This window comes from Solanum verrucosum, unplaced genomic scaffold, assembly GCF_900185275.1.
Source record: "Solanum verrucosum unplaced genomic scaffold, falcon-dt-bn FXZP01000012.1, whole genome shotgun sequence".
Taxonomy (NCBI): domain Eukaryota; kingdom Viridiplantae; phylum Streptophyta; class Magnoliopsida; order Solanales; family Solanaceae; genus Solanum; species Solanum verrucosum.
The window spans coordinates 5,033,516-5,087,672 of NW_026020063.1; the positions used below are offsets into that span (position 1 = coordinate 5,033,516).

Below are 54,157 nucleotides of genomic sequence, written 5' to 3' on the forward strand. Positions count from 1 at the left end.
AAGCAGGCACGTGAGGTGGGGCCCTAGGTCGGTGGAAAGTTGTATATATCTTCTTCTTCGAGTTTTTTCTTCATTTTAAGCTAAATATACAGAGAAAACATAGAAACCCATTTTTAGGATCAAGTGAAATATATATTTTCTCGACGTAAGTCCTTGACGAAAGTTGTTCTACGCGTTGGGCTCATCATCGTGGTATAATTTGTTTTATCGATTGCGTAGCATATCACATTTTAGAGTTGGGGCAGCAGGGGTTTGAATATATTTGAAGGTTTTGAGGTGAATTACGAACCTAAGATCGAGGTAAGACCCTTCTTTCATCGACTCTAGCTTTTATAAGCAGCAAATAGCAATTTGCGACGGAAATACATATCTTTTATTGTATTGTCATGGTATCTTTTATTTTATGTGTTGATTATGGTCCTACCTTGTTGTAGTATCGAGGGAGTTATGAGTTAAAGTCTTTAGGCCACGTGAATTTAGCGAAAAAGGTATGTTAAGGCTATTTACTTCCTATGGCATGTTTCCTTAAAGCTTAGGAGCAATGTAATTGAGTTGTTATCGTTGTTATACTTATAGCTATTATTGTTGATTGTTGGCTGCTCAAGTGCGTATAAACAAACCTCTCTTATCGAGATTCTTATTCAGTAGTAACATTCGTATGTTGGACACGACTTAGAGGCTATTTGTATAGGTTGCTTATCACTAAATTGCTCACTTTTAGCTGTTGAGTTTGGTTTATTGTTGCCTTTGGGCTATTGTTGTTAGCTGCAGGAATGTGATATATGCCTAGCAGGGTTATGTTCTGCCTACAGGGCTATATGGATGCCTAAAAGGGCTATGAGTTGCCTACGGGGCTATATTGATGCCTAGAAGGGCTATGAGTTGCCTACAGGGATATATATTGACGCCTAAGAGGGTTATGTGCTTCCTACAGGGCCATGTTGTTGCCTAAGAGGGCTATGAGTTGTCTATAAGATATGTTGATGCCTAAGAGGGCTATGTGACTGCCTGCGGGGCTAGGGGACTACCGATAGGGGTATACAAGCTGATTGGCACCTTCCGGGCTTATGGGGGACTGAGTAGGTGGTCTTGTGTGTTGTTTGTACCTACCGAGCTTTTGGGGGCTTGGTTAGGTTGTTGTTTTATTATTTTTGATAAATTTAGATTTAGAAGCAGGTCAGTACAATTATCTTATCCTTAATTTATTTATCAGATTATCCCAGTATATTAGGATACCTCATCATAGTCTATTGCCTTTCATACTCTGTACATTATTTTGTACTGACGCCCAATTGCCTTGGGGGTGCTACATTCATGCATGCAGGTCCTGACAGATGACCGAGTAGACCTCCATATCAGCAGGATTGACTTTTATCCGATTGGTCAGCCCCTTTCCTCCGGAGCTGCCAGAGTTGGGAGGTTTGTTACCTTTTGTTGTATATATTCTCATGGGTAGGCTGGGGCCCTGTCCCACCAATCTTTACTACTCTTAGAGGCTTGCAGACTAGTGTGTGGGGTTTATAGCTACGTTATGGCCATGCTGGCCTATGTTGTTGGTTTGCTGAGGCTTGTGAATTGTTTGATGTATTGTACTGATATTTACCTGTTTTTAGTTTTGGTATAGATATCATGGTGGCCTCGACGGCCCAATCAGGACTCTTGGGTGTAGCTGGTTCTTTTGTAGATCTGTTGACAGGGGCCTTGCCGGCCGAGGGCTTAGTTTTAAGCCGAGATATACTTGTTTGTTTTCTTAATTGCATGTGACTGCCATGCGCTAGTAGCAAATGGTTTGGTAGGGTCGGCTCGGGATTGAGTTTTGGCTTTAGGAGTCAGTTGCGCCCCTTGAGTTTGGGGCGTGACACACATTACCCATGGAAATTTACTCAAGACATCCGCACCCACATTAGCTTTGTCGGGGTGGTAAAGAACACTCTTGTCATAATCCTTTAAATTCTTTAACTACCTTCTTTGTCGGAGATTCAAATATTTTTGGCTAAACACATATTGGAGACTCTTGTAGTCAGTAAACACATCTACATAGACCACATATAAGTAATGTCTCCATATTTACAAAGCAAACACCACCGCCGGTAATTCGAGGTCATTAGTCAGATAGTTCTTCTCATGGACCTTGAGTCACCTTGAAGCATAGGCAATCACTTTACCCTGTTGCATAAAGACACACCCCAAACCTACTCGAGAAGCGTCACAATATACCATAAACCCTTCAGTACCATCCAGTAAGGTCAACACCGGAGCGGAGGTAAGTTTATTTTTCAACTCTTGGAAGTTTTTCTCACAAGCCTCCGTCCACTCAAACTTGGCTTTCTTTTGTGTTAAAGCCGTCAATGGAGATGCAATTGAGGAGAAACCCTCAATAAACCTCCTATAATAACCGGCCAACCCCAAAAAGCATCTAATAATGGTAGGAGATAGAGGTCTAGGCCAACTCTTGACCGCATCCGTCTTCTTAGGATCAACCTCAATACCCATGCTCGACATAATGTGACCAAGGAAAGCAACCGACCTTAGCCAAAACTCACACTTAATAAATTTAGCATATAATTGGTGGTTTTTAAGGACTTGCAATACGATCCTCAAATGCTTCATATGATCGTCCTCACTCCTTGAATAGATCAAAATATCGTCAATAAAGACGATTACAAACGAATCAAGATATTGCCTAAATACCCTATTCATTAGATCCATGAATGCCGCTAGGGTATTTGTTAGACCAAAAGACATGACTAGAAATTTGTAGTGAACATATCTTGTTTGAAAGGCCATCATAATAACGCTAACCCCTCTCACCCTAAGTTTGTGGTAGCCCGACCTTAGGTCAATATTAGAAAAGTTACTCGCCCCTTGGAGTTGGTCAAACAAAGCATCAATTCAAGGGAGAGGGTACATATTCTTTACAGTGACCTTGTTCAATTAGCGGTAGTCTATACATATCGTAAGTGATCCATCATTCTTCTTCGCAAACAATATCGAGGCACCCCATGGAGATATACTTGGTTGAATAAACCCTTTGCTAACAAATCTTTGAGTTGTTCCTTTAATTTTTTCAACTCGCCCGGAGCCATCCGATAAGGAGGAATTAATATGGGTTGAGTATCCGGCAAAAGATCAATGCTGAAGTCTATTTCCCATTCGGGAGGAATGCCGGGCAAGTCATCCGGAAAGACTTCCAGAAATTCCCTTACTATGGGGACCGACTCTAAAGAAGGAGTCTTGGACTCAACATCTATGACCCTAACAATGTGTTAAACACACCCCTTGGAAATCATTTTCCTTGCTTCTAGATATGTAACAAAACGACCTCTAGGGATAGAGATTCCCCCCCTTCCATTCTAATAAGGGCTCATTTGGAAATTGAAACTTTACTACCCGAGTTCTACAATCAATGGTCGCAAAACAAGCATGCAACCAATCCATCCCCAAGATGACATCAAAGTCAACCATATCTAATTCTACCAAATCAACCAAAGTGACTTTATGAGACAAAGTAATAGGACAACTCCTTTAAATTCTTTTAGCTATAACAGAGTCACCAACCGAGGTAGAATCTAAAAAAGGTTCCTCTAACTTTTCGGGGGATAGATCAAATTTCATAAACACAAAAGGGGTATAAACATAAATGGAAAATACTTGCAACATACCAGTAACAACAACTGGGGATCCCTCTTGAAAACTTTTAGATTGGAGAGCATAGAAGTGATTCTTCTTGGGAGCATCAAAATTAGAGCCACTAGGACGGACTTGTTTGCCCTCTCTTCCTTGAGCCCTTACCATGGGACAATCTCTGCTCATGTTACCACTTTTCCCACAACTAAAGCACTCACCCATGCCAACAAGGAACTTCCCCTCATGCTTCTTGCAATATTTTGAACAAGTAGGTCTATCAACATCAGAATCCCCACCAATACCACCTTGAGGCTTAGAGGTGGATACCCTTTCTTTGTTGACCTTAGGATTGCTATAGGAGCCTTGGTTGGAAAATCTCTTCTTGAACCTTGGTTTTCCTTGAACCTCAATTTTACCCTTAGAAGAATTCCCATCATCGGTCCTTGCCCTATTCATTTCTATATTCACTTGCTTGAGCTTTTGTTCCTACATTCGTTCGGCATGAACCATAAGACTTGAGATGTTCAACTTGGAATGAGTGTTGCTGAACTACATTCATTCACCACTAGGTCGGATATCCATCTGACAAATTTTTTCATTTTATCTCTAGAGTCCTCCACCAAGGTTGGGGCATACTTAGACAATTGGGTGTACTTGAGGCTATATTCCTTCATACTAATACCTATTTAGCGAAGGTTGATGAATTCTTGCCTTTTTCTCTCCCTCAACTCTAGGGAGAAAAAGCTATCAAGGAAGGCCGACTTGAACACTCCCCAATATACCGGGACCTGCCCTTACGGGTCTCTAATCCTTCCATTGCTCATACCATACTTGAGCCATATCTTTCAATTGATAGGCGGCTAGTTCTGCCTTCTCTTGTGGAGACACACCCATAGCATCAAGCACTTTAAACACTTCATCACAAAACCCTGTGGGTCCTCATCCACTTTGGAGCCATAGAATGTTGGGTGATTCATTCTTGTGAAATCCATTATCCTTGAAGCAGTTTTACTTGCATTGGGGTTCACTTGCACCCTAGCATCTCTAGTGACTTGAGTCGTTAAAGCATGAGTCAATGTTTGAAGAGCAGTCCTTATATCCACATTGGTCATATCCCCCTCATCATTAGGAGCTTGAGGATTTTGGGCAGCTTGGGGAGGAACTCCCTCATTCACATTCTCCTCTTCCATCCTCCTTGCATTCGCCCTTATTGTATTCATTTCCTATATACACAAGAAAAAGGTTAGGAATAAGGACTTCATAGAGTTAAAACTATAAGGCATGACTAAAGAGTAATGAAGAAGTGAAAGTTCCTAAACATCTTATAGACTCTCATTCATAAGTGTGGCGCGCTTCCCACACATGAACAAGACTCTACTAGACGTGGTTCATGAGACATCAACCTAAAATCATCCCAAAACCTTATGCTCTGATACCAAGTTTGTCATGACCTAAGAGTACCCCTACACGTGACACGGCGTACTTGACCCCGAAGGGGTCTCATACAAGCCCTTAGCATCATCAAACATAAATACTTAAAATAATTGCGGAAAATTTAAAACTTTTACAACCAAAGTCAACTCTTTTTTGACCAACGAAAGTAAGTGTCTAGACATTGTCTCAATCACCGTATAGTACATAAAGAGTACAAATACAGTCAAAAGCCCTTTACATCAACATAGTCTCAATAGTAGACAAAACAATAAAACCTAAGAAATGAGATCGTCTTGTCCTTGAACTTGAGGACTCACCAAGCCTAGGGAATAGTCAAACCAAGCTTCACTTAAAGATATAGTAGTAGTCTCAACGACCGGAACCAACGCTTATAGTAAAGTAGAAAATACGGGTTATCACAATTAATTGTACTAATTATGGAAGCCATACACAAAAATCCTTAAAACATGCTCAAAAGGGATATTTGGTTGAAATCATGCATTTTCATATTTAAAAGCCATTATGCACATTTATTAAGAACATAAGCCAAACCAACATATAAGCACCCCAAAGCCAAACTAGTGCAATGCAAAGTTAAGATCCCATAACCCTACCAAATGCTAAGTATCACATTTAGGCCACCAACAACATGCATACCATACTTTTCCATAGTCATAACCAACATACATAAGAGAGGAGACATTCAGGTTCATAACTTATAACAACCGAAGTCAATCTTAACATTCATACATACCTTTCATATGTAATTAATAAGTCATCATAATCATAAAAGATTCTCACCATAACCCCTCTTAAAGTTTACTTGTGCAATACATGAGTGAAGTCCCACACCACCACTCATACTAAGTAGTACCGCTCAAGAAGTCACAATTAAGATCCATGTTCTTACCATAGTTCATATTCATATCATATAGGGAAGAATAACATTAACCGACAAAGACCATGTGAGCTACATGGAATCCGGTATTCTACCCCCACACCGAAAAGAGGTGTCCTACTTCCCTAAGGTAGAACTTTCAGATTGCTTCTAGAAACTTTGACTAATAACGTGGAGGTTTCCATCTCATGAGATAGCCATATTTGGTACCCAACTACTAGCGTGAAGGAACCCATCTCATCATCATATTTACTCAGTGCTAAGCATAATTCCCTTTAAGATTTATGTTAAGTCTTTACTTAGATTTATATTCACAGGAGAATGCACTATGCATTCATGACAAGATAATATAATAAGATATAAAAGATTCATTTGGTGAGAATGTCCTTTCACCTTTTGAATCATCAACATGTGAGTAAACCTTTCACATCTTACCAATAGTGTGTTCATGAGTATGACCTTTCAATCAACCCAACAAGCTTACCATAAACATACATACATATTTCATGGATAATTCAAGTGTAAGGGTGTAGGGACGGAAGATCTTGCATCAACACTACAACTACACAATAGATATAGAATCATTACTATTTAAGAAAACCCCCATTTCATACACAATTCTTATAAAGAAGTATTGCCCTCATACCTTTGCCCTTCAAGGATCTTGAAACCACAATACAACCAACCATATACAATTAATACACATTATAGGAGGAATTCGTGATTCAATAGCTTAATTAACATAAATATATTCAATTGCCAAGTTCTCAACATCAATCAACCCAAAACATAATTCATACTTTAGGAAGAAGGGCAAATCATGGGTCGAAGGTAGATTTTCATCAAATATCCAACAATAATACATTATTCCAACCAAAAATCATCATAATTAACCATAACAATCCACAATTAAACAAGTGAAATTGTTTTAGAAGAAGGCCCATGACATGAATTGAAAACCATAGATATTAGGGGGGATTGAAATCTTGAAAACATAATTTGGTAGGGACTCCTTAGGTGATAGGTATCCAAGGATTAAAAGAATCCATACCTTGTCTAAAACTCACCAATAACTTTGGGGAAGAACCTTGAAAATCTACAATCCCTAGCTCCAATGGCTTCTTCTTGTTCTTGAGTTTAGAGAGAGAATTTTTGAGAGAGAAGGGAGTTTTGATTTCAATTTGGGTGTTTGTGATTATTGACCTAGTCTTGTGAAATTTGAGTTAAAAATAATATATAAACTACCCCTAAAAATACCCAAAACACCCCCACTTAAATTGAACTAAAAAGGAAATTACTCAAACGCACCTAATTTAGGCAGCCATGTCCAGTGACCACGACCACTTGTACTATCCGTCCAAGGGACCATGGCTCGTGGGGGTGCTCGTGGTCCCTGAGGAAGTAGCCTCCTCTAGGTGGTCAACATCCCCATGAGTCCAAGCCATGACCACGAGACCTCCCACTATCAGCGGTCATGACCACGAGTCATGGTGGAGGTCGTGGTCCTAATGAAAGGCCAAGCCTTCAAAGCCTTGCCACCTCACACCTACGCGACCTTCACGAGTCACCCTCACGCCTTATCAAGGGACCCACGGTCTGTGGTGGTGCCCATGGTCCCTTGACCAGTAGCTCCCCCAACGTGTCCCATTTTTTAATAAGCCAAGGCAATTTCACGTGCACCTTCTCAAGTTGTGAAGTGGACCACACCCCATGGTCCTGCTTGTAGAGGGTGAGGCAATAGCTAGGCTACCTCATGCCTCCAAGCCCCCATGCCCAAGTCCACTCCACGAGGCCTCCCACGAGCCGTGGTGATTGCCATGGAGCTTGAGGCAGTGCGCTCAACTTTTGGGACAGCCTTGGCCTTTGGCCTTGGCTTGCCCCTTTCACTTGGCACTTGTTCACTCCTAAGATCCTCATAAAATCCTTACATGGTCTACTAATCTAGGGGGAGTCATTTTGTAGATTTTAACCTTATGTTTAGGCTCTAGTTCAACCTACTAATTTTCCGAGTCGTTATAGATCTGCTTAATCTCTCTATTTGACACTTCGACTTGCCCACTAGACTGTGGATGATATAGAGTTTCTACACTGTGAAGAACACCATCCTTCTCAAGAAATGCATTTCAAAACCTATAAAAAAAACTGGGAAACTTCCATTCCTAATAATCGCCCGTGGTGTACTGAATTTAGAGAGAATATTGATTTTCGAGAATGTGGTGACACTCTTCACTTCATTGAGTTAAAGTGCGATAGCTTCCACCCATTTAGACACATTATCAACTGCTACAAGTACGTATTTCATTCCATTTTAGTTCATAAACGGACCAATAAAGTCAAGACCCCAAACATCAAACAACTCAATCACTAGTATATGTATCATTGGGATTTCTTGCTTTCTTCAAATATATCCTTCTCTTTGGCAACGATCACAAGACTTAGCGAAATCATGAAAATCTTGGTGAATAGTAGGCCAATAATACCCGTATTGCAAGATTGTATGAGAAGTCTAAATACCACTATGACTACCACCAACAAGAGATGAATGACTATATTCCATTATACTCATCATCTCTACATCGGGAACACAATGATGAATAATTCCATCAGCACAAGCATGAAACAAGTAAGGCTCTTCCAAGAAAAAACATCTTCACATTAGACATGAATTTTTTTGTTTGGTGGAACGACAAATCCGAAGGCACCATGTTGCTTGCCAAATAATTTGGTTAAATATGTGAACCAAAGGATAAGATAAAAAAAATGACAATACATATTTATCGAGGAACATATCATTTATCTCAATTCCATTAGTTTACTTCATCATTGCCTCTTCTTCGAATCTGGATGAGTAATCAACCACTTGATTTTACGTTCCCTTTCTATCTTTCACTTCATAATTAAAATTTTGCAACAACAATACCCATCGAATCAATCTCGATTTTGCATCCTTCAGTGCCATAAGATACCTCAATGCCCAATGACCAATATGCACAACGACTTTAGTGCATTGAAATGGGATCGAAACTTCTCAAACGCGAAGATTATAACAAGCATTTCCTGCTATGTAAACCTAGTTCTTTTGAGCAACATTCAAAGAATTGCTCGCATAGTATATAGGATGAAGATTCTTCTCTCACCTCTGCCCCAATACTACGCCAAGTGCCACCCCACTCGCACAACACGTAACATCAAATGGTTGTCCCCATTTAGTGAAATAATGATTTCTACACAAGTCAACTTCTCTTTCAGCCCGTGAAATTCTATAAAAGAAGCATCATCAAACTAAAATTTTGTCTCCTACTAAAGCAGCTTGCACAATGGGTGTGAAGTTTTGTCATGACCCAAGGTAGACCTTAGGCGTAACATGGCATACAATACCCCGAGAGGACCCATACTAGCCACTTACCATACATCACACAAGATAATAGAATTTAAAAGATTTAAAAGATAGTTTTAACATATAAAAGTTTTATAGAGAAAAGTAGAAATCTAAACAACATCTCAAAGCTATCTAGTACGCAAGAAGAAAGCGGGACGTAACTAGTAAATCATGTTGCATGAACTAAATGAAAAGGCATATTAAATGTTTGCGGTTCTATGGACATATGTCTAGGTGTCCTTTGGGTAAATGGTTTTTCGAATAGCTGGTTTAAGTTAGCATTTTTATGTTGTTTATCGCTAACTTGTTTGCTTGTACCTGCAGCTGTATTTAAACAAACATTATGGGTTTTAAGTAGCTCCGCATTTTTATAGTCATGCTGCTGACTAGCTTTAGACTTCAGATTATCTTCATTAGTCTTTAGCTTTTGTATCTCGTTGTCCATACTATCCACTTTTATACAAAGTGTAGTTATGGCTTTGAGTATCTCTTCCATTGTATTTTCGTTCTCAGTCTGAGTAGCTTTGTCTTGATAAGTAATCTGCAATAACATTCTTATCAGTTTTTATTACTTCAATTGTAAATGTAAAATTTAATATATTTAATACCAATCTCCTTATTTCTTTTGTTGTTACCGAATCTTGTATTTTTCTTGTTAGCCACCATTTTACTTGTGTATTATCTGTTCTTATAATAAATTTGTTATATACAATATATGGTTCAAATGATAATAAACACTTATATACTGAATATAATTCTTTTCTATTTATTTCCCATTTTATTTCTGTATTATTAAACGTTCCTGAATAATACCTGCAATGATGTTCTATCGTAGTGTCATCATACCTGTATTTTAGTATTCCTCCATAACTTTTTTCACTCGCATCTGATTCTATTATATAAGTAATTTTTTTGTTTTCATCTGGAAAATATAGTTTAGGTAAGTTTTTACATAATAATTTTACCTTTTGTATTTGTATTTGGTCTTTTTTATCAAACTGATATTCTATATCTTTCTTTAATTTTTGTTGTAATGGTTTTAAATTTTCTGCTAATTTTGGTATGTATTCTCTTACTTGATTTACTAGTCCTAAGAATGATTGTAATTTCTTTTTTGTGTCTAGTTGTTCATTTGAGTTAATTATTTTTGTACTATATGTGTTTGCATTTTTATTCCGTTTTTATCAATTTGTATCCCTAAGAATTCTATTTGATTTTTCATTATATCAGCTTTCTTTTTACTTAGACTTATACCTGAATATTCTATGATGTGTATAAATTTTTCTAATAATCTTATATGTTCATCTTATGTCTTAGAATATAATAATATATCATCGATGTACACTACACAATTTTCTATTTGTTTAAAGTAATTGTCCATAAAGTGTTGATATCTACCTGGTGCGTTTTTATATCCAAATGGTAATACATTCCATTCATAAAATCCTTGTGGTACAGTGAATGTTGTTAGTTTTTTAGATTCTTCTTCTAGTTTTAAGTGGTAAAATCCTGATTTACAATCAAATTTGCTAAAATAATTATATCCTTGTATTTGTCTTGTCTTTAGTATTTTATTTTGTATCGGATAATTATATGTTTTAGTTTTTGCATTTAAATTTCTATAATCAATAACCATTCTACTTTTTCCTCTTTTTTGTTCACTATGTTTATTTACGATAAATGTCGGGCTTGTATGCTTACTATTGCTTTCTTGTATATATCCTTTTTCTAGTAATTCATCTATATGTATCTTAAATTCGGTTAAATCATTAAAATTATACTTTAATGGTTTTTGGGTTATTATACTGTTATTATCAATTAGCTCAATTTTTACTTTGGTTTTATGTTTTTCCCATCCTTGTAAAGGATCCTCACTATATAATAGTTCTAACTTATCTTGAATTATTTTTACTTTATCTATAGAGAATATAATTAATTCTATTTTAGGGTCTTCTTCTTTTATATTTTCTAATTTTTGTGTAATTTTTTCACTTCCTTTTATCCATTCTGTTGTTTTTCATTTTTTATTATTTACCCTTTTTGCTCCTATTTTTTGTTTACACGGTGTTGTGAACCACCAGTGTGTTTTTGTTATTATATGTGGGTATAATTTTTCTAAAAATGGCATTCCTAGTAGCATATCTTTTGTAGTTAATTCAAAGTTATATATTTCTTCTATAGTTAATATCTTATCCCATATTTGTATTTTTATATTTTTTGCCTTATATGTGATCATGTTTCCTTCATTATTAAATCATGTTACTACTATAGGTGTTTTTAGTTTTTCCCACTTATCTTCTGGTAAACAATTGTATTTACATATATTAGCTTCTGCTCCCGTATCTATCATTGGTGTATAATATCGGTTGTAATATCCTTCTATTATTATCTTTGCAAGTATATATATTTTCATATTTTTATCATACCAAAGTCCTTTTTATTATTACTCTTTTATTTTCATAATTTATTGTTAACTGTTTGTCTTCTAGATTATATGGTTTTACTTGTTCCAACCATTTTATTCCTAAAATGATATTTTCATTTCCTTGATATATTTTGAATTTTATTACTGTTGGTACTCCTCCGATGATTATTTCCTTTTCCGTAGTTTCTTCGGTATACATTAATGCTTTTGGTAGTTCGGAGCATGATTGTTCAATAGTTATTATTTCATCTTCCGTCACTAATTCTCTTGTAATATAGTTTTCTTCTCGTCCTGTATCTATTAATATTAAATATTTTCGTTGTTCCATTATTCCCGTTATGTAGTAATGATGTGGTTTTATATCTTCTTCTATTGATTTTTGTGGGGTTTTATCTATTCTCCTTGAGGTACTCATTTTTGATGATGTTTGGGGTATCTCATTGTTTATTCTTTTCGATGTGCTTAGTCTTTCTTTTACTATTTCTAAATCTTCTTCTATATCAATTTCATTATAACTATAATCATTTTTATCTATGACTGTAACTATTCTTTCAAAAGGATCTTCTATTTTTATTTTGTCTATTTTATTTTTTGCTGTTATTTTATGTTTTGTTGTTAGAACATATAAGTTTTTACATCTAGCTGTAAATATTTTACTTCCTGGGGCTAGTTCTATTCCCGACATTCTCCAATATAATACTAACGATTTATCTATATTTCTGTCATTTATTGCTACTGAGTAATTAGCACTTATTATAAATTTAAATTTTTGGTATATGAGGTTACCTCTTACTGCACTTATTACACTTTTTTCTATGGGTTGTATAATTCTATCATCCGCTAAGTATATTTCTATGGGTGTATCTATTCCTTCTCTAAAACATGCTTTTATTAATATTTCTGTTCCTCCTAAATGTACATATTTAATTGGATTTTTAGCCTTAATATCTTGTATTTCTTTATTTATTATTCGTTTATTTATTATTGGTATTTTGGCCTTTCCTTTAGTATATTTGCAATCTATGATATGTTCTCTTTGACTTACTACATAATATTCTTCTTTTTGTCGTTTAAACCAGTTTCTTACTGTTGGTATTTCGAATATTTTTGCTACGCTTAGGTCTAATTCTTTTCCTTTTATTTGTTCAAATATACTATTATCAAATATTATTTTCTGTTCTAAATATTCTTCGTCTTGATGTTTTTCTTTATTTATTGTTTGTATATCTGCTTCAGTCATTTGTTATATTATAGAATTCATTTTCTATTTCTATGTCATTATCTATTTCATTTTTCGATAATTCATATATACTATCATTGCTTTCTAATTCATAATCTACGTATTCTATTTGTGTATATTTTTCGTCATCTATTATTATTTCTGATATTTGTTTTTTCTTTGGATTTTTAGGTAATTTACAATCTCTAGCTATATGTCCTAATTTTCCACAATTATAACAAGTACATTCCGTTAGTTTTCTTTTTGGTCTATATGGTCTTTTGGTTTTGTAATTTTTTACATAGTACCTTCTTCTTGGTTTTTTATATTTATATTTTGATATATATTTTTTATTATATTTCTTTCTATTTTTGTAATACTTATCCGTACAACCAAATTGGGGTGATGTTTTATTTTTGCAACATGCTAAGTTCTTTATTAATATTTTTTCCATTTTTATTTCTTCTTTATGCTTTTCACATAGTTCCATAAACCATCGTTGCAAGAATTTCATTCTAGCTCCTAAGGTGTCCGTTAATTCTGCTTCATTCCAACTTTTTATTATTTTTGAATTAAAAGGTTCTGGTAATTTTGTAAAATATAATTTTCTTATTTCTTTACTTTCTTCTGTGCTATATGTTCCTTTATAATAATATTCTCTAAATGCACATGTATATTCATCTATGTAACACATATTGCATATTGCTAATTTTGTCATTAGATTCCGATTTATGATTTTTTCTTTATTTTGTTCTTCCACTTCTGTTGTCATACTACTAAATTCATTTCTTATAGCTATTTCGTATTTATATAATATTTCCATGGTTGTAGTGGCTATTCCACCATCAAATTTTTTATTATTTCTCAAAGTTGTTAAGCTTTCATTTGTTAAATTTTGTAGCCATAATTTTACTGTTCCTATAAGTGTTCTTTCTATGTATCCTGGTGCCTCTGCTATTACTATCTTGTTATCTATTAATTGTTTTGATATGTATCCTACCCATAATTGGATTGTTTTATTTATGTCTGCTACACAGTCTAAATCTAAAAATTCATGTTGTCCAGTTATTGGTTTAGGCGTCCATTTTTTATTTAATCTTTTATCCCATGTAGTTTTTTCTTTATCATATTGTTCATAATTTTCATTATAATATTTTGGATTAAAATTTTTTGGGTTTTTTACTCCTGATGTACTAGGTTTTTCGCCTATGTCTACGTCTTCTGTATTTACTTCTAAATTCTTTGTATTATCTATGTTTGCTAAAAGTTCCGTATATGTTTCGCTTGTTTCCGAATGTTGTTCTAGATCATCATCGTTTATTTCATCAACTCTTATTTCGGGTAGATTATCTTGGTTATTTTCTTCTTTTTCTCCTAATTCATCTTGTAATTGCAATTTTTCTTTAAATTTAATTATCTCATTTGCTAATTTTGTTTTTTGTTCTTTTTCTTTTTGTTTAATTTCATACATTTCTTTTAATATTGCTAGCTCTTTTTCTAGCTCTATTATTTTAGTATTCTTTACTTCTTCTAATTGTTGTACTTCCTTTTTTGCTTGTTGTTTTATTTTTTCAATTTCCGTTCTTCTATCTATTTCTTCATTTTCTTTTGTTATTCTTACCATAGCAGTTAAACTATCTTCTAGTTTTACCGTTTCTTTTTCTAACATTAAACTTATATTGTAACCTATTTTCTTATATCTTCTTCCTAGATTAGAAAATATTATCTTTATTTTTAATCCGTCATAATTTTCATATGTTTTTTCATCTATTGCGTATTCTTCTTTATTCATTTATAAATTATGTTGTAGTTTATATTCTAAGTTATTTATTTGTATTTCTAGATAAAAAATAGTCTTTCTTTGTACTACTATAGATTTGTGACAAATTCCTGCAAATATATTACTATTAAGTCTATTTTGCCTATGTTCTAATTCTTGTCGTTTTTCTATAATTACTTCATTAAGTTTTTGTCTATATTCACTATTCTTGTTATTCATTGTATTTTTAAGTATTGAATATATTTATATTCTATTTTAGATATATTATTTATTAATTGATCTAATACCATTTTTCGTAGCGGAACTGGTAGCTGGGGGATTCATGGAAGTGGTAGTGTGGTAGGTGGTAGTATGATCACATTTTCATTCATTTGTACAAGAATAAGATGCATAAGCATACCGATTCAAGATATACAATCCATAGAAGAAAACCATTCACATTCCATCATCATCATACATGAGTGTTAATTGAGAATTTGCTTTCAATCACAACACTATTACATTCTAAACATGATCAGCATACTATCATTGAATTCACATACATTTCCTTCACATCATAATCATACCTTAAGCTTCATACCTTTCCTTTCAAGGCCATGGATCACATTCACCCACACACCTTATATCAATACAATAAGGCAAGAGTAATAACTTAATTTCAGCATTCTATATCCAAATACACATAAACAATTCACATACTTCATAATCAATCAAATCCCAATCACAAATCACAACATAGGAATTTTGGGGAAAACACGGGTTCCATAAAGATATCATCTCAATTCCTCTTTAAAACCACAACTAATTTATAAATCAATTCAATAAAGCCTTTGGAAATCATTTTGAATCGAACCCATGCATAGATTGAAATCTAGGGTTTTTGGGTAAACATTGGAGATTTGAAATAACTTCTGAAATTGGCTCCTTGAAAGAAACTAAGTCAAGGATGAAGACCACCATACCTTTAATGGAAGAAATCCAAGAAAATTCCCTGAAAAACATAAAGTCTTGACCTTGGAAGCTTGATGTCTTCACCTCCAATGGAGGTTTCTAGAAAGAGAACTTTTGGCGGGGAGGGCAGGTTTTGTATTTTGGGTTTTGAAATAATGAAGTCTAAAATATGTTTTAATACTTTAAAAACCCTTAAATTACCATAAATAACTAATTAAAACTGTCCCCCAACAAAACTAGACTTAAGGTGAATTTACCAGTTCACCGCCAACTTGGCTTAACGATTACAACATTTGCAGGTGCAAACAACGCCCCCTCACTTACGAACCGTAGATTGGGCTACTCCCCGTCCTACAAGTCCGTGGTTTGGGGTTTCAGCATGTCAATTTGTCCCTTGACCTACGGAGCAAGACCACGAGGTGTGGATGGACCTACGCCCCGTAGCTCCCATCCGTGGTTCACAACATTCTTGGCAGCTTTTTGGTTTCAAGGGACCTTGGGGGTTAGGCTTTAGGGTCATCCTAAAGGACCCCTAGGGTGGTCCTTGGGGAGTCGTACCTTGACTTTTAACCCCTCAAACTAAGCTCGAAACAACACGATACAACCACAAACCTCACATCAACTCTAAGACACACTAGTTAGGCTCTAGTTTCACTTATTCGCCATACGGGTTGTTACTGTCACGACCCAGGGGTACCCCCTAGATGTAAACATGGTGTAGTCAACCCCGAAGGGGTATCATACAAGCCCTAGCATCATCATGACATAACAAAGTATAAATAATACGAAAAATTAAAACTTTACAATCGAAGTTCAAACTTCATTTTCATAAAAGAAAAATAATAGGAATCTAGACTCTTCGTCTCATACGCCATCTAAGTTCAATAGAGAATTTCAAATAGGGTGAATAGCCCTTTAGATATAATAGTCTCATAGAAAGAGGTACATAGAAAGTTTAAAAGTCTATTACAATAAGAAAGAACATAAAGTGGCATCAAATGCTTGTCCTCAGATCTTGAGGACCTACCACAAGTCTTGGAAAAGTCTATTCCAAGTCTTCTTCAAAGTAGAGGGTGGAAGTCACCTAGCTAGAACCTACACTCATAAGATGTAGAAGGGAAAAAGGGGTTAGCACATAATATGTAATAAGTATGGAAATATGCATAAAAACCTTAAAACATGCAAAAAGGACATTTTTATGAAAGATATGTATTTATGAGGTTTTAAAACCAATTTGTATCATCAACATAAGCTACAATCCAATATCACAAATATATTCACAATATAGTAAAGGCATGACCTTAGCAACCCCATAAGGTTCACTTGTGCAATGTATGGTTGGCATCCCATAATACCAACCTTACGAAGCATTCCTTAGGAACTACCTTAATCACACATATTACCTTTAGACTTCATCACATTCAATAATCATAAGTAGAGAATTAGTTCTGTATACTATTCAAACATAAGCACAAGTCATACATAGCAACTATCCATTCAAAATACATGGATTCATGTCATCACATAATATAAAGGAACCATCCACAACATCCCACCAAGTCTAGTAGTGCAATGTACAAATTAAGTCCCATACCCCCACTCTTACTTAGCAAACTTACTAAGAGGTTATAAAGTAGTTAATGCTTCATGCATTATATGACCCAACCTCTTGAATTAACGGAAGGGTCTTTTCCTCTTTGACAATATCCACTCAGTGCCTTGTATTATTTCCCAAATTCATCTAATTAGTCTTTCAATTGTATCTACATGTGTGAAGGATTGTTCAACCTTTCATTCAATACAATTCAATAAGTAGCTCATATATTCATTAGGTGAGAATGCACTTTCAACCTAGAATCAACATTAGTATGTGAGTAGAACTTTCACATTATCATTTATATTGTCTTCATGATAATCACACTTTCAATCAACACAATACATAAACTTCATTCTAAACAATTCATAAAGATTCAATGTAAGGGCTAAGGGAAGAAAGACCATTCACCAATACCTCACTTTGCACTATTGTCATAAAACCTTTACCTTTCAAGTAAATCCCAAGTTCATATACAACATTCCTCAATATGTACATAACCCTAGAAATTTATCCCTTTCAAGCTCATGAATCAAGTATCACAATTACCCCTAAAGATACTACAATAGGCATGAGAAAACAAGATTAAACTACTAAATAATCATAGATACCATTCACAGTAATCATCTTGCATCAATACATTCACTAACATTCGTGAAATTGGGGTCATGGGGGTGCACATCGGTTCATGGGAATTTTTACAATAGAAATCACCAAATAACATCAATTAATCCATAATATAAGTCAAATAACATAATGAAAACGTTTTTAGGATGAACCCATGGCTAGAATACAAACCCTAGTTTTTAGTCAAGATACCAATTTCGAAATAAGAGTTTTGAAGGGCTTCATGAAGAAACTATTCCATGAATCAAGATCCCCATAACTTAGTTGATGTATATCTTACGAAATTGTAGTGAAGAGGACAAATCTTGATCCCTTAGCTTGAGTTTGTTCTTTGTTCTTCAATGTTGTTTAGAGAGAGAATGTTATGAGAGGGAAGTGGGTTTTATTTTGAGTTGTGAGTTGTGAGGGGTTAAAGACTTGTTTTAATGCTTAATAATACTTTAATATACTTAAAATAACTATTTAAAACAGTCCTAACCCCTAAAAAAATTAATTAGGAAGTTACTAAACTACCCCCACCTAGCCGACCTAAGGCAGCCCACTCAAGCCACCATCCACGAGTCCCCGTTCGTGGGGTGTGGTCCAAACTACGGACCGTACTTGTCACTCGTGGTTTGGATCAGAGAGGGGTCATGTGAGTCCTTTGTGAGGAGACTAAGTCTCAAGTCACTAGACCAATCCACGAGGCATGAAACAGTCCAAGCTCCATACTGTCCACTCGTGGATTGGGGCTGTGGCTAGGCAGTTTGGGGCGTGAGTCAACCTACGCCTCGTAGGTTGCCTTTTCGGGAGTGAGGCTGTTTTGGACAGCTTTTTGGACCTTCCCTTGGGTCCTCTTCATGGGCCCTTGGGGGGTCCTAAGGTGGTCGTGCCTTGACATTTAGGCACTAGAACCCTAGTACTAAGTTAGGAGGTTCATTTTAGGACTTAAACCATACATTTAGACTTCATTAGGCTATCGATTACACATTATGCCCTAGTTTAGGTCATTAGACACATGGGGTGTTACATTATCTCCCCCTTGGGAATATTCGTCCCCGAATGTCGACCAAGACACCAAACTAAGTTACAACTCCAAACCAACAACCCATTCATGCAAGAACATCAATACTGTGCAAAACTCAAAAATGCACTATTTACAACCTGCATTATTCGACAAGGAGGAAACTACAACTCCCATTCACAACGTAGTCAAAGCAATACAAGAAAGTAGGAACTACTTCTACTAACTCAATATGCAAGCAGTCATTAATTCACATAAGCATGGGAGGAACTAACTTCTCCAACATCAAGTAAGCCCAAATCACAATATAGAGCAAGGAGTGCCATCTCATCAACACATTATTAAGCAAATTAATCAATTCATCTCATCGAGTCAAAAATTCAACCGTCATACAAAAATGCAATTAAACATGAGGAACATATGTATCACAAAAACTCATTGCATAATAAACAGGAATTTCCACAAGAACATGCACTATATAGGGAAATCATGAAATTCAAGTAGCACACATGACTCCCAAAATACTAGACTCAAGAGGAACTATTTACCTCTAGCTTGAATAGGAGTAGGAGGAAAGAGATGAGGGTAGCATGACATCATGTCCGCCTCAGCCTCCCATGTAGCACCCTCAACAAGGTGATTCCTCCATAGAACCTTAACCTACTTCCTTATTTCTCAACTCTTCACTTGCCGATCCAAAATCTCAACCGGGAAATCTTCATAGGAAAGGTTCTCATCAACTCCTAAACCTTATAAAGGAATGATGGACACCGGATAACCAATACACTTTTTGAGCATGGAAACATGAAACACCGGGTGAACCGGGGCCAACTCATTTGGCAAATCCACCTCATAAGCAACTTTCCCAATACGTTTCATGACTTGGTATGGGCCCACATATCTTGGACTATGTTTCCCCTTCGTTCCAAACCTCATCACATATCTCATAAATGATATTTTTAAGTAGACCCAATCACCAATCTCAAATTCAAGATCCCTCCTTCTATTGTCGGCATAAGACTTTTTCCATCTTTCGGACGTCTTCAACCTTTCTCTAATGAGTCAAACTTTTTGAATGTCATCATAGACTAGTTCGGGACCAATTAGAGCAAACTCACCCACTTCAAACCACCCAACCGGAGATCTACACATTCTACCAGATAGTGCTTCAAACGGAGCGATGGGAATGCTTGAGTGGTAACTATTATTGTAGGCAAATTCTATCGGAGGAAGATGATCGTCCTAATTACCCTTGAAATCAATCACACACTCTCTTAACATGTCTTCTAGGGTTTGAATGGTGCGTTCGGCTTGACTATCTATTTGAGAGTGGAAAGCGGTACTAAGTTTAACATTGGTACCAAGCCCTTGTTGGAATGCTTTCCAAAAATGTGAAGTAAATTGAGCACCTCTATCCGATATGATAGACAAAGGACACCATGCAACTTCACTACCTCTTTGATGTACAACATAGCATAATCTTCCGCCAAAAAGGTAACCTTGACGGGAATGAAGTGGGCTGATTTAGTCATCCTATCAACAATGACCCAAATAGAATCATGTTGTTGTGTAGTACTAGGCAACCCCACAAAAAAATTCATATTCACCTCCTCCCACTTCCATGTGGAAAAATTTATATCTTGTAGCAAGCCTCCCAGTTACATGTACTCAACCTTGACTTGTTGGCAATTAGGATATTTGGCTACAAAACCCGTAATATCTTTCTTCATACCATTCTAGCAATATACTTCCTGTAGGTCACGGTACATCTTGGTCGCTTCCGAATGAATAGAATATCGCACACCATGAGCCTCTTCTAATATTTTCTTCCTCAAACCATCAACATCCAAGACACACAACCTACATTGGTACCTAAGCACCCCATCTCCCCCTTGGGAAAAAACCTCAATAGACTTGTTGAGAACCGATTCTTTCAATTCCACCAAAATAGGATCAAGTTGTTGCTTAGACCTCACGTCAACTACAAAGGATGATTCAGAAATATGATGAACCATGAACCCACCCTTGGTGGAATCCAGTAGTTGGACACTTAACTGGGCCAATCTATGCACATCACGAACCAATTCCTTCTTCTCCTCTTCTACAGCAACAAGTCCCATAGACAGTCTACTTTAGGCATCCGCAACCATATTAACTTTTCTGGGGTGGTATAAGACACTCATGTCATAGTCTTTCAAAAGATCCAAGCACCCTCTTTGTCAGAGGTTCAAATATTTTTGGCTAAACAATATTGGAGACTCTTGTGGTCGGTAAACACATCTACATCCCATAGAGATAGTGTCTCTATATTTTCAAAGTAAATACCACCGCCGCTAGTTCGAGGTCATGAGTCGGGTAGTTCTTCTCATGAATCTTGAGTTGTCTTGAAGCATAAGCGATTACCTTACCATGTTGCATGAGGACGCATCCGAAACCTAGTCGAGAAGCATCACAATATACAATAAACCCATCGGTACCATCCGGTAAAGTCAACACCGGAGCGGAGGCAAGCCTATCCTTCAATTCATGGAAGCTTTTCTCACAAGCCTCTGTCCACTCAAATTTGGCTTTCGTTTGAGTTAGGGTTGTCAATGGAGATGTAATAGAGGAAAAGCCCTCTAAAAACCTCTGGTAGTATCCGGCCAAACATAAAAAGCTTCGAATATTGGTGGGACTTAGTAGTCTAGGAAAATTTTTAACCACATCCATTTTCTTCGGATCAACTTATATATCCTCACTAGAAACAATGTTACCGAGGAAAGCAACCGATCTTACCCAAAACACGCACTTGCTAAACTTCGCATACAATTGTTGGTCCTTAAGGACTTGCAACACCATCCTCAAATGATTCATGTGTTCTAAATCAAAATATCATCTATAAAGAAAATCACAAATGAATCAAGATATTGTTTAAATACCCTATTCATAAGGTCCATGAAAGTTGCCGGGGCGTTTGTGATACCAAAATACATGACAAGGAATTCGAAGTGATCATATCTTGTTCGGAAGGCTGTTTTAGTAACATCAACTCCTCTCACACTAAATTTGTGATAGCCCGGCCATAAGTCAATCTTTGAGAAGTAACTCGCCCCTTGGAGTTGGTCAAATAAGTCATCGATCCTAGGGAGCGGATACTTATTCTTTATAGCAACCTTGTTCAATTGTCGGTAATCAATACACATCCTAAGGGACCCATCTTTCTTCTTCACAAACAAAACAGGTGCACCTAATGGAGATATGATTGGTTGAATAAACCCCTTATCTAGCAAATCTTTAAGTTGAGCCTTTAATTCCTTTAATTCAGTCGGGGCTATCCGATAAGGGGGAATAGATATGGGGTGTGTATCCGGCAAAAGATCAATGCCGAAGTCAATTTCCAATTCGAGAGGGATAATGTGCAAGTCATCGGGAAATTCCCTTACTACAAGGACCGACTCTGAAGGAGGAGTCTCGGATGCAAGGTCCTTAACTCTTACAATGTGATAGATACACTCTTTGGAAATCATTTACAAGCTTTTAGACATGAAATGATTCGACCTCTAGGGATTAAGTTTCCCCCCTTACATTCCAAAACGAGCTCATTAGGAAATTGAAACTTCACAACTCGGGTTCTAGAATCTATAGACCTAAAACAAGGATGCAACCAATCCATCCCCAAAATGAAATCAAAGTCCAACATATCTAATTGTATCAAATCAACCAAAGTGACTCTATGGGACAAGGAGATAGGACATTTCCTATACACTCTTTTAGCTATAACCGAATCACCTACCGGGGTAGACACGGAAAAAGGTTCTTTTAACCTAATAATGCATAACAATCAATTGAAAATACTTGTAACATATCGGTAACAACATTTGGAAAACCATCTTGATCACTCCTAGATTGAAGAGCACAAAAGCGATTCTTCTTTGGAGCATCGTAGTTGGAGCCACTAGGAGGAGCTTGATTACCTTCTCTTCCCTTGGTCATACGAGTTGGAAAATCTTTCAATTGGTTGCCACTTTTTCTACATCCATAGAAAACACCCATACTGGCAAGACATTTCCTTTCATGCTTCTAACCACAAGAGCCACTCCTATTGCCTCCTTGAGGCTTAGGGTTAGCCACCTTTCCTTTGTTAGGCCTAGGAGCATTGGAGGGGCATTGGTTGGTAAACCTCTTCTTAAACCGTGGTTTACCTTGACCTTCAAACATACCCTTAGATGAATTTCCCTCATCGGCCCTTGGCCTTTTCACCTCTATATTCTTCTTTCTAGGCCTTGACTCTTCCACTTGTTGAGCATGTACCATCAACCTAGAGATATCCATGTTTTCATGGAACATTTCCGCTCGACATTCTTCTTCAATGGCATAGCACACACCGGTGACAAAGCGACTCATTGCATCCCTTGGAGTATAAACCAAAGAGGGAGCATATTTGGATAACTTCAGGAATTTTAAAGAGTATTCTTGGACACTCATCCCTCCTTGGTGGAGATTCATGAACTCCTCAAATTTTGCCTCTCTCTTTTCACGAGGGTTTTTCCCAAGGCCCCACATCTCGGTTAGCATGGGCCGTCAAGGATTGTGCTTGTATGGTGACCGCTTGAGTTTGCACCGTCATTAGTTGAGTTAAGGTGTGAAGCGGCGCTCTTCTCTCCACATTTTACATAGATCCTTCATCTATATGGACTTGAGGGTCTTGAGGAGCATGAGGGGGAGCCTCCTCATTCATATTTTCCGCTCCGACTCTTCTATCATTTGCCCTTCTTGTATTCATAGCCTATAAGCACAAGAAATGGGTTAGGAGAAAGGACTTCATAGAGTAAGGACTTCAAAGCACGACTAAAGAGTAATGAAGAAAATGACAGGTCCTAAACATCTTATAGCCTCCTATTCATAAGAGTGACGCGCTTCACACTCATGAATAAAACTCTACTAGACGCGGTGTATAAGACATCAACCTAAAAAATATCCCAACAACTTATGCTCTGATGCCAAGTTTGTTATGACCCAGGGGTACCCCCTAGACGTGAACATGGCGTAGCCGACCCCAAAAGGGCCTCATACAAGCCCTAGCATCATTATGACATAAGAAAGAACAAATAATGCAGAAAATTAAAACATGACAATCGAAGTTCAAACATGATTTTCATAAAAGGAAAATAATAGGAATCTAGACTATTCATCTCATACACTATCTAAGTAGAATAGAGAATCTAAAATAGGGTCAATAGCCCTTTAGACATAATGGTCTCATAGAAAGAAGTACATAGAAAGTTTACAAAGTCTATTACAATAAGAAAGAACATAAAGTGGCTTCAAATGCTTGTCCTCGGATCCTGAGGACCAACCACAAGTCTTGGAGAAGTCTATTCCAAGTCTTTTTCAAAGTAGAGGGTGGAAGTCACCTAGCCGGAACTACACTAATAAGATGTAGAAGGGAAAAAGGGGTTAGCACAAAATATGTACTAAGCATGGAAATATGCATAAAAACCTTAAAACATTCAAAAAGGACATTTTTATGAAAGATATGCATTTATGAGGTTTTGAAAGAAATTTGCAACATCAACATAAGCTACAAACCAATATTACAACTATATTCACAATATAGTAAAGGCATGACCTTAGCAACCCCATAAGGTTCACTTGTGCAATGTATGGTTGGCATCCCATAATACCAACCTTAATTACTAAACATCCCTTAGGAACTACCTTAATAACTCATATTACCTTTAGTCTTCATCACATTCAATAATCATAAGTAGAGAATTAGTCATGTATACCTTTTGAACATAAGGAAAAGTCATTCATAGAAACTATCCATTCAATATACATACATTCATGTCATAACATAATATAAATGAACCATCTACAACATCCCACCAAGTCTACTAGTGCAATGTACAAGTGGAAGTCCCATACCCCCACTCATACTTAGCAAACTTACTAAGAAGTTATAGAGTAGTTCATGCTTCATTCATTATATCAATATTTAGGGAATAAAAACCATAACCGACATAGACCATGAGAGCTACATGGAATCCGGTGTCTAAACCCCACAACAAAAAGAGGTGTTCTACTTGCCTAAGGTAGAAATAAGTATATAACCATAAGGTCGATCCACTAGCTAAGTCCTATGTTGGCACATAGTTAAGGGATAGGGAAATTGCTTCTAGAAACCCTACCTCTTGCATTACCAGTGGAGTTCACATCTCATGAGTTAACTAAGATGACCCAGCCTCTTACATTAATATAAGGCCGGGTATTTTCCTCATTGACAATATCCACTCGGTGCTTAGTATTATTTCCCAAATTCATATAATTAGTGTTTCAAGTGTATCTACACGTGTGAAGGATTATTCAACCCTTCATTAAATACAATTCAATTAGTAGATCATAGATTCATTAGGTGAGAATGCACTTTGAACCTAGAATCAACATTAGTATGTGAGTAGAACTTTCACATTATCATTTATATTGTCTTCATGAGAATCGCACTTTCAATCAACACATTACATTAACTTCATTCTAAGCAATTCATGCAACATCAATGTAAGGGTTAAGCGAATAAAGACCATTTAGTAATACCTCACTTTGCACTATTGTCATAGAACATTTACCTTTCAAGTAAATCCCAAGTTCATGTACAACATTCCTCAATATGTACATAACCCTAGAATTTTACTCCTTTCAAGGTCATGAATCTTTATTACAATTACACCTAAAGATACTAAAATAGGCATGAGAAAAAAAGATTCAACTACTAAATAATCATAGATACAATTCATAGTAATCATCTTGTATCAATACATTCAGTAACATTCATGAAATTGGGGTCATGGGGGTGCACTTGTGTTTATGGGGATTTTTACAATAGAAATCACCAAATAACATCAATTAATCCATACTATAAGTCAAATAACATAATGAAAACGTTTTTCAGATGAACCCATGGCTAGAATAGAAACCTAGTTTTTAGTCAAGATATCAATTTCGAAATAAGTGTTTTGAAGGGCTCATGAAGAAACTATTCCATGAATCAAGAACCCTATACCTCAGTTGATGTTTATCCCACGAAATTGGAATGAAAAGGATGAATCTTGATCCCATAGCTTGCGGTTCTTCTTTATTTTTCAATGTTGTTTAGAGAGAGAATGTTATGAGATGGAGGTGGGTTTGATTTTGAGTTGTGAGTTGTGACAGAATAAAGACTTGTTTTAATGCTTAATAATATGTTAATATACTTAAAATAACTATGTATGACCGTCCTAACCCCTAAACAAATTAATTAGGAAGTTACTAAACAACCCCCACCTAGCAGACCTAAGGCAGCCCACTGAAGCCACCATCCACGAGTCCCCGTTCACGGGGCGTTGTCCAAACCACGAACCGTACTGGTCACTCGTAATTTGTATCATAGAGGGACGATGAGAGGACTTGGTGAGGAGACTAAGTCAACTCACGAGACCAACCCACGAGGCGTGAAACAGTCCACGCTCCGTACTATCCACTCGTGGATTAGGGTTGTCGCTAGGCAGTTTGGGGGGGGTCCTTGGTAGAAACCAAGTGTTGACTCACGATCCCAACCTACGGGGCGTGAGTCAACCTACGCCTCGTAGGTTGCCTTTTCATGAGTGAGCCTGTTTTGGACAGCTTTTTGGACCTTCCCTTGGGTCCTCTTCAAGGACCCTTGGGGGTCCTAGGGTGGTCGTGCCTTGACGTTTAGGCACTAGAACCCTATTACTAAGTTAGGAGGTTCATTTTAGGACGTAAACCATACGTTTAGACTTCATTAGGCTATTAACTACACATTAGTCCCTACTTTAGGTCATAAAACACACAGGGTGTTACAGTTACATTATCCCCCACTTAGAAACATTCGTCTTCAAATGACACTTTAAACATATAAAGTGGTTAACAAATCAAGACTAGCAGCCCATCATTCATGCAACATCATAAACAAAGAAAAAAGTTAGGAGGAAACACCAAATCCACATAAATAAGCTTAATGCATAACTAGAAGGTAGGAACTACCTCTACAAACTCATTATGCATCAAAACTTCAGATTTCTCATTACATTGGACGAATTACCTTACCCAACTCATATCATGCTCATCATATTATCATTAAGCACATTATGTAATTTCCTCATAAAAACACATTTAGGCAAGTTCAACATTTCAACCTCATGAAGCATATAGACAACTCATACTACATGCAAATCAACATGAGGAACATAAATCATATAAGCACATTTTAACATAATCTCATCAAGAACATGTATATCATAAGGAGACCATGGAAACACATATTCACACAAACCATGGAAACACATATTCACATATGACAAGGAACTCTTGGTCTCAAGTTTGAATAAGAATAGAAGGAAAGAGATAAGGCTATCAAAACTCTCAACAACCTTACTATTCAACATACTATCCCCCACTTAGGAGAAAACCCAACTAAGGCTAACATGAAAACAACATAGGAACCTCAAAATGACATTCACAACCATAATGAACTATCATTTACCGGTGCCTTCATCCGGATTAGATCCTTTGCCCTTATTAGCTTGAAGAGCATAGAAACGGTTTGTCTTTCTAGCATCAAGATTCGGGCCATGAAGAGAAGCTTGTTTGGCCTCCCTTTCCCTATCCATAAGAGTAGGACAATCTTTCACTCGGTGATCATTCATTCCATAACCATAGCCCCCACTAGTACCGGCTTATCACTTCCTATGATGCTTCTTTCCACAATTATGGCACCTATGCTTAGCAAATAGAGGTCCACTACCTCTCTCTTGGTTAACCTTAGGACTAGTTGAAGAATCTTGGTTTGGAGCTCTCTTCTTGAACCTAGGTTGACCTTGGTCATTGGATCTACCCCTATTTAACTCCCTATTTTTCCTCTTAAGTTTGGACTCCACAATAGATTGAGCATACACCATTAGTCGAGAAATGTTCATGTCATCATGGAGCATTGTCATACGACACTCTTCCTCAACTAGGTCAGGTACACCGGTCACAAACCTACTCATCTCATCTCTAGGGTTACACACAAAAGATGGATCATTCTTAGACAATAGGGTAAATTTCAAGGAATACTCCTCAACACTCATTCTACCTTTCTCAAGAATTATAAAATCCTCCACCTTACATTGCCTCTGCTCACAAGGAAAGTACCTACCAACGAACTCTTTCTTAAACTTCGCTCATTCTACAGGACCTGCTCCTTTAGGCCAATTGCTTTTCCATTGAGTGAACCTAACTTGGGCAACATCTTTAAATTGATAAGAAGCTAGTTCCGCTTTTTCTCTATTTGTCACCCCCCATAGCATTGAATATCTTATACACCTCATCAAAAACACTTGGGGATCCTCTCCCACCTTGGAACCTAGGAAAACCAGAGTATTCATCCTCCCAATGTCTCTCAACCTAGAAGCCATAGTACTCTCCAAAGGGTTCACATTATCCTCAACACCCCTGGTGGCTTGAGCCGTCATGGTTTGAGCTTGGATAGTTGCGGCTTGAGCCATCATCGAAAGATCCAACCTAACTTCCTCATTGGTCATAGACGGAGCTTCAACTGGAACTTCATTCCCTTGAGGAACTTGGTCACCTTGAGGACCTTGGTCATCTTCGGGAGGAACTCTCTCATTCACAATCTCCTCTTCCGCTCTCCTTGAGGTAGTCCTTCTTGTATTCATGTCCTAAAAACACAAGAGAAGGATTAAGAAAATGACACTTATAGAGCTAAACTCTAAGGCGCGACTTCAAGAATAATGAAAGAAGTGTAACTTCCTAACGTCTTATAGACTCTCGCTCATATATGTGTCACAACTCAAACTGATGAACAAGACTCTACTAGACGTGGCTTGTGAGACATCAATCCTAAAAACCATTCCCAAATCTTGTGCTCTGATATACCATGTTTGTGACGACCCAAGGCTAGCCTCTAGATGCGACACGACGTACTTCGGGGTCTCATACAAGCCTCAGAGAATTTCATTGCATTCGATAATAGAAAATAGTACAGAATTAAAAAATTCTTTAAGACCATACAATGAGAGTACTTATTTAAAACACTTGAAAATCACAGCGGAAGTCTATTGTCTCATGGCCATCTCTAAACAACCTCCGAACCATAAGTAGGGACACGACCCTTTATAATGGAAAAGTCTAACAATAGTCTTTTACATGAGGAAATGAAACTTCTAAACACTTGTCCACGATCTATGAGGACATACCAATTAGTCTTGGAGAATCTCAAAACCAAGATTCAACTAGAGAGAAAGTAACTCACTTCCCGTAACCTACACTTGTAGTAAATCATGAAGAAGAATGGGTTAGCACAATTAAGTACTAAGTATGACATCCATGCAAAAACATGCTTAAAATGGACATTTTTTTTAAAGTCATGCTTTTATGCCATTTTGATAAAATTTCATGAACATAAGTATAAGAGGCATAATATTCAACCATAACCAACATACAAGTCATTTATCCACATTAGGACATAATCAACATATACACCATTACTTTCACTTCAAGTAACCCTCAAGCTATACTTTGTGCAATCTGTGGATACCGTCCCATGCCACCATCCACACTAAAGTACCACATTAAGGTCACCAAAAGTGAACATACCATTCACCCTTTCCATCTTCGTACAATACTCATGCATAAGAGACATAAATATTACATAAGCCATACCATCATATAAGGACCATCACCGAAGACAACTCTAAGTCGTACTTGTGCAATGTGCAAGTAGCATCCCATACTACTACTCACACTAAGTACTCCTTTAAAGTCACCATCGGCAAGGTACATTCATACTCATTAAGTCATAACAAGGAAGTAACTCATAATACAATTCAAGTATAGCATACATCATTACATTTAAGCATATAAGAGTCACCATTCTTCATTAACTTCATTTAGGACACATTCATACATTAGCCACTAAGACTTAGAGAACTCACTATGACCCTCTCGAAGCCTAGACGTGCAATGCATGGATGGCATCCCATACTACCACCAACACTTCATAGAACTTCTCAAGAAACCATAATGCACATCTCACATGATGGGATTAAATGTTTAACTAACATAGACCATGTAAGCTAGACATGGAATCCGGTGTCATGAAGCCCCACACCGTAAAGAGGTGGTCTACTTGCCTAAGGTAAGACCGGTAACATTAGCTTAGGTGGATCCACTAGCTAGACCTATGTGGGCATATAGTTATGGGATATGAAAGATGTTCGTTGAAATCCAGCCTAACGTAGGGAGAACCTCCATCTTACCATATCCTCTTGGTGCTTAACCCACATTCCCATAGAGTCATTTCATTTGCATTACATAATTGCACTTGAGAGGGCCACCAACATTAGGCATATCGCCCCAAGATACATTACACATGAATGATCCACCACCATTAGGTCTACAGCTTTATGGTACATTGTAAGGATAGCTAATTGACTTTCCTAGAATGGGCCACGACCATTAAGTCTACCACTTCAAGGTTCATCATTTCACACAAGAAAGGGCCACCACCATTAGGTCTACTGATCCTAGGTTTAACATTTAATTAGTTCCTAGAATCCTCAAGAAGGGCCACCAACATTGGGTCTACCGATCCAAGGTTTAGCCTAGAATACTTCATCATTCATTCATTCATATAAGGCTACCAACATTAGGTCTACCAATTCAAGACATTAAGACATTAAGTCAAGATACATTCATTATACAAGAAACGGATGCCTAAGCCTGCCAATTCAAGATACCACAATCACCTTTTCATTAATTTGTTCAAGAATAGGATGCATAAGCCTACCAATTCAAGATGTACAATTCATAGAAGAAAACCCTTCACATTCCATCATCATCATACATTGTTAATTGAGATTATGATTTCAATCACAACACTATTACATTCTAAACATGATCATCATACTATCATTGAATTCACATACATATCCTTCACATAATAATCATACCTTAACCTTCATTCCTTGCCTTTCAAGTCGTGGGTCATGTTCACCCACACACCTTAGGTCAATACAATTAGGCAAGAGTAATAACATAATTTCAATATTCTATATACATACACACATAAACAATTCACATACTTCATAATCAATCAAATCCCAATCACAAATCACAACATAGGAATTTGGGGGAAAACATGGGTTCTAGGAAGAAATCATCTTAATTCATCTTTGAATCCACATTTCATTCATAAATCAATGCAATAAAGCATTTGGAAATCGTTTTGAATCGAACCAATGCATAGATTGAAATCTATGATTTTTTGGGTAAACATTGGAGATTTGGAATCACTTTTGAAATTGGCTCCTTGAAATAACCTAAGTCAAGGATTAAGTCCACGATACCTTTAATGGAAGAAATCCATGAAAATCCCTTGAAACACTTGAAGTCTTCATTTTCAATAGAGGTTTCTAGAGAGAGAACATTTGGTGGGGAGGGGAGGTTTGTATTTTAGGTTTTAAAAGAATGAAGACTAAAATATTTTTTAATCCTTAAAATATCATAATTAACTAATTAAAACAGACCCCCAACCAAACTAGACTTAAGATGAATTTACCAATTCACCCCAACTTGGCCAAACCATTACAACTTTTGCAGGTGCAAACGACTCCCCCTCACCTACGGACTGTAGGTTGGGTTACGCCCCGTTCTGCAGGTCCGTTGTTTAGGGCTGCAACATGTCAATGTAGCCCTTGACCTATAGAGCAAGACCACGAGGCGTGGATGGGCCTATGCCCCGTAGGTCCCATTCTTGGTTCACAACATTCTTGGCAGCTTTTTGGTTTCAAGGGGCCTTAGGGGTTAGGCTTTAGGGTCCTCCTCAATGATACCTAGGGTGGTCCTTGGGGAGTCGTACCTTGACTTATAACCCCTAAAGCCATCAACCTATGCTCGGGACAACACTATACAACCTCAAACCTCACATCAACTCCAAGACAAACTAGTTAGTCTCTAGTTTCACTTATTCAATTTACGAGTCGTTACACCATGAGTTTTTAGTAATCTCCTTTGGGTTGATAAATGCGCCTGCAACTTTAATGAGTTTGATGAATGGTGTGTTCTAACCATTTCTGGATTCTTTTGTTACCATCTTTCTAGACGACATTTTGGTTTATTCGAAGAGTAAGGAAGAGCATGCCGACAATCTGCGTATTATTTTTGGTGTCCTTGGTAGAAAATAGCTATATGATAAATTTTCCATGTGTGAGTTCTGGTTGACTTCAGTTGCCTTTTTGGGAATGTAGTTTCAAGGGAAGGCTTAATGGTAGATCCACAAAAGATCAAAGAAGTCAAGAATTGGGTCTGGCCTAGATCTGCGACTGAAAATAGAAGTTTTGTGGGACTCGCCAGCTACAATCGTCAGTTTGTAAAGAATTTTTCTTCTATCGCTACGCATCTCACAAGGCTTACCAGAAAAAAGGTTCCTTCCGAATGGAGTGAAAAATGTGAGGAGAGCTTTCAAAAGCTCAAGACTCTTCGGACCCCAGCACCTATTACGGCACTACCGGTGGAAGGTAAAGATTTCATTGTTTATTATGATGCTTCACATTCGCGCGTGGGTGTTGTGTTGATGCATGATAAGAATGCCATAGCTTATGCATTGTAGCAGTTAAAGGTGCATGAGAGAAACTACCCGACATATGATTTAGAGTTGGCAACGGCAGTGTTTGCTCTTAAGATCTGGCAGCATTTCTTTTATGGTGTAAGTGTGAGGTGTTTACGGACCATCTCAGTTTAAAACATGTATTATATCAAAAGGACCTAAATCTGAGACAAAGAAGGTGGATGGAGCTACTTAAAGATTATGATGTCACCATCCAATATCATCCGGTTAAGGCGAACGTGGTGGTAGACGCATTAAGTCGGAAGGCGGTGAGTATGGGTAGTCTTGCCTCCTTGGGTGTATCCAAGCGTCCTTTGACCAAGGAGATCCAGACTTTGGAGTCTAAGTTCATGCAGTTGGGCATCTGAAAGAAAGGTGGGGTGTTAGATAACATTGTGGTTAGACCCACGTTCATTGAGGAAATCAAGGCCAAACAGTTTGAGGATGAGGGTTTGAATGAGCTCAGAAATAAGACAGTGACTTGCAAGGCACAAGATTAGAATCTTGATGCGAGGGGTGTGCTCAGTTTTAAGGGAAGAGTTTGTGTTCCCTGAGTGGATGACTTGATTGAAAAAATGATGACAGAATCCCAAAGTTTGTGGTATTCCATTCATCCGGGTGTTAAAAAGATGTACCGAGATTTGAAACGACTTTGTTGGCGGTCTGGCATGAAGAAAGACATAACTGAGTGTGGCTAAGTGCTTTATGAGTCCGAGATTTTGACTCATTTACGGCTTTGTTTTGATAGTATAAGTGTCCTCAAATGCCTAATTTATGCTCTAAACTGATGTTAGAGTATTGATTTGCATCATTAAAGGCTAAGAGCAATGCAAAGACACTACCAGGCATAAAGGAGAAACAAAACGCTTAAGAAGTGAAGAAAAGCGATTCTGGTGATAGCCAATACCACTCGGCCAACCTCCGAGTGGATTTTTAGCTAAAAAAAAAATATCCAACATGCCAACCCTGGGGAAGAACCAGTTTGGCGACAGGAATGGCCAGTAGGCGGATCGCCGATCAACTCCATGACAACAACTTTGATCACCTAAGTTTACAGAATTTTGAGGACGGATGGCCAATGCAAATTGGCGATGGATGCTGCGGATTGCCGAAATGGTTGGCGAGGTGTGACTGACTTCTCCCAATGGCCTTTCAGCCTAGAAACTTAGCAACTATAAACTGAAATTTAAAATAGAGTTGAAGGAGTTCTGATCCCCAAGTTTGAGAGTTAGAGTTTTCTTTGAGTTTCTCAGTTCCCATTGTAGACTTTGAAGATTTCTAAGCTTAATTTTGAGGATTTGTAAGTGTGTTTTTGAATGGAATCATTTTGGATCATTGTAAAGATTTGGAGACTTCTATCCCGTTGATGGCTAATCTAGTTGGTAATTATTTTTATCTTTTTATGATGTTTAGCTAAGACCCCAATTCTTGGGGTGTGATTATTGGTTTAATTAGCTTAGGGATATTGTAATTTACTGATTTATATGCTTAATTAAAGTGGATTTAATCATTAGCTATGTATTAATCTATGAATTGTAGTTGCAAATGGAATTCTAACTTACAGTTCTGGGCATTCTTGAGAAAGAAGTTTTAGAACTAAAGTTATTGATTAATTGTTGTAGTTATTGGGTTGATATGGGTTTAGCTCGAAAGAGTAATCCTAAACTCGATTCTACCTATCTAGCTCGAGAGACTAGATGAATTAAGGTTTTTAGTTGTTTATATGGATAATCTTGTTGATGTTCGGGACAAATCACTTGAATCTTAGTAGTTGTTAGAGAGAAAACTATTACACTTATAGTCTAGCCTACCCACTGAGATTTAGAAATTCGTTAGTACTTTGAGTTAACCATATAGTGAAATTAGCCTATAATCGATCACATCCTGAGAATTTCTCTCTATATTATTGTTTCCCCTGTTCTCGTATTTGTTTTAGCTAGTAATTACCAATCAAAACCCCCCACTTGACATTCGTTGTCAACCCCTTAGATTTGTCATTATGTTTTTGATAATTTCTATTCCTATAACCCATTAGAACACAATTTGTAACTTCATAACTGAATTCAAACTTGTACCGCTCCCTGTGGGTTTGACCCCAACTCTTCTTTGAGATTTATACTAGATACGATTGTCTACACTTAGAATTGGAAGAGGTGTCATCTGAGAGTTAATTAAAATGGTGTTGCTGCTGGGGAGTGGTTTTTAGAATTCTATTATTGAAGTTGAATTGTGATCTTCTTGTTTTGTAGTTTAATGGACTTACATTGTTTTGTGTTTGTGTTGGCTGTGTTGAGCATAAGAAGAAATAAGTGTGAATGAGAGCAACGGTAAGCAAGTTGGCCACCAAGATGATATAGGAAATTTAAACGATGTTAACGACCCTATCCAATTGAGTGGTGTCGGGGCTACACGTCTACCTCTTGTTGAGGGAAATGTTGTTTTTCATGACACTAGCACAATGCTTCAGGTCTTACAAATGAAAGGATTGTATGGGGAGGGCTGGCTCATGAGGATCCCCATGATCACATTCTGATTTTGACAACATTTGTGGACCGTTCTCGTTCAAGAATATCTCTCAAGAATCGGTCCGTCTTCGATTATTTCCATTCTCTTTGATGGGAGAATCTATAAAGTGGCTAGCTGATCTCCAGAGAAATTCCATTACCACATGGAATGAGCTTACCGTAGCTTTCTATGTAAGATACTTTCCCTAGTAAAAAAAATGACGTTAAGATATAGTAATCAAGGTTTTAAAGGGTTGGAAGGTGAACCAATCCACGAGACGTGGCTGAGATTTCAGAAGTTGGTACTTCAATGTCCGAGTCACGAACTTCCCAACAATGTCTTGTTGCAATAATTTTATAGGAGTCTTGATTCAGTGAACAAAGGGGTTGCTAATCAACTTGTTCCAAGAGGTATAATTGATTAACGTATCAACCACACCTCAGCCGATACTTGGTGTAAATGATCGTTAAGTAGTATAAATCCAACAAAATAGTTGGGGTCAATCCCACTGAGAATCATTATATTTTGAATTGAAATATGAAATTACAATAGTGAGTTTTGTAGCTAACAAACTAAAGATTTGTTGAAACTAGTAATGATACTAGAGGGTTGACACAATGTCAGAGTAAGGAATTTGTGGATAAGAAAATAGCCTCAACAATTAACTGAGATCAACCAAATAGGAGAAAGGTACTTGGGGAATTGACCAACCAATTGCTAAACTCAACTCAATGGGTGTAACTTACTAACCAAAAGTGCTAACTTATCATAGGTAAGGTGAACTTTAGGTAATGGACTTTTCTCTAGAACAACTAGCTTGTTTCAATTGATTTCTGTTGAACCTCAATGCTTTAGGCTTAAAGACCAGTCCACAACCTCACCATATTCACTCTCTTGAGTTCAATACATAGTATGAATTATAAGAATCACACTCTCGAGCTAACTCGTCATGACCCACTAACTATGAGTTCCAACTTATCACTTTAGCTTCATACATATTTCTCAAGCAAGCATAAAATAGTTAAATTAGATTGAAATAAACATGCAATAGAGTATTTAAACCACAACGATAAGTAAGACCCACTTTGAATTAGTACTATAGTTGATAATAACTAGAACCCATCAAGCCAAATCCAGCAATTTATCACATTGTCAAACTCCCAAGATAGGGTTTTAGCTAATCATCATAAAAGGAATGAATTCAATACCTCAAACATACTCCATAGCTGGGTATCGAAGATCGAGTATCTAAGATGAATAATATCCTGTCTATTGAAATCTCTCGCCAAAATTCGATAAAATCAACATAAATTGTGTTTTTGTTCTGTTTATTTTCCTCCTAATGACTGAATGCTTTCTCTCTCTTCCAAAAATCAATTTATATTGATATGAGGTGTGGCATTATGGGATCAATCGGTGAGGAATGTCGGGCATCCCCGACTAGTCCGTGACTCACCGATCATTCTTGTGTATGGCCTTCTTTCTTCACATTTTCCTAGTTCAAACACTGTAATTTAGGCAATCTAGATTGGGATCGTCGTTTCGTGATACGTCCTCTATTATTTTAGCTCACCAATTCGAGTTCACCTTTGTCTCGACCAGTACGTTTGGCGACATGATCATGCCTTGCCAATGTAGTCGGCCATTCGTCGATAGGAAATGCAGTTTGCCTAAGTTTTTCTTGTTTCAGGCTCAGTGTTTTGTAAATTTATGATGTCTACGAGTAACTCGACGATTCGCCCATTTGAGGACACTAAATTTATATACACAAAGCTCCAAATGAGTCCAAATCTCAGACTCATCAACATCCCCAACATAGAGTTTTGCTTGTCCTCAACTAAAACTCAAGTTCAGCAGTTCAACAAAGATGTGTCAAAAAGTGCTACAAAACACTCATCATGAATGCACACAACAAGACTCAACTTACTAATGCAATTACCAATTCTGCACTTAAAGATTCAAATTGTGACTCACCATTATCAAAGATGCTCAACTTCACAATACTTGCTTCAGATGCAAGTTCAAGCTCAACAAAGGTACTCAAATGCCCTCACAACAAAGATAATTCCAAATTCCCACACAATTCTTCAACAATTTAGAGTTCTGGAATCACATACGACTCTAACAACTTGATGATCTTATTTTTCACTACCTCTTGTATTAGTGGGTTCAATCTCCTTTGATACTCGACACTCGATTTGCATTAACTATCAAGTTGAATTTTGTAAGTGCATATACCGGGTGGAATTCCCACAATGTCAGCTAGCATCCACCCTATAGCTTTGATGTACTTTCTCAACACCTCAAGAAGTAAATTTTCTTGCCATTCGAGAAAGTCAGAAACAATAACACCGGTAAAGTGTTGTTTGCCCCCCAAAAATGCATATCGCAAATGATCAGGGAGTGACTTTAACTCCAGCTTGGGTGGTTCCACCGTAGACGGTTTTACGAGAGGGCTTTCTCAATTTTGAAGATAAATATCTAGCTTTACTAGATTCATTGAGCATTCCCCAAATCCCGTAATAGCAGCTACCACCTCATCATAACCTGAAGGTAGGAACTGATCAGACTTACCAGATATAGAAGCCTCTATATCCTTTTTTGATGTTCTTAACTTATTCAAAGGGACTATTCTGGATGAAATAGGGTTTTCGAATAGGATTAGGCTTCTTTTCTCCTTTTGCAATTGTAAGGGGATAGTCTCCCTTATTTACATTTTCTAATATCTTTGTATCGAGAGGAGTCCTCTCATAGTTTTTTAGATGCTAGGTTTCTTCTTATAGTACTGGGGAAGAGTTGGTTAACTTTAGTAGGGTAACCAACTTTTGAACCATCACAGGATTAGAGGCAAGGTTTATGTCCCCCTCTTTGTACTGATTATGTTTTTATTTATGCTAAGGTCTGGGGGTATTGCTAATCCCCTGACCTCCCCCAAAGGGTCGTTAATAAAAAAAAATCATATATTACTCAAATAGGGAGAGTCCATACAAATTATCAAAACTAGAGATCGGATTAAATCTAGTGACTCATATTAATTTCATCCGATATGGAGGAAGCTCTAAATCCAACACATGAACATAACACTTCACTAAAATTTAGTCATGAAGACCATAGAGAACAATGTCTATCACCACTATATCATAGTCGAGTAATTTTCAAGATACAAAGAAATATCTAAAACCATTACCTAAACGACCTCAAACTGCCAAATCACTTCATAACAATGAGTATTTAAATTTGATTGTTTCTGATGAACCTACCGAATTTCAGATCAATTAGATTTCAAAAATAATATTTATCTCCAAAGCTATGATCAAATTCAGATTCAAACGATTTAAGGAAAAATAATCAAATCTATATCCTTATAATATATCAATTCATGTTAACTCATCATGTGTAATTATGTACCACATATAACATAAATAAAACCGATATAAAGGATGTCATTCATACTATATCACATTTTAATTTCAAAGAACAACTTTAAAATCATTTTAATGAGCTCAAAGAAATTATAACCACAGTGCAATTAGTACTTTTCTTACAAAGTTGTTATCAATGAACTCACCAAACTTCAGGTGAACTGTAGTCTATAAAGAATTTTTATTTCCAAAGCTATGACCAACGTCAAAATTCAAGTGATTTAAGCATCTTTTGGTATTAAACAACAACCTACATTCTTATCATATATCAATTCATGTTAAATAACCATGTGCAATCATGTTCAAAATTTAACATAAACATATCTGACATAAAGTGTCATGCACCGAGGCTACCCCCTGGACGCGGACACGGGATCTAGGATCACGAGTGACCCCAAGCTAACCCTGAGCTGGCATAATCATAAGCATACATAAAGATTTACTCAAATAGAAATATTGTGCGGAAGCTTAAATCATATCATAATGAAAATGATGGGGAATACCATTTCTTTCTGAAATAAAATAATCTGAGAAGAGTTCAATAACATCTGAAGATGAACTCAAAACTAAAGTTAAATCTAACTATGTCTGAAAATAGCCTCTAACTGACTAGAAGTGCTAGGACATGCCCAGCTAAATCTAGCAAATACTAAAAACTAAATACTTAAAGAAAAGGAAAATAATTATGTCAATCGTCCTCGAAGAATGAGGACTCACCACAGATGTTGTTAAACTGAAGATCGGAAATCGATCTATGCGTGATCTGGAAGCTGAGAACCTGAACTTACATCACGAGAAGATGTAGCGCATTGTATGCGACTATGCGCCATTACTTGAAAGGTACTGAGCATGCAGTATAGAGTAAAGCTGAATAATAACATAATTGAACAAAGCAATAAAGCAATGATATAATCTGAACATGATAAGGATACTGAAAAACACTGAGCATGAGCTATCTGGTTGCAATGACCAAGTTTATAACATGCTGAGACTAAATACTGAACTGTGGGAGCTACTAATAACCGACATAAAACCACATGAGCTTAATGTGGAGTCGGATGTATACGCCCTATAGAGAGGACCCAATATGACATGTCATAGGTACAGAGGCATGACTGGTGTGATCACTAAGTATAATGCCCGCATAGGGGACTTGCCTACGGGGCACGTAGTTTTGGGACTATGAGGGTGACTGACCCTTATCCACTCGGTAGTAAGCTACTCCCAAATGATTATGTAATTAACAATTTATGACTAAATTTTTGTAATATTGGACAACACAAAATATTGACATGCAAACTGAGAATGTAACATTAATATATTGATAATGAGACATTCGTAAATTGAGGCATGCATATATATCTGAATTAACTGACCTAGAATGTGTAATTCATGGACTAAAGGAACTACATAGCTAGGGTTCAGAATTTGTGGAAAAATCTACACAAAACGATATTGAATTCATGACAATCTGATTTGGATTATTCTAATAGCTGAACCACAACATAAATCTGAAATTCTAGAAACCCTAGGTCTAAACATAATGTTGAGAATCAAGAATCTGACTAAAATCAAGGGACCTAATGGGCCAAAAGAACCACTAGTGAAATCCCACATACCTAGTGACGAATTCCACATAGAAATCTTTCGATTTTTGGACTGGAACTGATGAAAACTTGTTGCGTTTTTGAACTAGGGTTGGTCGACTCTTTCTCCTTCTTCTCGTTCAACTTGATGAATTTTTAGGAGAATGAGTTGACTTGCGAATAGTCTAACTAAGTTACTAGTCTAAAACTGACCAAAACTACGTAGTTTAGTGTCTAAACGACGTAGTTTAGGGGTCCAATGCATAGGGAAAAGACCAACAACCCCTGACTTAATTGTTATCGGGACCAACCGACGGACCATGGTTGGACCAACGGTTCGTGCTGGTTAGCCATTGTTCCGTAACTGGGAGTTGAATAAGGAGGGTCTGACCAATGGCCCTGGACCATGGACCATGGTCTGACCTATGGTCCGTAGGTCCTGGCGTAGGTCCAGACTTGGCCAAAAATTTATGGGCTTTCTGGGAGGGGCTACCGGTGGCCATCCACGAACCACCAGGACGGACCGTGGGTCACCCTACGGTCCGTAGGTGGTGCCCGTCTGTGGCACATGTAGCTTCTGAAATTTGCAATCTAGTCTATCTAGGATACGGGGTTTTACATAAAGAGTGATCTTATCATATTCAAATCAAATTTTAATCCGACAAACTATATAAAATCTATCTAAACGATTTTCGATGGAACCATCAAATTTCAAGTCAACTAGATATCATAAAATTCATAACCCCCTAAACTATGACCAAATTTGAAAAATAACCGTTTTAGGCATAGTTAATGACTAAAATAACATGATTCAAATTTTCATTCTCTGTTAATAATTATCTCATGAGCACAAAACATACTTGTGTCCTATCTTTCGGCTAAGACGCAACTAACCTTTTTACGACATAGTGTTCTCTCAATTAATACACTTTGAGAATTCAAGATATTATATTTCTCCCTTTAAATCGTTGAAAATCTTTAACAACTCTTCTCATGAATTAATTTAAGTGTTACTAGTATCTAAAGGTAAATCTCCTTTCAAGTGAACAAACCTTAACTAGTATACATTTATGAAGAACAATCCATACATGATACATTGAGAATATTCTAACGACCCAAATAAATAGACCACTTTCGTAGATCCTATTCATTTATCATAATTCTCAATTCATATATTAATATAACCTCACATGTATATAGTCTTAAGAAATTTCAATGATTCCAAATAAATAAACCACTTAAAGTGATAATTTTTTATTAATAAAAAATTTCTTAATTCATATAAATTAATATACATGTATAATAATTAATGCTCGTATGATTATTGAACAAATGAAAAAACCTAAAGTTTTCTTATTAAAAAGACTTCAATAGTGGCTGCCTCCACCACTATTATTCTCTTCACCAACCAATTATTGATTACATATGTAAATATGAGCCTAAGATAGAATTTAGACAAAAAAAAAAATCAAAACACAACCTTCCAGTCAGAAAACTCCTAAAATAGGTGACTCAAGCAGACAAGTCTACTATGGCCGATCAACAGATTACCAGTCCCTCTTATTTTTCTTTTTCTTTTTTTAATTTTGAAAAGTTAACTCTTGGACCTTGCATTTTTTTTCGTTTTCTGCTGGCGGCTTACATTCCAAAACTTAAACCAAAATTAATGGAACAAAGAATTGTTATTCCACTTTTCAAGAAAGTTTTACTTCCTAAACGACTTAGCCGTCATAGAAAACTTCAACACATCCTTTTTTTTCATGAATTATGTATATTCACACATATACATATTTCATCTGGGTTATTTATTATAGATGCAAGCGCGGCTCTTCATGCCAATTGTTAGAAAACTATAAGCACAGTAGAAGCATATCAAGATCACATTGTTTACCTAAATAATAGATTACCAATAACGTTTATCCTAGAACACACATAATCATGCTTATTCACATAAACTTGCAGAAATTTAATTCAATAATTACCTCTTGAAGCGTGAGCATCTAACCTTATGGAGAAAAATAATACTATTTAGTTAATTTTTATTGTCGCGGCAAAATGATAATCTAACTTTAAGGATAAGAGCTTCTCACGTTTAATATAATATATAATACTAGTCTCTAGGCAAGTGTGTTGCATGTTTGGCCCTTCTCATTATTAAAAGAAACTTCTAAGAATAGTTAGAGTTATAAAATAGAAAATGCTATCAATATTCATTTTATCATTTGCATTGTATTTAGTAATTTAATGACCCTTCAGGTCATTTTTGAGTTAATGCATTCATATCGGCGTTTAGAGTGTTCCTGTAGCGACCCTAAGTCATTCATGACATGTTAGCACTAATTGTTCGGTCACTTGATCGTTCGTTTGGGTTTTAGGCCCGTTTCCCTATTTTGGAGCTTTTGAACCTTAAAAAGTTGACTTAAGTAAAAATAACAGGGTAACGACCTTAGGACGGAATTCTGATGGTTCCATCAGCTCTGGAATGGCCAAATTAGGATAGAAGAATGGTCGGAACGAGTCCCGAGGCCTTCGGCGCGAGTTTGGGACCATTTGAAATTTTAGCCTTTGAAATTTGGCCGAGGGTTGACTTTGGTCAATATTCTTGGAAAATGAGCTCGGATGAAAATTCCATCAGCACGGTTAGTTCCAGAAAGTCGAGTTTTATCTAGAACGACCCTTTGTTCGCTTTCCGAGGCTTCTGGTCTAATCCCTATGCCTGTTGTGGAATTTAACTATAAGAGGCATTTGGGTGTGGGACCCACTTTCAGTCAAAATGACCTCGTATGAGAATTTCAACGGCGCCATTGAATCTGGAAGATCGACTTTAGTGGAGTAGCATAGTCCGTTTGCGTGCACAGGATTCCGAACGAATTTCTAGTACCCCGTCGGAGACTTTAAAAAATAGGAAAAGTTGAAATCTCGTGCAGCCCTTTTACCGACCAGATTTTGGGCATTTTAGAGACAGGGTTCGTCTTTTAAGTCCCCCATTTCAACTTTCAGCCCTCATTTTCAAATTGTGATATATTGAACTTTAGAGCTCCAAATTGAGTGATTCAAAGCTCTAAATTGTGTGGTTTTTTCGTGGGAACGTAGTGGTGTAATCGGAATGTGCTGGGGAAGCTTCATTTGGGGCATTTTCTTGGTTTCAACTGTTGTCCTCCTCTTGACTCTTCTCTTTAATGGAGGTTTTGTTTTCTTGAGCTATAGAGCTCCGATTTAAGTGATTCAATGTGCTGGGTCTTCGAGTGGATTGTGGGTTTTCTGTGGAGTGCTTGGAGAAGTATGCAGATCGACGTTTTGAAGTAATTCCTACCCTAAAGGGTCTGCCCTCTTCTTGATTTTCCCTATAAATCAAATTTTTGTTTCATGGTCAAATTTCTTTTATTCCGATCCTCAAATTGTGCCCCCATTTTGGGGAAGAAGTTCCATATTGCATTATACCCTTTTTGCGGTGTCAAATTTGGAATTCCCATCACAGGTCCCACAGTCCCATTTTAGGCCCGATTCTAGGTCCAACTCTGAAAATTATGATTCTGGTGTCAAATTACTCCTATTAACGTTGTGATTCTATTATTGATAGCGGGGCAGTATTTTGAGGCCGTACGGAAGGGTAAGGCTCCGGCTACGTGAACTGTAGCGCACAGGGTCAGCCTACAGGTAAGCTGTGACTTCCCTCTCCTTAGATTGAGCATGATTTTGCATTTTTTATGTTGATTTGTGTAATTTTGGGGGTAATTGGTGGGTGAGCATGCTAAATTTCTTGAAACCATGACTTAGGTTCTAATTTCGGGTACTCCGGGTTATGGAAGCATGTCTAATGTAATTATTGATTATCTGCACCTTGTGGTGCGCCCTTTTTATGGCTTGTGTGTATATTTGAAAGCATGTTTTGCCTTAGTTTAGGCTTACACTAGTGATTGCCACAGACTTGCATATGTTAGAGCCATTAGGCTTTGTAACCTCTCTGACGTCATTTCAGATGGCTTAGCTCCCAGTAGGCTGATATAACAGACGTGAGTCTAATAGTCTGGGCCTTAGCCAGAAAGTAACACCGCTCTTGGAACCTTATATCCATAATTCCTTGTCCCATCGGTTTTGATTTCTTCAAATTCTTGGTTTGGAAGCTACTCGATGATTCTTGTTGGATATAGTTCGGGCTGGAGTGATTTCTAGATGGCACTCAGTTTGGGGGTACTCCCCATGACGCTTGGTTGATAGTTGATCCTATTTCTAATTGACTCGCCTATACTCGTGGTTAAAGTCCCCAGTTCCCTCCACCGGGCGGGGTTCAAGTCCTTGCCTAGGTATATATCACCGTGGTTCAACTCCATCGCCACTTTTAGCCTCGATTCAAGCCCATCGCTACACTAACCTCAGTTCAAGTCCTTGGTCATATTTTATGTGGTTCAAGTCCACGATTATCCTTAACCTCGGTTGAAGTCCTTAGTCATATTTATGAGGTTCAACTATACGATTATCCTTAGCATTGGTTCAAGTCCTCGGTTACTCCAAATCTCGATTCAAGTCCTTATTTCCCTATTAGCTGTAGGTAAGCTTCAGGCCCATGGATTAGTACGGTTCAAGTCCGAAAAGTTGTGGTAATGTTGGAAACTTCATCGGATCCTCTTATGTAATTTCAACTCTTCCTTCTTGGCACCCATCGGGCTTATAGGAGTCTGTTCGGGTTTTACTTTCTTATTGTGCACGAGCGTACCCACCGGGTTTATGGGAGCCCAGTTGGATTTAGTTAGCTACTTTCCTTCTCTTTGTGTGTGAGTACGCTCATGTACTTACCTATTAGATGTTCCCTCCTGCTTATTTCTGTTAGTGTGTTAGATTCTCGCATTTCATATTACTTTTGCTCTTCTTACACAGTCGGCCTGTGATACCTACTAGGTACCCATTGTTTTGGGTATTAATACTACACTTTGCATTTATTTTCATGATGGAGGTCCGAACACCAGTTATCGAAGTTGATTTCGAGCCAACTAAAGTCATATTAGGAGGTGAGGGTGAGCACATAGCATCCTAGATTTTTCCGTCTCCTTGTGTATTTATATATTGACTTGTCTTTTACTTTCTGAGATAGTCTTGTTTCTGAGGTCCACTTTTGGGACGTGTGCGTATTTTGTTAGTAGCTCTGTACTTGTGACTTCCAGGTTCTGGGAGGGATCTTTTATTTGTATATAATTTTGGCTTGCTTTCGTCCTTGTGATTCATGTTGTTATTATTATTTTGTTGTTGGGTTTTGTTTTCTACCCTCAATCCCGTTACTAGATGTTCCGAGATACAGGTTGTCTTGCCTACTGGTGGGTTATAGTAGGCGCCATCATGACTCGAGGAATTGGGTAGTGACAAGTTGGCATCAGATCCCCAGGTTCACCGATCTAACATGTACAGAGCTAACGTCCGGTAGAGTCCTGCGGAGACGTCCATGACTTATCTTCGGGAGGCTACACGATATCATTAGGAAGATTCCTAGTTTGTATTATTTTTTGTGTATCGTGTGTCAACAGCTCGCCTCATCTTTATTGATCCAGGCTCCACTTATTCTTATTTATCTGTTTATTGCGCTCCTAGATTGAGTATGAGACCTGAGCCCTTAGTAGTGTCGTTTCGCGTTTTGCCTCTGGTAGGTGATTCTTTAGTAGTGGATCAGATATTTAGATCTTATTTGGTGACTATTCAGGGATGAGACACTCTGGCCGATCTTTTTTACTTGATATGTTGGATTTCGACATTATTCTGGAAATGGACTGGCTACCCTCTCATCGAGCGGTTTGGGATTGCTATGTCAAGATTGTTACCTTAGCCATGCCTGGTATTCCATCGGTGGTGTGACAGGCTCTTGTAGTAGCATGTCGATTGGGGTAATTTCTTGCATTCAGGCTCGGAGGTTAGTGGCTAGATGATGTTTGGCTTACTTGGCTTATGTTAGAGATTATAGTAGGGAGGGCCCTACGGTTGATTCAGTGTCTCTAGTCCGAGAATTTGCTGATGAGTTTCCTACCACCCTATATGGCCTACCCCCCAAATCAAGTAATCATCATATTTCTATCTCATTGTACCGTATGGCCCTTGTAGAGCTCAAGGAGCTTAGTTTTTAGCTTTACGATATCTTGGGTAAGGGATTAATTCGGCCTAGTGTATCGCCTTAGGGTGCCCCAGTCTTGATTGAGAAGAAGAAGAACGGTACTATGCAGATGTGTATTGATTACAGGTAGTTGAATAAGGCGACAATGAAGAACCGTTACACCATGCCTCACATTGATGACCTATTTGACCTGCTTTAGGGTGCCAAGGTGTTTTGTAAGATCGATCTGAGATGCGGTTACCACAATTTGAGGATTAGGGAAGCAGACATCCCTAAGACCGCATTTAGGACTTGTTACGACAATTATAAGTTCCTGGTGATGTCTTTTGGTTTGACTAATTCCTCTGCTGCCTTCATGGACTTGATGACTCATGTCTTTAGGCTGTACCTCGACTCCTTTGTTATAGTGTTTACCGATAATATATTGGTAAACACGCGGAGCCGGAGTCAACATGAACAACATTTGAGGATAGTGTTCTAGACTTTGAGAGATCATTGACTTTATGCCAAGTTCTCAAAGTGCCAGTTTTGGCTTGAGTCTATAGCATTCATGGGGCACATGGTGTCCAAGGATGGCATTATGGTGGATCCGGTGAAGATTGAGGCTATCTGTAACTGGGCTAGGCCTACCTTTGTGACTGAGATTAGTAGCTTCTTCGGATTGGCAGTATACTACATGCATTTTGTTGAGGGCTTTTCTACTATAACGACACCTTTAACTCGGTTGAGTCGATATAAGGTTCCCTTTGAGTGGTCGGAGGAGTGTGAGAGGAGCTTTCTGAGGCTGAAGGAGTTGCTTACCACCGCTCCTATATTGACTCTTCCTGTTAAGGGCGATGAATTCACAATTTATTGTGACGTATCCGACATTGGTTTGGGTTGTGTTTTGATGCAGCAAGGTAGGGTTATTGCTTATACGTCGAGGCAGCTTAAGCTGAATGAGCGTAACTACCCCACTCTTGACTTAGAGTTGGCGGAGGTAGTTTTCGCGCTTAAGATTTGGAGGCACTACCTATATGGAGTGCATTGTGAAATCTACATTGACCCTGGGAAACTTCGGTAACTTATGAGCCAGAGGGATCTTAATTCAAGGCAGCGCCATTGGATTGAGCTACTGAAGGACTATGACCTCTCTATTTACTACTATCCGGGAAAGGTGAATATAGTAGCGGACGCCTTGAGCTGTAAGATAGTGAGTATGAGTAGTTTAGCCTTCTTTTCTGTTTCAGAGCAGCCTTTGGCTTTGGACATCCCGTCCTTAGCAAACCAGTTGATGAGAATTGATCTTTCAGATTCCAGATGGTTGTAACCTCATGTGGGGGTTCAGTCATCTTTGGAAGACTGGATCTGTGGGTGACAGTTCGAGGATGACTCTTTGGTGGCACTCAGAGATAGAGTATTGGCAGGCGATGTTGGGATGGCTAATTTAGATTCAGATGGGGTGTTGAGTTTTGTCGGCCGATTGTGTGTTCCGAGAGTTGGGGGTTTATTCAGTTGATCCTTAGCGAGGCCCATGATTCTTGATATTCCATCAATCCAGGCACCGGTAAGATGTATCATTACTTGAGGCAACATTAATGGTGGAGCGGTATGAGGAGAGGTATCTAAGACTATGTGTCTCGTTGCCTGGGTTGCATGCAGGTGAAGGCCGAACATTTGAGTCCTGGTGGTGAGTTTAAGAGATTACCCATTTCGGAGTGAAAGTGAGCGTATTACCATGGACTTCATTGTGGGCTTGCCTAGGACTTCCAGGGGTGTTGACAACATTTAGGACATCGTTGATCGATTTACCAAGTCAACACAGTTCCTCTCCGTTCATACTTACTTATGTACCGAGAGATTGGCTCGTATCTACATTTGGGAGGTGGTTCATCTTCATGGTGTACCTGCTTCTATAATTTTAGACTGGGATTCAGAGTTTACTTCCAGCTTTAAGAGGGTCTTTCAGGAGGAGTTGGGCACCCGTGTCGACCTTATCACAACATTTCATCTATAGACTGATGGCCAGTCGGAGAGCACTATTCAGGTCCTTGAGGATATGTTGCGGGCTTGTGTCATGGACTGTAGAGGTCAGTGGGACCTGTTTTTGCCCTTGGTGGAGTTTGTGTACAACAATAACTACCACTCTAGTATTCAGATGACCCTGTTCGAGGCCTTATAAAGTAGGCGTTGTTGTTGTTCGGTTGGTTTGTTTGAGTCTACGGAACCTAGGCCAGGTGGCACAGACTTACTCAGGAGGCCATAGATAATGTGAGGATGATTCATCATAGGCTCAGGACAGCTTAGAGTAGACACCAGAGTTACGTGGATCGTAGGCGCTAACCATTGATATTTGTCATTGGTGATACAGTATTCCTTCGAGTATCCCCGATGAAGGGCTTGATGATATTTGGGAGGCGGGACAAGATTTACCCAAGATATGTCAGGCCTTTTGAGATTTGAGGACAGTTGGTGAGGTTGCCTATGAGTTAGCTTTGCCTCCAGCATTCTTAGCTATCCATAAGATATTCCATGTTTCGATGCTATGCCGGTATGTTCATGATGAGTCCCATGTGCTCCAGTATGATGCGGTTGGGTTAAATGATCGTCTTACTTATATTGAGGAGCCAGTTGCCAGCTTAGACAGAGTTGTGAGGCCGTTGCGATCCAGAGCCATTCCTATGGTTAAAGTCTGTTGGTGGTACTGTCCAGTTGATGAGGCCACTTGGGAGACAGAGCGAGAGGTGCAAGAGCAGTTCCCCGACTAATTTTAGCCTTCAACTACTTCTTGACTTTTACATTCACGGATGAAAATTCTTTTAGTAGTGGATGTTGTAATGACCCTATAGGTCATTTGAGTTAATGCATTGATTTCAGCATTTAGAGCATTCCTATAGCCACCCCAAGTTATTTATGACCTGCTGGAACTGACTTTCCGGTCGCTTGGTCGTTCGTTTGGGTTTTAGGCACGTTTCCCTCTTTTGGAGCTTTTGAACCTTGAAAAGCTGACTTTAGTCTAAATATCAGGTTAACGACCTCAAGACGGAATTCTGACAGTTTTATTAGCTCTAAAATGACCAAATTAGGCTGCAAGGATGGTCGGAAGGAGTCCCGAGGCCTTCGGTGTGACTTTGGGACCATTTGGTGTTTAGCCTTCGAAATTTGGCTTAAAGTTGACTTTGGTCAACATTCTTGGAAAACACGCTTGGATGAAAATTTCGTCACTGCGATTAGTTCCAGAATGTCGAGCTTTGTCTGGAACAACTCCCTGTTCGCTTCTTGAGGCTTCTGGTCTAATTCCTAGGCCTGTTGTGGAATTTGACTATAAGAGGCATTTAGGTGTGGGACCCACTTTGAGTCGAAATGACCTCGTATGAGAATTCTAACGGCACCCTTGAATCCGGAACATCTACTTTAGTGGAGTAGCATAGTCCATTTGGGTGCACGGGATCCCAACGAATTTCGAATACCCCGACGGAGACTTTAAAAAATAGGAAAAGTTGAAATCTGGTGCAGCCCTTTTAACGACCAGATTTTGGGCATTTTAGCGACAAGGTTCGTCTTTTAAATCCCCCATTTCAGCTTTCAGCCCTCATTTTCAAATTGCGATATATTGAGCTTTAGAGCTCCGAATTGACTAATTCAAACCTCTAAATTGTGTGGTTTTTTTTGGGAACACAATGGTGTAATCAAAATGTGCTGGGAAGCTTTGTTTGAGGCATTTTCTTGGTTTTAGCTGTTGTCCTCCTCTTGACTCTTCTCTTTAATGGAGGTTTTGATTTCTTGAGCTATAGAGCTTCGATTTAAGTGATTCAAAGTGTTGGGTGTTCGAGTGGATTGTGGGTTTTCTGTGGAGTGTTTGGAGAAGTATGAAGATCAACGTTTTGAGGTAATTCCTGCCCCAAAGGGTCTGCCCTCTTCTTGATTTTCCCCATAGATCAAATTTTTGTTTCATGGTCAAATTTCTTTCGTTCCGATCCTCGAATTGTGCCCCCATTTTGGGGAAGAAGTTCCATATTGCGTTATACCCTTTTTGCGGGGTCAAATTTGGGATTACCATCACAGGTCCCACACTCCTGTTTTAGCCCGATTCTAGGTCCAACTCTGAAAATTATGATTTTGGTGTCAAAAACACTCGTATTAACGTTGTGATTCTATTTTTGATAGAGGGGCAGCGTTCTGAGGCCGTACGGAAGTGAAAGGCTCCAGCTACGTGAATTGGATATAGAGTATTGGCAGGAGATTTTGGGCTGGCTACTTTAGATTCAGATGGGGTGTTGAGGTTTGTCGGCTCATTGTGTGTTCCGACAGTTGGGGGTTTGATTCAGTTGATCCTTAGTGAGGTCCATGATTCCAGATATTACATCAATCCAGGCATCGCTAAGATGTATCATTACTTGAGGCATCATTAATGGTGGAATGGTATGAGGAGAGATATCTAAGACTATGTGTCCCGTTGCCTTTGTTGCAGGCAGGTGAAGGCCGGGCATTTGAGGCCTGGTGGTGAATTTTAGAGATTACCTATTTCGGAGTGGAAATGAGCGTATTACCATGGACTTTATTATGGGTTTGCCTAGGACTTTCGGGGGTGTGGACAATATTTGGGTCATGGTTGATCGATTTACCAAGTCAACACACTTCCTCTCCTTTCATACTTACTTATGTGCCAAGAGATTGGCTTGTATCTACATTCGGGAGGTGGTTTTTCTTCATGGTGTACCTGCTTCTATCATTTTAGACCGGGATTCACAGTTTACTTCTGGCTTTTAGAGGGTCTTTCAGGAGGAGTTGGGCACCCGTGTCGACCTTACCACAACATCCTTGTGGATAGCACTGATGACCAGTCGGAGAGCACTATTCAAGTCCTTGTGGATATGTTGCGGGTCTGTGTCATGGACTTTAGAGGTTAGTGGGACTTTTTTTGTTGTTGGTGGAGTTTGCGTACAACAATAACTACCACTCTAGTATTCAGATGACCCTGTTCGAGGCCTTATATGGTAGGTGTTGTCGTTGTTAGGTTGGTTGGTTTGAGTCTACAGAGTCTAGGCCAGGTGGCACAAACTTACTCAAGAGGCATTAGATAATGTGAGGATGATTCATCATAGGCTCTAGATAGGTTAGAGTAGACACCAGACTTACGCGGATCGTAGGCACCGACCGTTGAGATTTGTCGTTGGTGATAGAGTATTCCTTCGAGTATCACCCATGAAGGGCGTGATGAGAGTTGGGAGGCGGGACAATATTAGCTCCAGATATATTAGGCTTTTTGAGATTTGAGGACAGTTGGTGAGGTTGCCTATGAGTTAGCTTTGCCTCCAGCATTTTTAGCTATCCATCAGATATTACATGTTTCAAAGTTGTGCCTGTATGTTCATGACAAGTCCCATGTTCTCCAGTATGATGCGGTTGAGTTATATGATCGTCTAACTTATATTGAGGAGCCAGTTGCCAGCATAGACAGAGTTGTGAGGCCGTTGCGATCCAGAGCCAATCCTATGGTTAAAGTATGTTAGAGGTACTGTCCAGTTGACGAGGCCACTTGGGAGATCGAGCGGGAGGTGCAGGAGCAGTTCCCCGACTTATTTTAGCCTTCAGGTACTTCTTGACTTTTACATTCGCGGACGAAAATTCTTTTGGTAGTGGATATTCTAATGACCCTACAGGTCATTTGACTTAATGCATTCATTTCGGCCTTTAAAGCATTCCTACAGCCACCCTAAGTTATCTATGACTTGCTGGAACTGACTTTTCGGTCGCTTGGTTGTTCGTTTGGGTTTTAGGCCCGTTTCCCTCTTTTGGAGCTTTTGAACCTTGAAAAGTTGACTTTAGTCTAAATATCAGGTTAACGACCTCAAGAAGGAATTCTGATGGTTCCATCCGCTCCAGAATGACCAAATTAGGCTGCAAGCATGGTTGGAATGAGTCCCGAGGCCTTTGGTGTGACTTTGGGACCATTTTGTGTTTTAGCCTATGAAATTTTGCTTAAGGCTGATTTTGGTCAACATGCTTGGATGAAAATTTCGTCAGTGCGGTTAGTTCTTGAAAGTCGAGTTTGGTCTAGAACAATCCTTCGTTCGCTTCCCGAGGCTTTCGATCTAATCCCGAGGCCCGTTGTGGAATTTGGCTAAAAGTGTCATTTGGGTGTGGGACCTACTTTCAGTCTAAATGACCTCGTAGGGGAATGCTGACGTCGCCATTGAGTCTGGAACATCCAATTTAGTGTGGTAGCATATTCCGTTTGCGCATACGGGATTCCGAACAAATTGCGAGCAACCCGTCGGAGACTTTAAAAAATAGGAAAAGCTGAAATCTGGTGCAGCCCTTTTAGTGACCATATTTTGGACTTTTTATGAATAGATTTTGGGCTTTTTAGCGACCGAATTCGTCTTCGAAAAGCCTCATTCAGCTTTCAGCCCTCATTTCAAATTGCGATATCTTGAGTTTTAGAGCTCCAAATTGAGTGATTCAAAGCTCTAATTGTGTGGTTTTTCCGTGGAATCCTATTGGTCTGATCGGAATGTGCTGGGGAAGCTTCATTTGAGGTGTTTTCTTGGTTTTAGCTGCTGCCCTCCTCTTGACTCTTCTCTTGATGGAGGTTTTGATTTTTTGAGCCGTAGAGCTCTGATTTAGGTTATTCAAAGTGCTGGGTGTTCGTGTGGATTGTGGGTTCGCTGTAGAATGCTCGGAAAATTGTGAAGATTGATGTTTTGAGGTAATTTCTGCCCCAAAGAGGCTGCCCTCTTCTTGATTTTCCCCATAAATTGAATATTCGTTCCATGGTCAAATTTCTTTCTTTACGATCCTCGAATTGTGGCTCATTTTGGGGTACAAGTTCCATATTGTGTTTATATCCTTTTTGCGGTGTCTAATTGAAATGACCCAAAAAGTTCTTTAAAATGTGCTTCGGAAGTTACCGGAAACTTGTTTAGCTATATAAAAAAAATCCGTTTCGTTTTTCGAAAATCCATCTTCATATTCTTGTTTAGGGGGTCAAATTGAGTAGGAAATGGGTCTAACCCAAATTTTAGAGCAACCCTATCAAAATCCGAAATTTCCAAGTAAAGCCTTTTCGAGGGTCTACTTTGGAGGGTCATATCTCATAGCACACAAATAATTGGGTGGCCCATAACATATCCATGGAAAGCCCTTGGAGTTAGCTACCTAACACACTTCGTTTCACCTCATTCGGAGTTCGGACGAAGAAGTTATGCCCATTTTCGTAAAATCTGTCCCGCAGGAAATGCAATTTCCAGTGAGCGTTCTTACTGTTCACCCGCCTCATTTTTTTTTCTAAGTGTTGGACCATTTTTCCAAAGAGCATATGTTATTTCCTATATATCATTAGTTCAATTCTCATCTCTAAAACATTTCCCAAAACACCTCTCCCATACTTAGACACATTTCTCTCAAGTTCTCTCAATTACCCTAATCCAAAACCTTCCTAAAGATTGAAGAGACTCTTGCTCCAAGTTCCAAGCTTCCATTGAAGACACTCTCAAGACCTTCATAAAAACTCAAGGTATGTGTTGTTGAATCATGGGTCCTTCCACCCATAGTGCCTAGACTCTATTCTACTCACTAATTCATGGTTTAAGTTAAGATTCATAAATTAGTCTTGTTCCTTGTAATAATTTCCTGCACATTGAATTTTAAACATGAAAAGTAATTGTTTTGAGCATGTTGTGACTCTAGAACTTGAATCTAAATTTGGAATGGATATGGAGATTTTTATGTGGTATTGTGGGTGTTAAAAGGTGTTGTTGTAGGTTGTTCACTGGTTTGGCTGCATAATTACTACCCTATTTTCCATGCTCTTTGATTCCATTACATGCCTTCAAGGTGTTTCACAAAATGTTCAACTATGGAGAATTGATGAATCGATGCTTTAAAGCTTCACTTATGAGATGTATGGCAATCCAAATATGTGTTGATGACAAACTAAGTTTGTGTATATGTTCATTCCATACGTGAAATTGCATTAGAGCCTAATGG

General features: G+C 38.1%; 1 protein-coding gene across 1 annotated transcript; it reads right to left on the bottom strand.

The window, feature by feature from the left end:
* Positions 1-3,525: 3,525 nt before the first annotated feature.
* LOC125823529 (uncharacterized) lies at positions 3,526-21,057 on the bottom strand. Its single transcript, XM_049502898.1, has 3 exons — positions 20,842-21,057; positions 4,518-4,850; positions 3,526-4,113 (listed from the first exon to the last, which is right to left on the bottom strand). The coding sequence occupies exons 1-3, from the start codon at positions 21,055-21,057 to the stop codon at positions 3,526-3,528; spliced, it is 1,137 nt and encodes a 378-aa protein (XP_049358855.1).
* Between the last annotated feature and the right edge of the window lie 33,100 nt (positions 21,058-54,157).

What these genes read in the sequence shown, in the direction of transcription:
- LOC125823529 (XM_049502898.1), bottom strand. Translation starts at nt 21,057, where the DNA reads ATGGGACTTGTTGCTGTAGAAGAGGAGAAGAAGGAATTGGTTCGTGAT. An exon ending in TTCTCAACAAGTCTATTGAG is followed by an intron (nt 4,851 to 20,841) that starts GTTTTTTCCCAA and finishes TTGTGTATATAG; the next exon opens with GAAATGAATACAATAAGGGC. An exon ending in TAAAGTGCTTGATGCTATGG is followed by an intron (nt 4,114 to 4,517) that starts GTGTGTCTCCAC and finishes GAACGAATGTAG; the next exon opens with GAACAAAAGCTCAAGCAAGT.